The sequence below is a fragment of the Ixodes scapularis genome, unplaced genomic scaffold (genome assembly GCF_016920785.2).
Source record: "Ixodes scapularis isolate PalLabHiFi unplaced genomic scaffold, ASM1692078v2 PGA_scaffold13__105_contigs__length_92229423, whole genome shotgun sequence".
Lineage (NCBI taxonomy): Eukaryota > Metazoa > Arthropoda > Arachnida > Ixodida > Ixodidae > Ixodes > Ixodes scapularis.
Genome location: NW_024609839.1, coordinates 66,069,272 through 66,141,360, shown reverse-complemented (window position 1 = coordinate 66,141,360; position 72,089 = coordinate 66,069,272). Strand labels below are relative to the sequence as shown.

Here is a 72,089-nt window from a genome sequence, read left to right as displayed (position 1 = left end):
TAGCGCGGTTCCGCGGACGCCGACGCCGCGAAATCGGGAAACGGGCGCCTAAGAGCTGCGCTCTAAAACAACAGCAGGATTTAGCGTCCCTCAAACATCAAAGCCTGACGGCTTCTTTACTATGACCACCGCGACCATAACGCCCACAGAAAGGGCTTGAATATCACCGAGTTCAATAGATTTAACAATGGGTGCTGCAGTCGCTATAACATGACTAAGCTGAGCCTCGTGACAAGATTGAGTTGATACTACCCGTCAAAAAGGTTTGCTTCTCGGGGCGTCAGACTGCATTTCTGCCATACTGGTAAAACGCCGCAGTCTGTAATTCTAGAAGCTAACTTCACGAGCGATATACCGTTTTCAATTTATTCCCACTGTCGGCTTAAGAAACGAAGATCACGTTTTACTGTGTTCACTTTTTTTGTTTGTGTGTTTTGATGAGTTTTTTGGCGTTCTTATCTTCTATTGCTCCACCCTCATTGGTCGGAGAGCAATGATAAAATGCCTGGGATTTGCCACGGCCGTCAGTAATTGCGGAACAAGACGCGAAACAGCGTTTCCTCATCAAGACCTTATTTACGGTTAACGAGGCTAAAGCAACATCGAGGAGACAGCCGCGAGAGGGTCAGGTCTGGCGTTCGTCACGAAGGTTACTGGGGAACGGCGCGTAGCAACTGGCCGTAACCTACGGGCCGGTTGATGTGACACCCGACGGACAGCAACAGAAGAGGCATTTCCCCCGGTTGTCACCTTACGGGAGATCAACGTAACGAGCTCCTAATACAGTACTCGATCAGACACAGCGCTTGTACCTAACGAGCGTAGGAAAGCAGAAGTCGGGGACCGGGTTGTTTGGCTGTTTCAACTCGAAGTAAGGCGACACTATGGTCGGCGAGGACACGATGCACCATTAAGATGTCGAAAAGGGAAGAAACATAATTATAAAACAATAAAAATAAAACCCTTTCACAACACTCTGTTTTTAATTGCTGTTAATGAGTCTTCGGATTCGGGTGATTTGAACCACGAGCCATTAACGCGGCGTCGAGATAATGATGACGTGAGATTGTAGAGCTCGCCACGGAACCTTGACGGCAGGTCGGCCAGATTTGAAAAGATTTGTTCCTGCGTTAATGACACGCAAAAAAAAAAAAAAAAAGAGGGCGATAGGTATGCGATGAAAGAGGCGTAGACAAAGGGGCGGCACTCCCGACTGCCAACTTTGGCTGATGTGCACGAAGGACTTAATAAAAGAGCGCGTTTCTTCGGTGGAAGGCGCAGACCGCGGAGTATTAAAGTCGGGACCGTACACAACAGTGCCATGACTTGCAACAAACAACACTCGTTCGGTTTGTTAAAAGTGCTAATGTGCGCACTGGCCGTGCAGGCAGCGTTTGCATCAGTTGCGATTTCACGTGTGAAAACGCATAACAGTAAGTTGGAGTCTATTTTTTCTTCGATTCGTTGCCTTCAGACGTAATCTTTATTCGTCCGTCACGTGGCGGCAGTCATAGCTTGAGAACGATGAGAATGGAAGGGAGGAGTTTGAGTTGTCCCGCCTTCAACGCGAGTGACTTTCCACGATACTTCGGCGTCACCTGAGCCTTGAACACGCACACGCAGTAGAAGCATTGTGAAAGGCAACGAACGAACGCTGGAGGCCGGGCTTTCGAAAACGGCACCCTGCCGTCCTCGCCTTGTCTGTGACTATAGCATAGTGTTCTTAGCACACAATCACATCGGCGCGGGTTTCTTTACGTCTTGGGTAGTTCGCATGTGCAATGCAAACATTGTTCAAAGTTCAAACCGAGAGGATCGCACTCTTGACTTCTGCTTGTTCGCATACAGGTGAAGCGGAGTGCAGGGAGGATAATCGCGTCTGGAGGTACTCATACTACCCTCGCATAAACTGCTAACAAATGTCTACGCTACAATCTACCTTAAAGGCCGACGATCAGACTCGAGATTCTGCAAGGCAGAAGATCCTCCTCACCATCGGAGAGGAGGAAACAGGCAACGGTGGACAGGGTAGACGGGGGGAGAGGAGGAAGTGAGGGGAAAAGTGGAAAGCGCGAACTGGTCGTCGGTCTTTAATCTGAACAACGGCTCAAGCCCCAGCCACACTGCAAATACATCATACAAAAGATATAGTATTAGCTGCAGACATAAGGACGGAATTATCTGCTCACATGCCCAAGCGTGTTCGAAGCGTGCTTGCTTCATACATGTCTGCCGACAGTTGTTTGTGTGGCCAATGTGACCGTCATACAAAGGAAAAAAACACGCCTCGCACAGGTTCTGCAGACTTTCTATTGTATGGTGTATATGGAGGTTGACTGCAGCTCAATGTTCTTCGTCTGATACGCATTATGCTTTAACCAAAATGAATGCAGAGGGCACGCCTAATCTGCGCCGGTCCTTATAATACTGCTCAGGCCACACGAGACTCATCACTCAGGTTTATCAACTGGATATGACTGCGTCTGGGTGTGTTGTTGCGTTCGGTGAACGCAGCGCGGGCGTTGATCCGTTGTTGGTTGGCACGGCTGGTGTGGTAGAGCCGTCTCTGGATAATAAAGGAGGACGAACGAGTGTTCGCGTTCACTGTCGCAATAGTGGCAGGCTGAGAGACAATCGCCTTTCAGGAATTCGTAGAGTAGTTCAACTGCACTCTAAACGATGGATATTTGACACTTGGATTGTTGATTGCGAGGACTAAACAAAATTTAGAGGCGTAGTTCCAACCTTAAAAAAACATCTTACGGTCACTTCTTTTTCTTCAACTAACGGATAATTGAGTTGTTTACTCAGTTTACCAAGAGCTCGTTCAGTTTATCAATTTATCAATACAAGCACTCGGTTTATCAATACAAGAGTGATTAAAAATCTTTTAATATAGACATAATTCAGAACCTGCGCTAGCTAGTTCTCCGCATCATCACCGGACAGGTTGCCGCACTCATCATGAGGTGGACGTGGCGTAAGCTTTCGGATGCCCTTTCTGAAAATAAGGGTGCCGCCCTGGCTTCGCAGTCATGCGGTACCATCACGAGTGCAACGAGGCCGTCAGCACACACAGACGTTCTTGCTTGACCCCCATCATCACTCGCGTATGTTCGATCTTTCTGAAGCTTTGTGCAGTGTTTTCCATGCACATGGCACGTCTGTGGTGAGTGACACCCTCGATGATCTATGATGGAATGACAGGGAACCTTAACTTTGGGGAGAAAACTCAAAAGCTTCTGACACTTCATGATAACTATCTAAATCTGTTCGGTGATTACGCAAAAAAGTAGCTAACTGGTGAATTCGTCTATATCCTGTGTAAGTTGAAAACTGTTTCATCAATAGTTCTGCTTTACCTAGTTCTTTGAACGTTGAAAAAACAAACAAAAGATATCTCCCGCATAGGTTATCAATAAAGATGGGCGGGGTACGGTGTTGTGAGGAAAATCAGAAAGGTTTTGCTGGTTTCCACCAGTACAACTTTTGCCACAGTGGTTTTTAAAAATATTAGAGGAAGAGGGGGAAGAGAAAGGATTAAGGCAGACAAAAAAAAGTGGCATTCAAATGTTCTCATTTTATATTAAAGACATGTGCCTATACAAGAACCAAACGATGAAAGACCAAGAAAGCCTGTTCAACTCAACCGTCTGCACAAAGGCGAGCTGTTATGTCAGAGGAGCCGTAGTTGTTATTGAAAGGTAAGCTTACGTTTCCGATTCGTCGGTCCGCGTATGCGAAGCTACTGGAACTTGTGCCGATTATGAAACGTTTCTGCGTCTTACGTACTATGATTACTACTGTCTTTAAACAAAACAAAAAAAGCCTGGGCGATGGACCTTTACCATCAAAGGTTCATAATACAAGCTGCGACCGCGTTGCGGAAGTTTAACAAACACCCCAATAGTGCAATAACATGTCAAGAGATGGTCATTTCTGGCCTGCAACGAACAACGGTGTGGCATAATGGTTCCGTAATAAGCGCTTGGGGGAGGAGGGGGAAGGGTGTTTTTTACCACCCTACAAGTACGAAAACGGTGCGGGAGACGGTGATGCCATGCCAAGAGTGGCGACGCCCCTTTAACAATACTGAACGCTCATTGCTCTCCACCAGCAGGCTCTGAGAGCTCTATATTACCTTCTCGGTTATAGTGGAAACAAAAAAGTCTAGCCCTTCCATTACTCGCATTCGACACAAAAAAAAAGAATGTGGAGTGTCAGAAGGTTTGAAGCTGAAGAGCAGGCTGACAGGTGCTTATTGCGTTTCTTTATTGCACCATCGAATACGTTCGTTATCGCAGCATTATCACGCGTTCACGGCCTTTCTAGTCACCAAGAGTTACAGTACCCTGTAACACCACCTACAGAAAGGTACTTTTACCGTAAGTCACTTTGGAATCCTCATTTCCAGCCCGCCGAAGAAGGTGAACTGATTCGCCGATGGCCATAAAGATTCCTTACCTAAAGGTGCCTTTATGGTCATGTAAATGGGGTAATAGTCACTTCAACTCCAGCGAAGTTTAAACGAAATGACCAATTAGGACCATAGATTAAAAAAAATGATCGCGTTCAATAAACACATGAGAATATATAAGACCATTCAAGCACTTACATGCGCCTTATATAATTTATATAAATTCTGATACGTTTAGTGGACAAATCATATAGGAAAGCTTTGTATTTTCATAGTGACTGCAGTTTCTTTATCCCCATCATTCTTACGGGATTATGTGTGAATTCTAATGTGGCGAGGTCTGTTTCGCTGCCACACCCTACCCGCAAACGGCCAATCACATTCCATTGTTTGCGTGCCTTCCGCCACAAATAATAACCGAATTATCTCTAATACGGCTCTGCTGCAGAGGACGACTGGAACTGGAGCGGCGTGGTGACCAAATCCTGAAGCCCAGACAAACAAAAAAAGGCTCTGTGTTTCGTTGTTTGTATTTTCAGGTGCCCGGCGATAGACATACACGGGCCACAAACCGATCATGGCTGCGGCCTAACGACGTCAGAAGGAAACTACCCAGACTGTTGTCCCAGCATTTCCTGTCCCGGTAAATGCAATACCCTTTAATTTTTATTTGTTTGCAGCACGCTATTGTGGTGAAGTGTGCGCTATTGTTTATTTGTAAAACAAAAGTGCCCTTTTTTTTAAATCGAAAATGGATATCTCCCCCCGCGGAGAGGTATCCATTGAGTACTTTAGTTTTCGGCGCTCTGGCTCCGGAATTTTTCTCTTTGATAATTTTGATAAAGTCTTCATCTTCAAGATCCTTCACGACCAGATTCCAATCGTTTATCTTAATAAGGTTCTTCATTCAGTTCCTTACATCTTTACTTCCACTAATGATTACGTGTTAGTTTTACCAAGTATACATGAGTGAATGAAAGTATATGAATGAGCCGATTTCCTGTACTACTAACGTCACTGACAAAATGAAAAAAAAGCAGAGGGTCTCTTTCCGATGACTAGCCTCCAGCACTTGCTATTTATTGCCTTCCGTCGTGCTTTGGTTGTGCGTGCGCCCTAGAAGCTTCTGATACGCCAAGGTTTAATCGAAAGTGAAGTTTGAACTGGGAGAGGGACAACTACAAGACCTCCTGCCGTTGTCATTCTATCAGAGACCAGATTTGGCTCTTCCTTCTTTACTTGTGCGATGACCTTTCAGAGCTTGTGATAATTTTTCAATGATCTTAATGTCCGTAACGTCCCATTTTCAGATGTATCAAGTGACCGATAACATTCATGAGCTGCAGATTTTAATCTTGAACACAAAGGAAGAAGAGGCAAAAGCGGCGCAACGAATAAAGCAGACGTTAGCGTCGAGTCGATCGTTTGGATTCATTGAAACTTGCCGGGTAACTTTAGATTTTCCTTCAGACATTTCTCCGGGTGCGGTCACCAACCCCAACCACTTCCCCCATGCTTTGAGATACTAGAACGAGGCGGTCTGCAAAACGCTGTCTAGGAGGAAGTCCCGCAACTGAAAGCTGCCTACAACCCCTTTCAACCAGATGGATGAATGAATCGATAGACGTATGCACGGCGGCTGATTAAATCGGGCAGTAACTTGCGCCACCTATTCAAATGTTATCTAAGTATTATTTAATGCCTTGCTAGGTGCTGTTTAAGAAAATTTAATCGAACTTGGTGCCTATTTATCCCTTAATTTTGATCAAATCTGTTTCGAATATATATATATATATATATATATATATATATATATATATATATATATATATATATATATATATATATATATATATATATATATATATATATATATATATATATATATTATATATTTTGTTTTACATTTGGAGGCCACTTGAAATATTGTCCTCACCAACTTCCAGGGATCTGAGGAACTCTGACTCTCCGTGGAAATACCCGAGCATTTCTTCATCGCTCCGCGGCCAATGAGATTGCAGCAATGGCCGATAAGGACGTTGATGAACCAATCACGAAGCAAGAAACCCGAACATAATATTCCGTTTCTTCAGCTGTCAGTGACTATTTTAGGTGTCATTACCGGTTATCAAAACACAGCCAGGATAAACACGTCCACATGTATATCTGGCTTTTACTTTGTAGAGGCTCGTTGCCCTGTATAACCTTCTATTTACAACATTCACAAATGAACAACTGCCATGTTCGAAGAGATCTGGCGTCGATGCTTCTTCTCGTAGCTCGCGTGCCTCTCGTAGCCACCCTGTCTTCCTCAAGCTGGTCACTCAAGTACCCCCGTCCCCCCTCTTTTTAGTAGAAAAAACAAAAAACAAAAAAAAAACAGAGATGTCAAGCGTTTCTTTTTTTCTTTTTTTTTAGTTGAGGTGGCCGCAGTTGTGAATACTCATCGCGACTCATTTTTTTTTTTTTTTTTTTTGCCGGGGAAACTGTTTTCAACAGAAGTCCGATACAGCACCCTCAAGGCCTGTTCACGCATACAGCGGAGCACTAAGTTAGCGCTACGTGAGCGCTCCAAGGAGCGCTCATGTGGCGCTTCCTGGCACGTGACTAAGTTCTAACACAGCGCTCGATTAGCGCTTCTGTAGCGCCTTGTTAGCGCTCCAGTAGCGCCTTGTTAGCGCTCCAGTAGCGGCTTGTTAGCGCTTCAGTAGCGCCGTGTTAGCGCTTCAGTAGCGCTTCTTGTACCACGGTGCTGCGGAACTACAGTCTTGATAAGAATCAATTTGTTTTAGCCCTATTTTTAGATTTAACTAAAGCTTTCGAAACTATTGATCATGAGCGGCTATTAATAAAACTGAGGGATATGGGTTTTAGAGGTCCTTTTAACGCGTTCTTGAGAGACTATATTACAGACAGATATCAGTTGGTCAAAATTGACAAGTTTAAAAGTAGATTAACATCACTTAACTCGGGAGTACCTCAGGGGTCGGTACTGGGACCCCTTTTATTTAATATTTATATAAACCAAGTTGGAACTCTACCGTTTACATCCCGTCTGTATCAGTATGCAGACGATACTGCCTTGATATTAGGGCACAGTGATGAACAAAGTGCATTGTCCATTTTTCAGAAAGATATTGAAATAATAATGAGCTGGTTTTCTGTTAATCATATTTTTGTTAATCCCAGTAAGACAAAACTAATATGTTTTCGCAGTCCGTATAAACATTTACATCTTAGCACTCCGTTATTTCTACATTCACAGAACTGCACACGGTGCAGTTGTGTAGCCTTAGATTATGTTACAACAACTAAATATTTAGGATTACATCTCGACCAACATCTCCTATGGAATGAGCATGTAGAATATCTCATCAAAAGAATGCGTGTTGTCTCGGTTTATTTGTATAAGATGCGTAGTGTAGCGACATTGTCATTACGAAGGAGGGTGTATGATGCACTGGGTGAGTCTATTCTCCGATATGGGATTTCTTTATATGGAGTGTGTTCTAATTATAAAAAAGAAAAACTTGACAAAATACTACATAAAATTGCAATTAATATTACCTATGGAACACCCTACTCTGAGTTGGAAATTAATAGGAAAATGAATGTCTTAAATTTGTTATCCATAGAGAAACTACATTGCTATGTTATTTTAGTAAAGCACTATTATAAAAGCAACTTAAAAATCGTATTAGAAAAAGAACGAACACTTAGGCGCAAAGAACGTTTTCTTATTCCTAAGGTTTATACAAACTATGGAAAAAAAACACGGGCATATTACGTCCCATTTTATTTTAATAGGCTTCCAGACACCTATTATAACATGGAGTCGCTGAAACAAGTCAAATATGATTTAAAAGAGTGGTGTTTGAATTTTGAAATGTAATTTGGCTTTATTGCCTAAGCAGTCCACTGAGTTTTGTCTCTTTTCTTCTTGTCTGATTGTTATTCATTTATTTATGTATTTATTTTATGTGTGCCAGTAATGCACACAATAGGAGGATTTCAGTGTAGCAGCCCGCTGGACGCCAGGTCCCGCATACAAGCATACCAGTGCTTTTGCGGGCCTGCATATGTATTATGTTTATGATGTGAATAAAATTCCTTATTATTATTATTATTATTATTATTAGCGCGTGCACTGCGGTTCCGGTTCCTGTAGTTGGGTGTGAATCAGCAGCACCATGGCGGACATAAGGGATGCTGAAATAGAAATGCGACCAATGCTCTTACATACGCGATTAGTGCATATGTGTGTGGACGGCTTAACTCCCAGAAGAGACTTCTGGGTGCGCGAAATCTTTCGCCACCGAGATACCGACGGGTACCTGGTGAACCTTGTTCCTAGGCTAAGGGACCGAGACACAGAGCTCTTTCGAAGGCGGTTATTTTTACCTGCATGTCTTTGAAACCAGGGTCACGCATATCGAATAGTAAGCGATGAGGTCGTACCCAATCAATTAGTCGCTCAAAGTCCATGACTCTGGGTCGCCTGCCCGACCCTTTGCTTGGAGAGCGGCTGTTTTACTTCCTCTTCTTTCAATGCCAAAGGAAAAACAACAAAGGAATCGCCGTGCACGCGCTGTTCCGCAGCCGCAAGCACAGCACAAGGAGCGTGAGGGCGCTAACAAAGCGCTTGTGTAGCACTGACAGAGCGCTAACAAAGCGCTTCTGTAGCGCTAACAGAGCGCTACATCACGCGCTAGGAAGCGCCACATGAGCGCTCCTTCTAGAGTGCCTTCATACACTCGCGCGCACCCTAGCTCCTTCGAGCGCTCACGTAGCGCTAACTTAGCGCTTCGCTGTATGTGTAAACTAGGGTGCCTCAATGTCCTTCTGTTTAGGGTGATGCCACCCTTTGTAGTACCACATGCCGACAGCACGCGCTCACGGGAAAAATACAAAGAAATCGACGAAAACAAAATGTCGCCATAGCACAGTCAGCGCCACAAGCGCGTGCAGGGACACGCTCTTTCACGCGCTTCTGAACAAAAAATAAAAATAAACGTGTGTGACAAAATGGCGAGATGCCACCACCCTAGGGTGCCTCAATGTCCTGCCGTTTAGGGTGATGCCACCCTTTGTAGTACCAGATGCCGACAGCACGTGCTCACGGGAAAAATACAAAAAAATCGACGAAAAAAAAATGTCGCCATAGCACAGTCAACGCCACAAGCGCGTGCAGGGACACGCTCTTTCACGCGCTTCTGAACAAAACATAAAAATAAAAGTGTGTGACAAAATGGCGAGATGCCACCACCCTAAGCAAAGCGCACATGAAGGCACCCTACACCACCCTAAGCAGAGCGCACATGAAGGCACCCTAGTGTAAACCGGCCTTTAGAAGGAAGCTTCTGGCCATCTACCTAGCCGCCAAGTACCTTCGTCACTTCGCTGAGCAACGACATTTTATCGTCCTGATTGACCACAACCCACTGAAATACACGCTCTGCCTCCCAACAGTGCGGCTCATACTCCAAAAGAGGTTCGGCAAATGGCGTATATTTGACCTCCTTGTCTTCCTGAGGAGGGAGGCAATGTGGTCACGAGAAACGCTTGAGCTGCGAAGCAGCATTGAGGCCAGATGTCTTCGTACAGCTCGGGCGACGCTCTCGTGACCACCTTGTCTTCCTTCTTAGGCTGGTAACTACAACACCAGTGGCAGACTAGATGGCTGAATCCCCAATCACGAAAGAAGTTCAACAAAATATGGGGGTGCTGCGAAACAACCAATCTAGATATTCATGTGGCGTTCCTCAGAAAACCTCATGAAATTTGTTGTTGTTTATTTTCCTCGCCCCTTACCAGCTTGTGAATGAGCCTATAGAATCTGTTTCTTTGTAACTTAATAAACGGCGGAGGCTACGGTCCCAATGAACCAATCAGCACGCCGGAGGAATCACACTACTTGCGCTCAGCACTGTCGAAGCAATGGGCGGGAAAAAGAGGCAAGCCGCTTTTGCACGAATTTTGAGTGAAAGGTGGGAACAAAAGCGACGTCTAGAACGCACAAACGTAGGTCCGGGTAAGGGGGCAGTTCCTCCCTCCCTTGTTCTCCGCCTGCTTGAGTTACGCGCTGGCACCTGTACTTTTGGCAAAGGCTGTCACGTGCTTCGTCTCCTTCACTCTGATTGGCTCGAGGGCGAAGTAGGGCCCGCTCTTTCCCAAGTTACGCGGAAACCAAGTACAGACGCCGCCACTCCACAAAAGAACCCGAAACCGGCCGCGCCGCCGAAAACCCTGGAAACTTTGTCCGTCGCAAACACATCATCAGAAAGCAGGTGGTGTTGAATAGCGGGCAACGAGCAAGGGAGCTTCGGAGAGTAACTCAATTGTAATGTATTCCCTTCATATCAGTGTGTACGACACGCTGTTTCGCGCCCCCCGCACATATATAGCCGTCTAGTGGGGGTAGCACTTCAGGCAAACCCCACGAAAAACTTCAAGGATGCGCCCAACCTCAGGCTCAAGCGTGGCTTTTTATGGTCTCGGATGTCTCGTGGTTCTCCTGTTGCTAGAAGGAGAGATCTCGGCGTTTCACTTTTTTCATCATAAAGCGCAAGCTCGTGCCGGTGAGTTGTTTGGTACCATAAGATAATGAGTTGAGATAGTACTTAAAAACAATTGCAAGAAAGGAGATGCTGTTGTTCAGAAAAGAAGGCAACGTTGGGGGGCGATTACAGAAGGTTGTACAAGAGGGGAGCCGAAGGATACCCAGAGTGATTGCTGCCCTTCATCTACCCAACGCTGGTGAATTAACGTCCGGGAGAACCTTGGCCTAGTTGGTAAAATGTACAACATACCCGAAATAGAAAACAGCACCAAAGAAATTGGCGAACGGGGAAACTATGTAGATAGAGCTCGCTGCCTACCAGTTGTTCGCCGTATCTTTACCTGTTTTCATTTTTATGTAGGTTCCGGGGTATCTTGGTATATTTTCAATGCAACCAACCAAAATGTTGCTTCAGTTTCTAAGGTGTGCGCAACTTATGTGGGCGGCTTACTGAGGTGAGCTAGCTTTTACAGTATGAATTCGGTTGAGAAAACGAGTCTGCAGAATGGTATGAACAAAAATAAATAGTAAGAAAAAAAATTCAAGCAATTATTAAGTTTTAAAACTTCCTTTATCTAACCCCATCAAGGAAACGCTTTTACGTAAGATTAACACTTCTCTGACCAACGGACAAAAATAGGAATTCATTATGTGATGGCTTCCAGATTTTTTACTAATATGGCGCGAACGTCGACCGGTCAATAGATCGATCAGCGCCTTATTGCGGCGTGAAATAGTACGAATGGCGTTCATAAAGTTTGTATTATCGGCAGAAACAATTAAAGGAAACGGAACAAAACAGGCATCAACATGAGCGCACGTCCCTCTAGTTTCCGCACAGTATAAACATCGCATGCTGTATAAACGCACCTCGTACGTCAGCGAGACTACGCGCGTGTGGCAAAAGGCATACGCCTAGCCTCGCTGACTCGCTGTTTGACGAAGCGATAAGGCGCTAATCTACCGGTCGGTCAGTGTTCGCGCGACATTGATAAAAAAATGTGGAAGCTGTACGTCCACTCCCTCGGGTTATAAATTAGAGTTTTTGAATTCACGCGCTCCTTTTTTTATGTGATGCAGCGGGTAAGATGTGCCCTTTTGTACAGTACGCTAAGCGGACGTTTATCTGCATTAATATTGTTAGAGCTCAACACCAGTACATAAAAGCAAATGAACAGATAATAAGAAAAATGAAGGGTGTTCTGTACTTTTAAAAACACCGATACAGCGTGAACGTCCACCAGCTAGCCTTCGCCGCAACCCTTGTTTCTGTAAGGTGTTTTGTGGTGTTTAAAAGAAAGTTAAGGTTTATCAGCATGCAAATAAAATGATCCGTGCCCTTGCGCGCTTGTGCTGAACCAATCGCCTAACTGTAGAAAGATGGCTTCACCATGCCCGTTGCATTTTTACCGACGTATTCCTTTCGTACTTATGCAACACACGCAATTAGTGAAGTAATAATGAACTCCAAAGAGCGACCCAGCGCACGTGCATTTTTCCACCGAAACGTCCCAATAATTTTTGGCGTACTTACCGCATTACAAAAAAAAAAAAAAAAATACATGGAAGAGACGCGCAGCTATCACCGAGTTCCACAAGGTCGTCGACAACTTAAAAACCGCAGATGTGGATTATCATGTTCAGGATTCTTGCATCGTAACTCGTTCCTCGGATATCTTTTTTTTTTTTTTTTACGTTGCAATTGGATTGGTTTGGAGCGACAATCAGATACCCGAATCTCGCCATGCCCTGTACTCTCTATCTCTAATTCACCAGCGACCACAAGTTTCTTCCGAAGGTTCCCCCTAGAGCCCCCTAAATGCGGAGTGTGTCCATAAGGACTTACACATTTGCACGCATTGCAAGATTTAAATTCCAAACGTACATACCTGAACTTTGCCACACGAACCAAATTTTCCAAGAAGGTTTGTGTATTTTTTTTTTTACAGCTCAATTTTAAGATTAAAAATAAAGCAAAACCGGAGACCGTATATTTCAATGTCTTATGCCTGCCTGATTGTGCCCTGCACATTTGTTTATGAGCTTCCTCCGTGAGGCTTGCTGAACGCAGAAATGCTAAAAGCCAATGAACGAGGCTGTCGATGAGCGAGATATTCGCGATAATTAGTACTTTTAACGAAATATATTAACGAGAAACGCCCAGAAGCAAGCTCACACCAGACTTGGGAAGTAATCTGTTACAAGTAACGGATTACTTGCAATCCGTTACTTTTGAAGTAATTTTGTAACTGCCCCGTTACTTTTTTCGAAAGTAATTTGCAATGTAATTACGCTACATAATATTGGTAACGGACTAGTTTAATTACTCGATGCTTTTTAAAAATATGAGCATAATACAGTAATTGAAGCAATACAAGCAGAACATTCAACAGCATTAGGAGAGCAAGTTTAACAAAATAGAACACATCAGGAAGGAGAAAATAGCCGAAAAGAAAACACGATTTTTTTTTATTATCGGTTATTAGAACCAGTAGAAAAACGCCCCCCCCCCCCCCCCCCCCCCCAAGGCATGCACACATATACGAAAGACAAAAATCAAGTAAAGCAACGTCGAGTAGGCTCTCCGTCGCCTTCCATCGTGTTTTTCTTCTCCAGGGAAGGAGAAAGCTCTTCGTGTTCATCTATTTTTTTCTTTTACACCCTTTCACACTTTCCAACTTCTCCGACGTCTCCCACCACCTGCACAGATATCAAACGCGGGTACGCACCCCCTTGATTTCGCGGGTTCACAACTCGCGTAGCAGACGATGTAGCCTCACACCAGGGTGTCGAATTCTTTATTTTTGATGCGCGCTACTTTATTCTAGCACGCTCTTGAGGCACGGCTGAAAAGCCCATTGTGCGAGGCTAAGGGCATCGTCTTCGAGGGTAGGAACAATACTTCTTTTGATTTACTTGTCTGGGCATGGTGGTTGAGTCTGCTCGCTTTACAGTCAAAGCTAAACATAAAGGTTGGGGGGGGGGGGGGTTAGGCCATCTAAGAAATGCTGACAGAGAGAGAGAAAGAGGACGCGTAAAAATAGTGCGATCCTCTATTGTTTTTTAAGACCGATGACCACCGCTTCACTCGATCTCTATGCCCTCCCCTCCCCTGGCCTCCACGAATATTGGTATGAAAGTGAGAGCCGATGAACGATCATTAAGGAAAACGGAAACCTAGAGCATTAATGCATACTTTGCTTGCCAAAAAAAACAAAAAAACATTGCATGAGCAAGAACAACAAAGCTAATCTACGTAAACACATCAAGGTAAGCTGGGACACCTGCATTCTCCATTGGCTATGAACTGAAACGTTAGAGCCTCGTTTTTCTTTTCTTGTGAACATCAGGCGAAACACCCGAGTCAAAAAGGAGCTTTCGTAGATCACTTCTTTAGCTCCGAATCTCGTAGCGGAGGTAGACGCTGCTACTGATCATGCGCACCGCTAACTTTGTCTGCACAATTCCAGGGATAATTTCCGGAGACACTTAGCTAGCGGGATGGCGGGTGTGGTTGCATTTTTTGGTGCCTTGTCAGCTTACAGATAAAAGGAGTGCACCTACAATCGTTCTCTTAAAAACAATATTTCATTTTTACAAGGTCTACCATAATACGGGAGTATGAGAAGTGAAAAGTAGTGTTGCAGACAATTTTCGAAAAGTATCCAAATTCTTTCTATTGCTTTCTGGATAAGTGTACAGAAAATGTAACGTAAAAGTAATTTGCAATGTAATGAGTAAAGTAATCCGTTACTTTGTAGCAAAAGTTATTTGTAACGGTAATCCATTACATTCGAGGCTCGGTAATTTGGAATTGTAATCCACTACATTTTTCAAGTAACAAGCCCAAATCTGGCCTCAAACCAGTGTGCAGACGAGGAACGTCCGATATAGGGCATAGAAAATCCACGGCCGCAGTTTCTGCTCTACTTATAATATTTTACCACCTCTGCCTCTGAGCTCTGACAAAAATAAACATAAAACCTCTTGCAAAATTACGTTCGTGTGCCCAAATTTAAATATAAACATTCGGAATTCGATTTTTTTTTTTTAAAGGTGCCAAATGTGTTAGTTTTTACGGGCGCACCCTGCACTTGCCAAACGTAGCCCAGCGCACCATCGCGTAAGATATAGGCACAACGATATCAGAAACGCGAGCTTATTGTATTTTTTGCTTTAATCGTTGATAACCTAAACTCGCAGTCACAGTGCTTAAACATCATATAAGAGAGAGTCTTCGGTCACTGTCTCAGGCTTTTCTTTCCCGTATGATGGGTCCTCTCACATTGGTCGTACGATATTTGTCCACAGAGATGTTCAAATCATTCATATGCAGTCCTGTAGGACCGTTACTAAAAAAAATAAAAGTAATAAATCATACGATTAAAATTACTCCCGGTTAAAAAGAAAAGAAGCTCAGCTAGAGAAGAAAAGTAATTGGCTGTTATTAAAAAAAGTAACGGTTATTTTTCTGAATACATTGGAATTTCAGAAAGACAAACTTCTCTGTTTGAAAACGAGTATTTCAACGATGGACCACTGTTGAATCAGAATCACCAAAATATAAACTACTTATCTTTTTAATCAAACATTTATGGCAAACCATATTCTACTCTCGGACACTTAATGCCAAAACTACTTAATAAAAAAACTGTAGAAATAAAGCGCGCCATTAAAATGAGGAGGGAAAGGTTTTAGCGGTTACGAGTAATTTTAGTACTTCCAAAAGTAAGCAAATTATTCTTTGCGATTGCTTCCGAAAATATCTTTTCAAATTATTACAGAATTCGTCGGAAAAGTAATCGATTACAGGTAATTTGATTTCTTGTAATGAGAACCGTCTGCATACATATAAAGCAAACGTGCTTTTGACGTGTTACCGCTTCACTTTAAAGAGATGTTAACCCTAACATTTCAGTGCCGATAATACGTGGCGCACGACCCTCCCACGAGCCAGCAACGACCGGTGTGGGCGAGCGCACGCGACGAAATTGACGTTATGCTTCTCCATTCACGTTTAAGATGACAGTGAAATGTACGGGCTGCGGGGAAAAGGAAGATAAATACAGGTTTCCCATCTCCGCAGTAGGGCATAATGTAAAAGGTAGGCGATTAATTGGTCTAACGAGCACGGTAGCTTTCACTTGTGGAGATGAAAAGTCTTTCTTCATTCTCCTCTTTGTCCGGAGCCAATAAATTTGACTGTCATCATAAGCGTGAATGGAGGACTATGACGTCAATTTTGCTACGTGCGTTCGCGCACATCCCCGGCTGTTGCTGGCTCGGGAAACGATCGTGCGCCACTCGTTATGGACACAAAGATGTGTGGCTCAGTATCCCTTTAGGTGTCAGTGTAGCCATAGCCTCCTCTATAATGACAAAGCCTGGCAGATCACCTCGAGACGCGGCCGCCGAAACTGAAAAGGTAGAGCTGCAGACAACGAATGAGAGGAGAGTCGTGCAACGGGCGCCCCGCTGCGGCGAGACGCCGAAACAGACTTCTCCCGAGTGGCCGCTCGTACTCCACGTGTTCCTCGGGCTACCGCTTCTTTTCTCGTCGGGTTTAGAAACCATGTTTCGGGGCCTCGCCACTGCAAACAATGTGCCCTGAATACCAGGTCCGCCGACAAATGCTCTCTACTACCAGATCCTCGCGCTCCAAATCTGCGACCGGGCACTCTATGCACTCTATGGCTTCGTCGCAGCACTGCCAGGCTTTGTGCGTATAGAAGAGGCTATGGAGTAGCAGAAGCTACAAGGGCGAGCTCCGGGCTTTCAGCGTCCCAGCCAAGCACGCGCGCTCGTGCAGTGCAGGCACTGTTTCAGGGCCACGTACTCGCGCTTGTAGCATCGGCTGCGTCTGGACTTAAGCTGAAACGAAGTTCATGTCTGCAGTAAATCCTGTGTACTTTGTACGATGGAGACTAGTTTGACCGCGGCTTTCAAGGGGCCCTTTGGAGGTTTCTTAGATCGCCCTAAATATGCCGATAACTATACCTCTGCTGTATCTAAGCACCCTAGAAATCCCTAAGCAGGGGGTCACAATGCTTACACATCATACAGAAGGCAGTCTGCAAACAAATTCGAACGGAAGTCACCACGAGATTCGTGGTTTGAATTCCGGGTGGCAATGAGTACAAGGAGAAACCTGGGATACGGCATTCGAACCATGGATATCGTGGTGACCGGTGTCTTCCCAGACTGGCTTTTGTGCGATGTATAAGGAGTGTGACCCCCGCTTAAATCATGACCGTGATCATGACGATACGCGGCCTATTTCCTATTAAAAAAGTAATCGACAATCGCGACACGCCAAGGTCATCTCAGGCAATGAGAGGAGCACGTTCTGATGCCAGGATCACTGTCAGCCAATAGCAAGCGAATGATCCTTTCGTCTCCGACCGGTGGACAAGAGGAATAATATCCCGAAAGCGCGCGGATAGTCGCCCGGAGAACCCGGGGACGCGGACTTCGGAGAGTTTTTTTTAGTAATTCATACTGTCGCAGGCAGACAAAGTCAATCCTGTACCATAGCAGCCATGGCTTCATCATGCCATAGTTCTCGCTAACATTACGACCATGGATCAACTCAGCGAGTGCGCGCTCGAGGGCAGAAAAGCAGACGACCGGACACTTCACTCCCGCGGAAGACTAAAAAAAAAACAGCATAGTGTTTTGTTCTTGAAACGATTATTGCAGTCATATGCTTCTCTTCAATTAAAATTAACATTTTTTCTAATATGCTTTGCTATTATCATCTGCCGAATCACACATACTTCGTAATAAAAGAGTTTGCAATCTCCACGAAATGTAGCATCTTCATTCGTCACATATATCCCTGGCCGTCGGAACGAGCTCTTCCTATCGCCTGAGATGACCTCGGTGTGTTGCAATCCTTGATTGTTTGTTTCGTTTTGTTTTTTGTTTTTTTAAATAGGGAAATTAGTTGCGCGTAAAATTGATTACGAAATTTCTAGGAGGCTCAGAGCTCACAGAGTGAGTTATCGCCATATTTACACTCGGCGTCAACTATTCTGTGCTATGTTCTCAAGGCTAGTGTAAGCTTCCGCAGTGCTCCAACGCTGTCTCAGCCTTTTGCGCGTGCGAATGCTAGAGGAAGCCAAGTTAGCGTTCCCTCGCGGCAGTGCGATGCTATACAGCACTGTAAAAGTTACGCTTGCCTTGAGAACGTAGCACAAAATAGTTAAAACTCTTCAGGGCCCCTTTAAGTGAGTGGAGACGGAGCCCCATCTTCCAGACCAAGTGTCCGGATGATGACATTCGGTCGAGGTCTGCGATCCGTTTAAAGTGTTTACTCCTTCAAAACATCCCTACACTCCGCAGCGCTTCCCCCGCCTCATCAGAAGGCGAATAGTGCCCCACGCTTGGCTGGGTCATGCGTGGGCCCCAATGGCGAAATCCTGAAAGACGGTGAAATCAGAGTGATCCTCCCTGCGTGCGAGAGGTTATCCTGTCACCGGAGAGTCTTCAGACTTGAAAAGTAAGTCCGCATATCAAACTCCCCGGTTCCGATGCGTCGTATACATGACGCGAACGCGGTGATAATCAGTCTGTCGTGAAGTATTGCGTCTCGTGTCGTCCATCTAGGGAAGTGATTTCGGCTGTGCGGCTTGTATACAAGTAGTTAGTAATCATGAGCGCTCATCTCATGAATTTCGAAACCCGCAAGAGTAAAAAATTACAAGAAAATCTATTGGTGGATTCTTAGGGAATCCGTTAGCATGACCCCTGGAAATGCCACACAAGTCCCCCTTTTGGAAACGCTAACAAACACCCTTCCTTTGTTCCCTTTTGGCGTTTTCTTCTCCTTCCTCTATTTTTGCTGCCTCTTTCTGACCTCACTACGGGGTCAGTGTTAGCGTTAGTGTTAACGCGTGCTGGCGTCAGCGTTTCGAACCAATCGGAGCATCGCACGCGTCTACCCCCTTTCTCCGTCTCTCCTCGGCGCTGACAAACGAAAGACGCCGTCGAGTTTTCGTCAAAATGAGCGGTCTAACGCATCAGACACAACTTTTGTTGATCCTTATGTCAGGAGCACTGAAGCATTTACTTCATGGGCTTTGACCTTAATTGCTTTTTAGTTACCTATAAATACTATTTTCTATCAATATTTGCTTCTAGATACTATGAGAATTAAGTCTAGTCAAAGTAAACATGTAGTGCTATATATAGCACTGCATGTTTACTTTGACTAGACTTTCGTTACTTGCAAAATAAAGGAATACGCTACCGACCTACGTTACTTCAAAATAAAAGGAACGCGTTACCGTTACCGATAAAAGTAACGCACGTTACTTTGGCGTTCCTTTTTTTTAAATATCACTTGACGGTAACAGCGTTTCTTTGATGTCATTTTTGGTGGCAGCGTTTTTCGACACTGGGACAAAGGGCGTGGGCGTTGACGTTTTTCTAAAGTGGGACATTGTTCGTGAGGAAAACACAGGCAAAATCTTAAAGGCATAGGGTATTAGCGCAATAATTAATGACTTGGCGCCTATTTGCTTCAGTTGAAATCCGGACACAGCCGACGCTACGAGCTAATGGGGCCAAAAGCGCAAGTCACTGGGCCTTTTTTGTTTAAGACTGGTTCAGCGGTGATAGAGCAGATACAGAGACGCGATGAACACAATGATGGTGCTTATTTTGAAGCTGCCTGAATGATCCCATCAGCTCGTAGCGCCGGCAGCCTCTGGTCTTAAAGAGCCTCTGACACGCCAAAAAAAAAACATTTTTTTTAATGCTAGGCGTTGAAATGGCATGTCAGAACATAAAAAAAGATTGTTTCACTATAGAGGTGCGTAGTTTTTTTTTATAAAAAATAGAAATACGAGGCCCAATTCAAAGTTCCCGCCAGTGCACTGTGACGTAACAATGTACCGCAAGGTGTCGTGGTGGTCAGAAGGGAGGCATCGCCGGAAGTCACGTCAGTTGTGTCCCTCCTCGAGCTTAACGCGAGCGCGTGTAATATTTTTTTAGAATATTTTTGTTATTCTCCGCACCTCCACGAGCGATCCAAGCAGACAAGGTTTCTTTTATTTGCTTTTCATCGCTTAATGCTGCTGTAAAGGTAGAAGAAGAGTCAGTGAATTGACGTGATCAACTACAATGCATAGAAGGTGCTGTGTGAGGGACTGTCCCGGTATTTCAGCAACTGAAGAAGAGATCACACTGCATGCATTTCCGAGAGACGACAGGCATCTTCAGCCTGGAGAGTATACGATGATTCGACGACCTCGGCGTCCGAACCTTCAGAAATGCAAAGGGGCGTGTCGTACGCTAGCAATCCTAATTTCTGCGAGCGTTCTAATTTTTTATTTTTTCAAAACTTGATGGCTTCTTTTGTGCCCAGTATAGCTCTGTATCATCGGACTGACGGCATGCACTCGTACACTGGCTTGTACTCGCAACGCTTTCATCATTGACCTCCATCACGTCGATACACTGACTCTTCGTCCTCAACTTTTACAGCACGCAGACTAACCAACGGTGCAGCGATAAAGAGCTAGTGGAACTGAAACTTCGTTTTCTACAATCGCTCGTACAAAGAACAAAAAAAAATAGTCTTAGGCACGGTCGCGGAGAGCACGAGGAGTGAAACTCACGTGACTTCCTGCGAACCCACTTTTAGTGACGTAGGTCGATGCCTCCCTTCTGACCGCCCCGACACCTTGCGGTACACTGTTACCTCACAGTGCCCTGGCGGGAACTTTGACGTGGGCCTCGTATTTCTATTTTTTATAAAAAAAATACTACGCAACTCTATAGTGAAACAATTTTTTTGCAATCTCCTGTCATGCCATTTCAACGCCTAGCATGAAAAAAAAAATTTGTTTGGCGTGTCAGAGGCTTTTTAAGGTAAAGCGAAGTTCAGGAACAGGAAAAAAATGTAAATGTACTTTTTTCAGGTCTTGGTAAGAAGTGTAAGGAGTAACGTAACTATGTTACCCGTTACTTATAAAAAGTAACGGGAGTACGTTACCCGTTACTGTTTTGGAAAAAAAACGCCGAGTACGTTACTACGTTACTGAAAAAAGTAACGCGTTACCGGTGACGCCGTTATGTGTAACCCGTTACCGTTAACACTGCAGTGGAAATATAAAGAAAAAATCACGTCACCTCCCAACTGTCAATGAATTTTTCTAAACACTGTTTCGCTTCATTCGTCGCTTCACAGCTAGTCCAAACATAACTTTAAATTTCCCAAAGTCAAACAAAAATTATCCGCAGTTACATCTTGCAAAAAAAAAAAACCAAAACAAAATAAAACATGCTTGGGGGCGCTAACAAACACGACCAATGATATACCCCAAGATTACTTCTCGTCCGGTACATTCATCATGAATCTGGACTACGGCAGCGACCTAGACCGACAGGCTAATTTTATGAAAAATCTTCATTCCTGAATAAAAAAAATGTCATAGGAATGTGCAAACCTACCAAATCTACAATTCTCACTCTACAAGCATCCTATGTAGCGCTGCATATCCGAGTTTCATGATTCGGAATTTGCTATCTCATCGTCTAGTAGGTCCAGCAGACACTTCACCAATCAGCGTGTGACAATCGATAGAACATGGTTACAGTTGCGCACACAGGGACAAGGACAGAGAAGATGAACACATAGACGACAGACAAGCGCACACTCACAACTCATGTATTAACGAAAGAGGAAGAGAAAGTGGTACAGAACGCGGAATCCGCTCGACGTTGGCCACACAGACACAAGGGACCACACGCCCGAGGGTTTGAGGGGGACACGTAAAAATACTTACATGAAAAAGATTTTAAGAAGGCAAATTCCTCCTCTGTTAATGAAACAGACGGAAAGCTAACACATCGCTCGCCCATGCTTAGGATAATGAAAGCTTTAAAAATCTCTCTGATGTGTTTTTATCGGTATCTGCCTATTATTTTGGTTTTCGCTAAGGATTACAGTGCAGTGGTAGATGGCCCCCAAGCAGCACGGATTTTGGCCAAGCAATGACCAATGTCTGGCGATGGTCTTTTGGCCAGTGGCCAGAAAGTGGCCATTCATTGGCCAATGCTTGGCCGATGGCTGATGGCCAGTGGCCATTGGCCAATGGCCAGATAAAGGCCGGTCACCGGCCAGTCTCTGGCCACTGTCTGGCCGCTTCGCAAAGGACCATTCCCAGCCATTAGACGATGACTGGCCAACTCCCACCGTAGACTTAAGAGAGAGATTGTGCTCTCGTAGCCGGTCGTTCACACACCGTCCAGTCTGTCCAACGTAGCTTTTAAAACATGAAAGGGGGTACTATACACTACACTCAGGGAGCAGGGCACATAACAGTGGGAGTGGTTTTTGTGGCACATGTGTCTTTTTTTAATTGTTTAACCTAGCATGAACTTTTTGACAAATTTGAGCCATTGTATGGGGGGCTGACATCACCAAAGGGACCCCGTACCGGCTAGCCACGTTTTTAAGATTGTGGGAAATTTTATGCACATAAAACCAACCACCAAGAAGAGGTCCTGAACATCCACGCTGAATACACTGTGATTGCTAAAGTCATTTGTCTTCAGAAATTCAAGAACAGCCTCTGAATTGCTGATCAAAAAGGGGTCGTTAATTTTTAACCCTGAAAGGTGTTTCTGCAGATATGTCGACACTTGCCGTTGCCACGAACCTCTTTCAGTGACAATAGCTTGGAATGGGCAGCGTGGATGTTCAGGACCTATTCTACTCACTTCCCCATGATTCCTTGCTCGCCTCTGTCAAGTACTGCATTGAGTCACATGATGAACTTTCGTTCTGGAACTCAAGTGGGGTAACGCTGGAAAGTTTCCTAGAACTTCTCCATTTCTATCTTAATTCCACTTTCATAGGGTAACAAAATGGGGTTTATTTATAAAAGTCGGGTCTGTGCATTGGCTCATGTGTAGCACCGGCTTTAAGCCATATTTTTCTTTCGGGTGTTGACCGTGCTATTGAGTCTTCCATTGATCCTACGACTGTAACAAAAGTGTTTAGATATGTCGACGAATTCCTGCTGGTGCACAAAAAAAAAACGGTCGGTGATGATGTTGTCTGTAAGACAATGGACATTTTCTACAAATGTGGTTTATGACTTGTCTTTACCTGTGAAACGCAAAAAGAAAGAATTTTGCAATTTCTGGACCTTTCGCTTTCCCTGCTACCCAATCACCTGAGCTGGACCTTTTCCCCTCGTTCCAAGAAAGGCATCCTAAACTACACGTCCTCTCACTCCAAAGTCGTTAAAAGGTGTATAGCTATGTCATGCCTTACAAGCGCCTTAAATAAGTCTTGTTTTCAAACCCTCCAATGTAGTTTTGAAGCTCAAATTGAGAGGCTGACATCCGCCGGCTTTCCAATGCAGGTGCTGACTGAGGTAGTGGGAACACTGGTCAAGAGAGTGAAGTGAGCTCAAAAACCTAATCCCACTTTTGACAAAAAAAGAATTGTTGTAGTCCCGTATATGCACAAAAATTTCCCATAATCTTAAAAAGGTGGCTAGCCGATACGGGGGTCCCTTTGATGATGTCAGCCCCCCAAAAAAATTGCTCACATTTGTCAAAACGTTGATGCTAAGGTAAACAATTAAAAAAAAAACATGTGCTACAAGAACCACTCCCACTGTTATCTGCCCTGCTCCCTGAGTGTAGTATATAGTATCCCTCTTTCAGGTGGTAAAAGCTACGCTGGACAGACTGGACGGTGTGTGAACGACGGGCTACGAGAGCACAATCTTTCTCTTAAGTCTGCGGTGGGGGGCCACCCCTGCACTGTAAGTCCTGTAATTGTACGCCATCCTTAGCGAAAACCAAGATAATAGGCAGGTACCGAAAAAAACACACCAGAGAGATTTTTGGAGCCCTCATTATCCTAAGCATGGGCGAGCAATGTGTTAGCTTTCCGTCTGTTTCATAAACAGAGGAGAAAATTTCCTTCTTAAAATCTTTTTCGTCTGGGTAATTTTACGTGTCCCCCTCGAACCCTCGGGCCTGTGGTCCCTCGTGTTTGTGTGGCCAACGCTCGAGCGGATTCCGCGTTCTGTATCACTTTCTTTTCCTCTTTCGTTAATACATGAGTTGTGAGTGCGCGCTTGTCTGTCGCCTACGTGTTCCTCTTCTCTGTCCTTGTCCCTGTGTGCGCAACTGTAATTATGTTCAATGACTACCAACTCGACCAACTGTCTACTCTACTACAAGCGATAGAAAACTGACGAAACATTATCAACACAAATGATTCCCCGGGGATTATAATATCTCACCCTGTTCCTCCTGATGTGAGAATATATTGCACTGATACTCCTTGAATTGATTTTGTTCTTCGTATTTTTATTTCTCATTTAGATGCGGTCCCGCCGCAAAGCTGCGGAAAGGATGCAAAAGCCTCAAGGGATACGGCTCTTACCCCCAATGTTGCGGTTTCGTCACTTGCGTCGCGTAGCTCGATGGTACGTTGTACCTTCATGTAGGTATTCCAAATCAAAAGAAACCAAAAGCAAGAAATAAAACATCAGTGCCAATATTCACGTAATCTTGTTCTCCAAACCTACACCACCCAGATAAGTGTGACTTTCATTTCTTGAATAAAGCCTAGTCCTTAGAAGAAAATCGAATTTCCGGCCGAGGTGCTCACGCAATGGGACTCGAGTCGAAAGATCACCATCTGGTCCAAATCAATCTTCAGTCGTCTGTCGGGGCAGGCCAGAGTCCCTAGGCGATCGTTTTGGCGCAACAGCTTGACAAAATTTGTTTTTTTTGTCCTTGACGAAAAAAAAATCTAAGTAAATCTTTCCACGTTGAGTTCCAGTTGCTGTTGTTGTTGTTTTACGAATCTGACGTCTTCTCCGGGTCGTTATTCTTCTAAGTCGTGACGTGCAGCTCCCAGCAAACATCTAGTGACATCAAAGGGAGCGTACGGAGTGTGTTTGGCGCTAACAACATCAAATTTCAGGCGTTCGAACGAGGAGGGCATCGCCACCGAAACAAGGCGGCGGAAGGTTTCGGTCGCCTCGTCATGCACGAAAAAAGAAATTCCTACTGTCGTGTAGGGGGTGAAATACAGTTGACGTTACTAGAGGGTTTTCCGGAGCTCGCAGCTGCTGCCATTCTGTCTAGCTAGGCGCGCACCGTAGCCCACGACGTCTTCTACCCCGTTTCGTGATGGACCGTAAGGGACGTTAAGAGCCAAAACGAAGCCAATCCAATGCTGCACGAGGGTCACGTGACTCTCGGGGGGTTCGCAGCCACCCGCCAGGCGGTGCATAGTCGTGGCACCCGTTCGCAGCTCTGGATTATCTGGTAGGATAAACTCCAGACACGTACACGTTACAGAAAAAAAAAATCAACTATAGTCCGTTGCAACTCATGATGAGTAGGGCGAGGGTAAGACGGGCCGGAGAGGAGGAAGCAGACGGTAAGCTGGAGAAGAGAGGGGGAGACCTTCTTCTCTCTTTAGGGTTCCGTCTGCTTTCTCCTCCCCCGGCCATTCTTGCCCTCACCCTACCTTCTCGAGTTGCAACGGACTAGAGATAAAAGTAACGCGTTACGTACACATCGCGACACTGTTAGCGCGAACACGACATCGGCGCATTTTCGCATTTTACTTCTAAATAGTATTAACGAGCACAAAATTTTATTGCTTAGATAATATAACTAAATGAGCTCTTTTCCGTAGCAATAATAACCTGGATGACATCCCTTGGTCTGAAAGAGAAAAACTGGAACAACCGGCGATCGCTTGTTCGCGCTAACAGTGTCGCGCTCTGTACAAGTCTGGATAGCTCGTAGCGTTCGCCGCAGTCCATCGTAAGGTGAAACGAGGAATATAACATGTCAAGCTTGCGCAGGCGTCGCTTTCTGACGGGCCGTCACGGACTGTCCTGGCACGTTCGTGATTATCGGGGACAGCAAAGCGCGGACCCTTTAGGCTCGCTCGTAAATTCTCGAGCTCCGGCCGCAACGTATAAAGGTCCATCTCATGTGGGCCGCCAAAGAGGGACATCGGAGATCGAAGGGCGTCGAGGGAGCACGCGTTCAATATATACATTTATTCGCTGTTCAACCGAAGTTCACCAGAGCCGATATGCAGATGCTGGCAACGGTGCTACTCGTACTAGCACTCGCTGGAGTGGAGCTGCTGCAAGGGGCCTTTATGAGTAGCGGTGGTGAGTGTGATTTTTTGACTTGAGTGGGTCGTCATTTCTGTTTTAGAAATGCACTACCGCAACCTTTACCCTTATTTTTTTTAAGAGATACAAAATTAGTTAACTGTTCAGCTTAAACAAAACTATAAAAAAAAGTCGCTGGCTAGGTGGCGCAAACCACCGCACGATTCAAACGTGTTCAGCCGTATTCATGCATTCATCCATCTATCTAGCACAGCGGTGGTATCACCGAGGCTTATCAGCCGTCACAACAGAACGTGTGCGTCTGTAGAATCTATTCTGGTCAAAAACGCGACCGAGTTAACTCCTCCCCTTGGGTACTGCGCGCTCCCATTGGCCACAGGCGCGCGTGATAAGTCCACGCTGTTGCCATAGGAAACGTTATAGTGAAACACGAGAGCAACCGTTTGATCCATTTTCGAGTACGGATTGTGACGACATGGTAACGTATGACCACGTATGGCCACATACCTAAAACAGCGCACAAGCACACGAGAAATAAGATAAAAGACAGGAACGATTGGTGACTGCCAACTTATGTATTGTGAAAGAAAAAGAAAGAGGAAGCTTCAGACATGATGCTTACACGCGCCCAGAAGGTAAAAAAAAAAAAGAAGAAAAACTGACGCATTTCTTCTTCCTTCTTTTTACCTTGTGGGTGCGCGTGAGATTCATGTTTGAAGCTTCCTCTCTCTGTCAGCGCTCTTTCCTGTCTTCTATTTTCTTCCTGCTGTGCTTGTGCGCTGTTTTAGGCATGTCTTTAAAATACCTGCTTGCTGAACTTTCTACATTACTACGTATGACCACGTAGGAAGTACGTAGCACAAAGCGGAAGTCGCGTAACTAGGTTGACTGCGGCATAACTTGACACACCCTGTTCTCTTCTTTACCATTTTTGCGAGCTAGTGAGAGTGGAGGAGCTACAAGAACGTGCTCCGGGCTTTCAACGTCCCTGGCGAGCAGGCGCGCTTGCGCAGTGCAAGTCAACGTTCGTGTGAGCATCATTCGGTGCAATGGCCATGTGCTCGTGCTTGTAGCTTCTGTTTCGATCGCACGATGTGGAACAAGGTTTAGGTAGGATTCTGGAACGTACAAAATGGCGGCGATGCCTGTTGTAAAACGATGGCTCGACCAACGCGCACACCAACGGGTTTTCCACGAGCACGCGGATGCCTTCGCGATACACGACGACTGCCTCCGCAGACAATACCGCTTGTCGAAAAGCACAGTGTGTCGGCACTGTCACAAGCTGCGCGACGAGAGACGGCGACCATGATGACCGTCGAGCAGCAGCTACTAATTGAATCGCGCTGACATTTTTTCGCAACGGGTAGCTACAAGGGCATGATCGCCCCCGATGATCACGTATCTAATGTACAGCCGATGGCGATCAGAGCCGTGATGTCGTCGCAAATGTCGTTGAATGCCAGCTGGGAAGAGACGGCTCGGCGGACAAAACCCCAGACCGAGCCAGCCAAGGCATCTGCCAACTAATGCTTTCGTCGCCACCATGCACGGCAAGCTCACCGATGTCGTGCGGTGCGTTGACCGAACCTAGAATTTAACTGAACCTTCGTCAGCATCATCGGGCTGAAGGAGACCGTCACCGTTCTGAAGGCCTCCTGCATTTTGGCGCGAATACCACTTTGACATTAACATCGTGGTGGTAAGTTGACGTTAAAACTTCAGTGTTTATACCGCTTCGAAGTTAGAGCATGCTTATTGCCTATGGCTACAGTTGACCATTTGTTGCGGTTGGTAGCAACCGTTATTCCCGCAATAAAGTCTTAGTGGGTCGGTGATGGTATTTTATTGTATCAAGTAAATGTTTCATCTTTTCACGCCAAGCCTCTGCAGTTCCATGCCAGTCATCGGACAGTCCTCTGAAGCACTGTTCGATGCTCTGCAGTGAACTGTAAGAACAGGTGGGTCCTAAAATGAGTCGTTATTTGATTAGCCAACAGGAGTTCAGTCTGCCAGAGTATCACATTGTTACCCACTGTAGACGAGAAATTTAGCCACTGCATTCTTTTGAATGGTTGTCACCTCCGTGATCAGAAAAAAAAATAAAATGGATCATAAACCTACTTTCCATCGAGCATAAAGGACAAGCGAAAGCAGGGTAGATGTGGGAAGGAAAAGCAAGCATTTATACTACAGAAATAACTACTTCGTAGCATATCTGCAACAATTTTGGTATTGTGGTACAAGCTAAGTGGCTATGCACGTGCTTATGGCAGCCTGTGATTGTAGAATGCTCCCCCATATGGCATCAGCCAGGGGCGTAGCCAAAATAAGAAAGGGAAAGGGGGGGGGGGGTGCTGGAGGCTTCGCGCCCCCCTTCCCTAAATCTGGCCGGTCCTATAATATATACAGAAATTGGGCCCCCTGCCCCCGCACCCCAAGTAAGTCATAAACATGCCAGCCACCTCAGCCCCCCTCCCCCTCATCCCTGCAAAGATCCTGGCTACGCAACTGGTATCAAAAACACTCAACAAATAGTCAACATTATTAGAATAAGCGAAAATACCCTCATTTAGGACACACTATATTCACTGTTACAGTAGCTTTTCATTCATGCAGGCAAAACACACACTTCAGAAAACACTTGTGAAGGCCGCGTTCACAATACTGTCCCCTTCAAACTTTCACGGCGTTAACAAATTCCACACACTAAATTTTCAACGAAACGCGTCAGTTTTACAAAGCTCCGGCAAACTTACATGGCGTTTAACAATTTCCGCCTTCGTCGTCTGATGGATCAGCAGTCAATGCTACACAAATCTCAGCGAGCTCATCGTATGACTCTTTTTTGTTGTTGTAGTTCTCCTTGAGGCGAAAGATGTATATGTGTTATTACGGGAAAAAGGCGGCGTGAGCGTTGTGTCCGAAAGATGGCCAAGAAATTACGTCATCAAGCACGCGCCACTCAAGGTTAAAGGGGACGTACCTCAGAAATAAAACAAAAAGAAAAGGACAGCAACGCAGATGCTTCGTCGCGGAAGCCGTGAAGCCGGCGGGGGGCTGCGCGCCTGCGCAGTGGGGGAGCGTGACGTCACAGCCGGAGCACCGTGTGCAAAAGGAAGACGTGGCGCGCTGCCTCCGTCGCGTCGGATGCGCCTCGGGTTTCATCTGTGCTCGCTGTCTGCTTCGTGGGATGTACGTACTCTGAGGCGACCGAGTCTACATCTACGGCCTCGACATCGGCACCAGCGTCTACATCGACTGCTGCTACCGAATACAATACAGGCAGAAACAACTTTAATACCTGTAGAAACATGACTCGAAAACATTACACCCACGGGATTATAATGCTCCTTTAGCATTCCTAAACGTAAACAAACTTAAATGTCTTCTTTTTTTTTTTGTCGGTGCATTTGCTAACAATTGTCAGCACATGTTTTTTTTTTTTTTTTATTGTTCGCGGTAGTTTCCGTACGAGGCAGCTCCGTGCTCGCTTGATGTCAAAAGAAGGTATGGATTATAGACGTGTAAGAGCACTAAATATCGAAAGGAAGATTTCTCCCGAATGAGTTTACTTTCAAGTTGGTCGCTTGGTGTGAAGGCGAGGTTTTAAATCTTAATGCACGGCAACGCTGAACAAAGGCCAGTTCTCACATGCAGCGAAGTGCTGATGTAGAGCTGCTCACGTGTCGTAAGCTACTTATCGTCTGCCATGAGCGACAGTTTTGACGGTTCCATGCTAAGCTGGTGAACGCTCCAGTCAGCACGCGCTTAGCGCGAGGTGAGCGCCAGGCCTGTAGCGCTCCGCTGCATCTGTGAACAGGCCTTTAAGGTATAGCGTCTTCATTGTCTCAACAACGCCGTCGTTACGAGCCACAACAAAACACCGTCACTTTCAAGCTTCATAACATCGGCACAGATACAAGCTGACCTCGTCAAGGGTTGTATCGAGGACGTTGAACGCCACCTCACCGCGCTCTTCGACCCGGTCCTGCCGCCGAATGGACTCATCCAACATCACAAAACTATTTGTGTGCGCGTTGTTCAAGCTACCGGTCATAAGTCAAACCCCACCCACAGACGAGCATCGCAGCCAAGTTCTTTCAAGTTTTGGAGCCATTAGCTTTCGTTTATTTCACCAAGGGTACAGTTGTCATGTTTAATGTAGATAATCCCGTGCATTAGCGGCAAACAGAGGCTTTCTATTTTCACGAAGGTTTCCATGGCAACGAGCGTTGAATCGTCACGCGCACTGAATCTAATGGGATAGCGACGTACGTACGTAGGGACGCGTAAAGACATAACAGCCGTTATCTTTCTTTTCTTTGTTTTTGCATCAGCTCTTGAGCAAGTAAAAAAGTAAGGCAAATAAATGCCCAAGATCATGCGGTCGCGCCACTTTGTTCAGCTGCGAAAGAAAATAGCGTGGTTTAAAGGGGCTACCGTCATATTTACTGTAGTAAGGAAGGGAGCAAAGAAATTACTAAGACAGCCCGAAGGAAAATTTGTTGCATCTTCCACCCTGTGTTCACAACCGATGCTCTTTGCGCCAATCTCACGACGTGTCAATTATTGTCACAGAGTCGTCGTCAGCGCGATATCCTTCCGGAGTCTCCTTCGCAGGCAAGCAGGACATTTCATTTGTAGCTTCTGCTGACGGCGGCTTCACAGAGGATGATCGGTGACGCGGCGTACCTTGACGACGCGCCATCCGTATCGTGCAGGAACAGGAAAGCCAACGACGCGAACGAGGCACCGACACCGCAGTATTGTTACCGCGGTTTTCGCCGTGTTTGTTTTCAAAGACCGCAGCTTTGCACTGAGCCGCAGGTCACACTACTCATACATCGTAGAAAAGACACGGTGTTCCCTTCAGACGTGATGCCATAGATCATCAGCTTCATACACATGTAGATTTCAAACATTTCTTCCAACACTTCTTGTGTGACGATTGCCGACCTACACGGAAGACCGAGGACAGTCCCTTTAGACTGTCTTTTTGTATGTTGTCGTAGAGGCGTGATTGTGGATTTCAGAGCGGCAAAGTTACACACGACTTAAATGTGTTCCTTGGTACCTTCTTGTCGTTAAAGTGGCACCCTTTGGCCGAAAAATGAGCATTCAATCATTTATACATTCACTTACTGCCATAGAAGCCTCTCCTTCCCCTCCCCCCTCCCCCCCCCCCCCCCCCCGCACTGCCCCCCCCCCCCCCCCTCCTTTCCCCCTGCCCCTATTTTTTGTGGAATGCTACAATAAGCCTCGAGGTACGAGTTACACAGCAATGGGGTACAGACGAAATGTTTAATGACGGATGGCATGATAATGGGGATGGCGTTGTGAAAAAGCTCTGCAGTACATGTCTAAGGCTATAATGTTTCTTTCTGTTATGTGCAAGAAGTGGCCAAATCGAACCTGATACCCTTAGACAAAATTTAAAAAGAAAGACCGTCCTCATTTGATACAATTATATTGCTACAAGAACTTCGCATTGATTTGCACCAGGGGTGTCTGTATTCAGCGGTTCTTTCATCGTTACAATTTGGGGCTCAGAAACACTGACAATCACAGTTTCTTTGGGGCCTCCATTGACAATAAACTGTCTCTCAAAGACAGTCTTAGGGTTCTAAAAGCAAGCTCGTAATGAACCTACTTCTCGCTTGTCCTCCTGACGTAGGACAGAAGAGAAAGAGCTACAGGTAAAACAAAGCACTTCCGTATTAGAGCCGATAACTGCGACGACCAGAGGAGGTCAGCATGAGAATAAATAATTAGGCTTCTACCGGGAATGGAGCGCCGCTCGCACCCTCTAGACAATAGAAGTGTGTCAACAGCTCGCCTCAAACACCTTAATAAAACCCTTTGTGACCAGATGCTAATCTCGAAAGTACGAGGCCCTTGAAAGCCCGTCGCAGAAATCCGATTTTCTTTCTTTCTTTTTTCTTTTCTTTCAGTAAATACACCACAGCGGTGTCTCGCCAGCGGACCTCAAACCTGGTACGATGATGTCAAGTGTGTCAAGTACACTTGCCTCAACGGTTTTGTGGGGACATCGAGGTAAATATTTAGCCAATATCTCGACCTGTGCCGCAAGCTTAGATAAAAAACAAAAACAAAACAGGCCCTTTTAAGTTAGGAAACAGCCACCCAAGCTTAAAAGAGAATAGACCTTTCAGAAAAGCATCACAAAGACAACGTTAACGACAACCACATTTTGAGCATCGTTCAATACGGGAAACGTGAGATGGGACGCGGGTTCACGCCGGACGCTGATTCATTACTTGTTTCCGATTCACACCCCGCTCTCGCGTCAGGTGGGTGGTGTCATAATCCAGGTCTACGAACTTGAGATCCAGAATGTGTTCGACATGCCCGCGGATTGGCCGAATTCGGACAAGAAAGAATCAAAGAGTGCGAAACTGAGAGGAGAGAATGAAACTTTGGGGAAGGAGTTTCGGTCGTCAAGAAATTAATTTTGTCGCCGGTCGTTAACCGAAATGGCGTCTTGTCTCAAGTGCTATACGCGACTCAAACTGTCAATAGGAGGCGCCACTTGTTTTCTAAAATGACGGTTATAGTGAGGGTCGGAGATGCGTGCTGGTATAATACTTGCTCAGACTGTCTAGTGTGCTGGCTTCACTGAGTGACACAACTTATCCCCGCTTATAGGAGGAAGCTAGGGTGTTTGGCCCACCGGTCACCTATTTATTGTGAAAACAAAAGCGGTGTTTAGCGCGATATTTACACCAGGAGGCTCGTTTTAATCCAGGAACGAAACCGAAACAAACTTCTATTGGATTGAATTACCCGATATAGGTGTTAATCTCGGTTTTTCTTCTAAATTCAAGACGTGTCTCACTCCGTAATTATTAAACTAACTAATAAGTTTGCGGAAACATTATTTTGTGACATACATGTCCGATCCAGGCAGTTCAAAAATATTTTGCAGAGTTCAGTGTCTCTTTAAAGACAGGGCCCTTCATACACCTTAGAACTATCAGGATACTGTATTTGTTGAAAAAATCTGTGCTGAGAATTTTGTGCGCTTCCTGTTTTTTCTCACTTAGATAATTGTCATGTAAGATAATGAACAGCGGATTGAGATTGGGAGAAAAACTTTAACGAAATGACTGCTCTTATTTCAAAACATTACCATATTGCATTAAATTTTACTCTCTGGGTAGATGTTTTAAAGTACCTACGGTTATTTTTGTGATATATACTTGTAACAAGTAGGCATAGTTTCGGTTTGCTTCAACCCGCTTGGTGCCATTTTCGAAATAATGCATAATTCTTTATTGAGACAAAAACACGGGACGGCAGAAGCGGATCAAAATCGGGACTGTCCTGGCCAAAACGAGACGTCTGGTCACCCTACGCTTTGGTCATACTATAATGCGCACCGCGCCTAAAAAGAGCTATAACAGTAACGTTCGGAATCTCCCCGTTCCCCCCACCCTCCGTCTCAACATAAAACTGTGATATTGAATGAGTTAAAACAGCGCAAAAAAGACGAAGGACCAGTAAAAGGAAACACACAGACACAGCGATGTGTCTGTGTGTTTCCTTTAACTGGTCCTTCGTCTTTTTTGCGCTGTTTTAACCCATTCAATATGACCATCAACCAACTCGCCCAACTTTCCACCTTGATAAAACTGTGCCCGGGTATTTCCATTGTCGTGAACTTTCTAGGACGTCTTGCAATCTAGAAGTGGTCATTTCATTGACTAAAGACCAACAACAATATGCCATCAAAAACAAACTGCTTTTTGGATTAACGTTTTATTGTAATAATTCAATTTACAAGCTCTAAGCATTCTAACAAACTTACATTCGTGCGCGGCCAATTTCCGCATTAAGAAAGTGATCAAAGTTCCCGACAATTACCCTCAGCACAGAACTACAGATGGCGCTACCGAACCTTGCTGAATGTGGGCGGACGACAGACCGCCTCTCGGCAGCCACTCGTGAGCGATGGGTTCCCACGTGGACGAGCGGGACTGCTCGGCCGCTTCGTCCACGCGGAGAACTTATCCCTCGCGAGTGGCTCACAAGAGCCATCCGTCGTTCGACCACATTCAAGCAGGGTTCGGGAGCGCCATCTATCGTTCTGCGCCAGCAGTAAAAAGTGTTGAGAACTTTGCTCACCTTCTTAATGTGCAAATCGGTCGCGCATGAATGTAATTTCGGGTTTGTTTAGAATACTTACAGCTCGTAGATTGAGTTATGGCCTTAAAACGAGGATCTCAAGAAGCATATTAGTATACTCCTTGAAGTAGCTGCTGACCATAGTACATTATGCGGCAGCGGTAGTATCTTTTCCTGTCCGCCGTTAAAACAAAGCCTTTTTTATCTCGCCTTTTTTTTTTCTGCTTAACCGCAGTTATTGGTAACAAAAACATAAATAGCACCTATCCCCCGATACGTTTTTACGCTTTTATTTTCACTTTCAGTTGTGGCAAGCACTCCTCGCAGCCACTCCCCAACAACTGCAAGTACGTGAAAGGAACGGGACGTTTTCCTGGATGCTGCACCAAACTCATGTGCCACGAAAGTAAGGCTCCATTTTCCTTGACGTTTAAAGCAGTGGAATTCTAGCTTCCAACTCAATTAATCGAGTCTAACTTCTTGTTTTATTGGCTTAACAAGCGGCATCCTCTTCGCGAATAAAATTTATAATTTTAATTAAACGTCCGAAAAATAATACATTATTACTGATCAAAATTGTAGTATAGTACCATTAGCATTAGCGTTAATATTAGTATTAATATTTGTAGTACAGTAGTTGTAGTAGTAGTAGTAGTAGTAGTAGCATGGGTGGCGGTAGTTAGTTACTGAAAGCTAAAAACAACGCACATTCTGCTTCTCACTATCGCTGCTCATCCAATGAGGTTGCGGAATAAGCCAACAAGAATGTCTAAGGATCAATCAGGAAGCAAGAAGCGTCAACATTGTAAGCCGTGCTGAGATGGGCACTGACAGGTCAAAATCATTTTTTAATGTTATTATCGGAAACGATTGAAAACGATGCCTGGACAGCCTTCAAAATTTGAAACTTGGAAACTTAGAATTCGTGAAGTAAAAGAACAATTTCAAAAGGCCCAATTTGGAACTTCCGCGCGACCCGCGCCAGCGCACTGACGTCAAAGATTGAGTCGTCCTGCAACTCCAGTTTCCCTTACACCTCCGAACCGCCGCGACCCGAAGTGTCTTGTTCGTCCGCGTCCGGCTCTCTTCCGTGCGTGCCGCCTCTCGCTGCGAGGAGACGACGCTTCACATTCGAGTCTGAAGTTCTTTTAGGGCCTTTACAGCGGTCTCAAATTCTTTGAAACGGGTGTGAGGTCGAAGAGAACGCGCAGTGGGCTTTTGTGAGCGACCTCAGGGGCCACGTCGCCCCGGTTCTGCGTGAAAGGCTGCCCTGGCCGAGTCACAACCGAAACTACGGTACGCAGACACCAAACCTAGTTGTTTTGACCGTTTGACTACTTCCTTTTTGAAGTCTCAAGGGTCGTCGGGCACCTAAGAAAGAGAACTTCGTCCGATTCCCCGACTGACCGCTCATCGTCAGTGCTACATATGCCGAGCGCCGCGGTGCCGCCATATTTTCCGAGGGAGGATAATAAGTCAAGAGGTGACATTGGTCCGGACTCCGATTTTCAGTATTTCAAGGAGGGCCATAGAGCGTTCAGAATTCCGTTATGTTTTTCAAATGCCGTTATTAAATACTATGAAAATCTCGCCTAGACTCCTTCTGAATTTCATAATCGTTTACGGCACAAATACAAAGACGTAAGGAGGTGAAAAAGAAGGAAATGCCACAAAACACGCGCGTGGGAGGTTTTCTTTTTTTTTTTTTTTGCGTTGTGGTATTTTTTGTGTCTAAGACATACTACTTACAGCGTTTTAGACAAAAAAAAAAAAAAAAAACAACCTTTGGGGTGTCAGTGCCTTTTTAAGCTCTCGGCGACTATAGCGAGGGACTGTACTATGCTACGCCGTCAAAAGAACAAAGATCCTCTATGACGGCAAAATAAGTGGTAAAAATTTAGTGTTCGTTAATTTTCTGCTAAAGCAAAACGCGCAAGTCTGCCAATCACGCATTCGCGCTAACTGTGTAGCGGAGTGTTTGCGGTGCGGTGCACTAATGACGCATCTTACTTCGTATATATATTTTTTTTTAAATTTGACTCCACCTATCCATGCGTCATATATAGTCTAGCAAGCCTCAAGTCATTCGCTTTTATTAAAGTGGTAGCTCTAGGAGCTCGTGTCGCGCCGGCGTCGGTGGCGTGCCAGGAAGCTGGCGTGGCAGAAAAACCGGCAGCGTCCCAGAAAATTCGCGAAAAATCTGATTGGTCGATAGCGTCATGGCGTCTCAGCCACATGACCTTGCGCAGGAATTTCAAACAGGTCCCACAACGCTCACGTGAAACATGGCGTCACGAGTGGGATGAAAGTGATTAAAACATGCCATACAAAGCAAATTAAAGGTCGCGGCATGCCTCAAACAATTTCACTTTATAATGTAATTCATTTGATTTAAATATAATATAATAGTTTATTTTCACTCCAAAGGAGTGTGGAGAGCAGGGGAAAAAGCTGCAGTTGCAGCTTGACAGGCCCCTGCCCCCAGCACTTGACATAGAATACACAATAAAATTCAAACTAAATAATCACTCAAAGCGTTGCAGAACATTTAAAGTCTAACCAACGAAGAGGTGGAGTTACAATAATACAGGCATAAACGCACAAAAATATATATACCGGGTCAAGTAATAATCAAGTAATGATAACGCTAATATTATAACTGGTGAATCAGCATAAATAACACACTATACATGCAACACGCCGTACATACACACATACATACATCACATACATGCCTACATACCTAGTCAAGTAAAACATAAGGTGATGAAATTGCAGACATCATGATGCACAAGAAAAACCATACGTACCTACTATACAACAAGGTCACATAAGAAAAATACTACAGCGAGAAACCATATAAGCATAAAGAAAAATTCGAAAACGTCGCATCAGTAAAATATGAAATGGGACTTCATGGACTGTTTTGTTGATGTTTCGAGTGTAATGTTTTGTTTTGCGAGGTTGTTAAGGAGAACAGGCAAGGTATGAAGTATAGATTGATGTGCGTACGAGGTTCTGACGGTTGGTATTTTCCGTGTTTCGGGCTGTCTGATATTATACGATGGTATGTGTTTGATTAGATTAAATAATTGTAGCAGTGGTGCGTTGTTTATTGTTACTGCATTTTTGTAAAGAGAAACTAGTCTGAAATCGTGCATTTTTAACACATTTATAATATTTAATTCATTAAAATACTTACGAGTTGATGTAATCCATGGAACGTTAGTTATAATACGTAGAGCCCTTTTTTGTGCGACGAGTAACTTTAACATGTTCTGATTTGTAGTTGTTTCCCATATGACATGACAGTAAGAGAGAGTCCGCAGAAACAAAGAATTATATAGGAGTTTTTTTTTGTGTGTGTTTTGTGGCAAAATATGTCTATGTTTATTCATCAAGCCATTAAGTTTGTTTAATTTCATGCCAACGTGGTTTTTGTGTTGGTCCCACGTAAGATGTTCCGAAAAGAAAACACCCAGAGCTTTAATTTCCTGAACAAATTCAATATTATTTCCGCCCAAGCAAAGGTTTGTAGACACACGTGCTATTTCATTTCTGGGTCTAAACAATAAGGCCTTTGTTTTATTGGCGTTAATTTTTAAGCAGTTCAAGTCAGCCCATATTTTTAAGGAAGAGAGAAAATTGTTAGCAGAAACTATAAGTTTGTCGGAATAAGTGCCAGTAAAAAACAAGGTTATATCATCAGCATGTGCTATTGACTGTACTTCGGTATTGATATTGAAAACGTCATTCATATAAATAATAAATAATAGGGGCCCCAAGATGCTGCCTTGTGGGACGCCTGATTTAATATCCTCAGTAGATGATAGTAATGAATTATGAGATACGCACTGCTTACGGTTTAGAAGATACGATTTAATTAGTGATAACATTGTTCCACGAACACCATACATGTCAAGCTTAGCAATTAAGATGTTATGATTCAAGTGGTCAAACACCTTAGAAAGATCTATAAAAATGCCGAGTGAAACCAGTTTTTTTCTTCAAAAGCTTCAATAATTATCTCTTTCTGCTTTATGAGCGATATCTCAGTCGACATATTTTTCCGGAAACCAAACTGTGAATTAGACAAAAACATATGCTTGTTAAAAAAAAAGTTAATTAAGCGTGAATGGATGATTTTTTCAAGTCCCTTGGAAAATACAGGAAGAATAGAAATAGGCCTATAGTTGGAGAGATTATTTATATAGCCTCATTTATAAATCACGGTTACTTTAGCGGTTTGCATTCGTAAAGGAAAGGGACCTGTTTCTAACACTAGATTAAATATGTATGTGAGTATAGGGGCAAGTAAATCTAATACGTATTTTATTGGCTTTATTTGTAAATCATCTATGTCACGAGATTTAAAAGTACAACTTAAAAGTTAAAAGTTTAAGTTAAAAGTTTAAAAAGGACAACTTTGACGAATTAGGCGGGATTCGAACCCACACCCCTTTGGTTAATATTAGGGAATTTCCGTAGACCGCGTTGCCCCCTCCGCTAAGCGTTCCGCAACGAAGAAGTTGCTACTGCGCCTGCGCGCCGATAGCCTTGACTGTGGAGTTCCCGCTATCGTAGCGGGTTGCGGAGGGCCCTTGCGGGACGGCAAAAACGATCAACGAAAACTCCCTATTAGTACTACTAGTTCGTAGCTACCGAAATGAATCGCCAAGGCGTAGGAAGAAAAGAAGAGACTCAACGGTTAGACGTTTAACGCAGCTTTCATGTTGCAACAGACTACGGCGTCCGTAATAAAAAATTAAACTGTTTTTTGTTCTGTTTCTCTTTCGTTTTCGTTTTTACCGCATAAATAAATCAGGCATCGCAGAAAGTTGTAACCAAGAGTGAACCCGTGACGCTAGAGCTGGTAAAACAATGTAGAAGTATGAGAACAGCTTCGGTACCTGATTCGAAAGATGAAACAAAACAAACAAGAATTGAATAAGCCGGCGTCTACTTAAGCCTAATACTGTCAAAACAAGAAATAACATTATCACGGAATATGACATTTACTTCAGTGAAAACCAGGGGCGAGCAACAAAGAAAACAAGATTGAATGTCTTGCTGACAAGTTGTTTCCACCTCTTCACCTTTCAAAGATTAGTAGTTTATTTATAAAAAAAAAAAAAAAAAAAGATTGGCCTTTTTTTTCTTTCTAACGAACCCTTTATACCAAACTAACAAAAGGTCCACAGTGGTACGGTCTTCAGAATTTCAGCCCGCAAACTTACGCAAGAGCAGAACGCGAGAATCGAGTGTCCATTTTGAATATGTAACTCAGTGAGGCTATTACGCTACACCACAGAATGGTTAAACGGTCATTTCTGCTAACTTAAAGAAGAAAAGTAAGGGAGAGAAGAAAAAATGGCAGCGACTTTTATCTCTAAAGTCTTATATATGCATTAAATGCAGATTTAAAGGTATCTTTTATATTCGGCCAGATGACAATAAAGAGTCGTTTCGGGGAATGAAAAAGAACGTATATTTTCAACTATATCCTGCTAAGCCTAACGGGAAAACTAACAGTTGCGTATTTCACGTGACATTAATTTACCCACCCGATTTAGCGCCGAAACTGAATTTGTGTTTAGGTCACGTTAGGTAAATTTCACAACTAAATTTAGCGTGGAGACTGAATGTGTGTACATACGTCGTGTACGTCTGATTCTATGACGTAAATTCCCCCGCTAAATCTAGCGGGAAATGAATGATTACAATTTCGGGATTGAGTCTACCGTTGGAAAGCGTTTTATCCTTTAACAATGAAACAACAGATATAATGAACGAATCCTTATGGAAGGACATAGGGTGAGAGCAACTTATGAATGTCTTTCGCAGACGGCCCCGGTAAGGTGTTCCAGAAGGGAGTCGGGCCGATCGTGCCGTTCCGGGGTCGCCAAGCCAGCGAAGAAGCGTAGCCTTCTCTGGCACAGCAGCGGCGGTCGATGCAAGAAGCGAAAACCGGACCAGGCTACAAAAATATTGTTCCTTTCCGGTTTCCCTCTAGAGGGTAAAAACTTGCTCGATGGCGCCATCGCACTAGAAGCTTGAAGGGCACATCTTCACGTCGGAAACAAACGAGCTAATAAAGTACATTTCGTATCGTGCTTGCTTTTCGTCTGCCGCGAGCGTCAGATATGTACGGAGGTTGCAACGCTTCTTGCAACAAAAAAAGAAAAAAGCAGACGACTATTAGAATGTGGTTGAGTTTCTACATAATTAAAAAGACTCGAGGTTAGGGTGACCACCTTCTTGCTAGCGGAATGCGGGACACGGGCCGAGGGGGTGGGGTGGGGGGGGGGGGGGGGGGGGGGGGGGGGTTGAGGAAATTTATTAACACACACACCACGAACCGAGGCTTTGTTAATACATTTAACATCGTGTGCTGTTTATACACCTGCTAATTGTATTGCAGCAATTAAGCTCGATTAATGTTTACTAAAAATAATATATCTCTTATGGTAAATGTGTTATTAAATGTGTTATTAAATGTGTCGAAGTTGAAAACATAAATATCGACTGTAGCCGAACTCAATGCACCAGATAAAAATAAGGAACATTAAATCTCTTTCGGGTTATTGTTTCCTGTTAACGCTTACCTTTATCAAGATAGTCAAACACAAAGTTTTAACATTAGGTTCTTTTTCGACCGTTCCCAGTTGCAGGCTCTGCCTTGTGTGGCTGTGTTCACTAAAACAATGATCCACAGTAACCCTTTTGCATTGACAGAGCAATTTGAAAATAATTACAATATTTTCTATTAAAACTTTTGGCAAGCAATCTCTCTTAGAATAATTTGCCACCAAGGGGAGAGGCACAACGGAGCATGCGCGTCGGTTCTCCTTCAAGAACGACTGTCGTTTTCCGGAATGCTTGGATAGAAAATGGTGTACCATTGCGATTCACACGATTACCAGCGACCTCCGGGCTTCCCCGTGCCCCACTGTTCGGCAGCGCCATAAGTTGCAGAGTGAATTTTACTACAGTATGAAATGCTGGACATTTTGAAGGTTTGGATTTCGCTCGCGGGAAGCGGGACACAAGCCCTTAATGCGGGACAGTCCCGCGAGTCGCGGGACAGGTGGTCACCCTACTCGAGGTATACTTAAGTACTTCTTGTGAGTTGTGGATGCCAAAGTATAAATGTCGTTCTTGCGCGCGTCCTCGTGAAGTTGCCGCGCCTCGCTGACACCGGCCGTGCCGCCGCTCGGTATTCGGCGTGGAATCGGCAGCAGGAATCGGCTGGCGCAGGCACGCAGCGCCATGGGGTGGCGCTGATTGAAACTATAACGCGCGGTGGCCACCTTCGCCTTCATTTCCTTGCCGCTTTGCGTGGCTTATTGCGCGCCTTCAAAGCTAGGATACCTCAGACTGCGGCTTCACGACTTTATCCGCCATTTGGCGTGGCTGATGACGTCGGCTCGCTCCATGGGACCAGTTAATGCTTTCGCATTAAAACACATTGCCAATCAATCAATTAATCAAGCTACAAGAATGCGACATGTGCTTTGCACCGCTAAAGCATAGCGGAAGATCTCATACACGATTTCGAACAGCAGCTAAAAACGTTTGGAAGTCGTCTGCTACATCAAAAAGAGGTCGGCGAGCCTCGTGCGCCGTCAGTGATGATGGTACCTAGCGCGCAATCTCGGGCGCATAAAAACAAAAAACCTCAACTATCGGAGGAAAAAGAAAAAGAAAGATAGCCACAGGAAAAAGTGAGGCAGGTTGCAAAGAAAGTGGGGGCAATCGCAGGAAAGTGGGGGTGGCACGCATATACGAAACGGAACAAATCTGAACGTTCTGTGTAACATACAAAGTAAACTCACGTTTGTTTGTTACGTGCACAGTTATTTGATATTGAGCTCGTCTCCGGTGTAAAGATTACTTACCTTAAATTACGTGAGAACACCTGTTGGGAATTTGCCATAAGGATTTTATCGACTTCCACGGCCACTGTCAAGTCCGAAAGCATTATTTTTCAAGAAAACAGGGAAATTCCTTGTTTTCTCTGGATGTTTTTTTTTTTCTATTAAAATTCAAAGACTGCCCCAAGAATATTAGTGCGGCGGAAAGTATACCACTGAGGGCAAAAACCTAAGCGGTAAATTCTGGTGACCATCAATATTTTGTGTTCGGTAAAATGCGAAAAGTGCGGATGTGTTCGCGCTGACAGTGTTTCCCGGTGTACATGCTGTGCATCCTTGGCAAAAAGCAATACAAATTAACTATTATACGTGTCTAGTTTTATGAAATAAAAAATACACTAAAAGTATATTTCTAGCGTATCTTAAATATATTAAGCATACTCTTAAGGTGAGGCAGAGTAATTTGAGAACAATGGACCGGGAAAATGTAATAAGTGAGAGATCCGTAATTGCGGATTTGCTATGCTAGGAGTTTATTGCATGTATTTCGACAGTTTTCCCGAGAGGCTCGGCTTCGTCAGGAGATGGCATACATGTGAGGGCATCAGACTGCGCAAAGGAGTAAGCGGCCAATGGGGCGAGAAGGACGTGACGTCAGGAGAAATAAAAGTAAAAAAACATACGAAAAAGAGCACACATATTAAAACAAAATCAAACGCCCCAAAAAAAAAAATTTTTTTTTTTTTTACTTGAACGCGTTCTCACGGTAGCCTCGGTAGGGCGGCGGGTTTCAAAGCTAAAGAGGCGTATATGAGATTTCCGACACTGCGGTGGGTACAATAGGTCATAAACGGACGGCACGGGCTCTGGAACGACATCTGCGGTACTAATGGCTCGTAAGGCTAAGCCGTAGTGGGCGTCCTCCGTCTCCGCGACGGTCACCCCGCCTCCCCTTGGGCGCCGCACCCCGCGGAATATATACATTCAATGTGTTCTGAATTCTAGCGGTGCGATCCCCGCGTTGAGCCACTCTGGCGAATAAAGCTTGCATACTAAAAGTGCACGTTTCATGCAATATTAGTAAATAAAAACATACTTTGAATATGGCTGGCGAGGTGTTGCATAAACGTTCAAAAGTAATATACTTTTAGCATAGTACTCTTTACCAAAAGCAGAAGACGTTTTCCGTGCCAATTTTATCCCGAATTCGAGCGAAGCTTGTGTGTTAGAAAAGCGAAGCCGTAATTTGTAATGCCATGCGGAAGCTGGAGATGTCAAAATAGCATACAACCTATTTTTATGTATTTCGGGAGGCGACGGAATGCCGGCACGAACCACACGGAAACGCGGATTGCAAAACACTGCCAACAGTTACCCGCATATTTAGTTTACAAACGCGATCAAAGATGGCGCCACCAATCCAGAAAGACGATTATAGCCTGCGTTGTGTTACGCGTTTGTATCTCTGTTCGTCTGCTGGGAATGGGCGCATGTGTCCTGAGGCACACGGATATCCTGAGCAAAGGTAGCGGCAAGAGCGTAAAAAAAAAAAAGGAAAAAAAAACGATGGACGTTGTGGTGGTGTTTAGCGTCAATGCAGGCAGGCGGACTTGCAGTAGGTTTACCAAGGCAAGCTCGAGTCAAAGAAATGGCTGCGGGTGAACAACTACCTGTGTGGTAATACATAACAACGACGTGTGTTGTGCACCTATTTCCCACACATAACCAGAAACACACCTGAGACACAAAGAAACGCGCGCTTACGCAAACGGAATCAGAAGAGCAAATCGGCCCAAAGACACAATTATAGTATACGGACGATCACACAACCGGATACACGCGCCCGAAAACATACACGCACAAAAACTTATATAATGCACACAAACGAGGGTATTTATTTCCACTTGTTCCGTGAGCTAGCACTATGGTCGGTGACAGGTTAGGAGTAAGTTTATATCCTCCCTAACCCTTTTCACTTTAGTAGAGCGAACGCTGGAAAGGAGGTTGCCTTCTCTCCAGCGTTCGCTCAGCTGAAGTAGAAAGAGGTGGGAGGAGCTTCGACTTTACTTTTAACTCGACTAAACGGAAGGGCTTGAGCAAAATAACAGTAACTTTGTCAACCTTTCTGAAATCCTGCTTCTCAGAAAGCACCGAAGTAAGGCAGCGGTTCAACGGCGGCCATATTGAGTACGAGACGTTTCTGTTCTTTGATCATAGTTTTAAATAATTTTTACAACAAGAAAGAATCCAAGTTCGCAGAAGTAGACCTTTGGGCATCGAGCTGACATTTGAACCCGTGCACTTAAATATAGCACACATCTTCGTTCATACCGTTAGAAAAATAAGTATCATACAACCAACTCAAGGTAACTGTAGGAACTTCTGGAAGTTGTCGTTGGTTACGTTAGAGCAAACATTTATTTACACAGTACACAAGCAACAAAGCAGCTCATCTGACGTGTCGATCTCATCTGTTCCGAGGCACGAATAAATTATCAGTACCAAATTTCACGTAATCTTGCTCTTCAAACCTACAACGCCCAGATGAGTATGCGTCTCATTTCTTGAATAAAGCCGAGTCCTTAGAAGACAATCAAAATTCCGGTCGAGGTACTCACGCAAAGGGACACACGTCGAAAGGTCCCGAGCTGGTCGAAATTAATCTCCAGTCATCTGTTGGAGCATGCAAGATTCCCTCGGCGATTGTTTCGGCACGTAAACTTGGCAAAATTTGTTTTTTTCCCTTGGCAAAAAAAAAGTCAAAATAAATCATCCCACGTTGAGTTTTCCGATGTACTTCTCTCTCTCTCTCTCTCTCTCTCTCTCCCCCCCCCCCCCCCCTCCCTTGTATCTGACTAATTAGAGCTCCAGTTGTTTTAGCTGTTGCTGCTGTTATACGATTCTCACGTCTTCTCTGTGTCGTTATTCTTTTTAAGTCGTGACGTACAAATCCCAGGAAACATCTAATGACATCAAAGGGAGCGCACGGAGTGTGTGTGGTGCTAGCAACATCACATTTCAGACGTTTGTTACGAAGAGGACATCACCGCCGGAACAAAGCGGGCGAAAGGTTCGGTCGCCTCGTCATGAACGAAAAAAAAAATGAATACTGTAGTATATAGAATGAAATACAGTCGACGCTACAAGAGGGTTTTCCGAAACACGCAGCTGCTGCTACTCTGTCCATCTAGGCGCGCACGGCAGCGCACGACCTCTACTACCCCGTTCCGTGGTGGACCGGAAAAGACATTAAGAGCCAAAACGAAGCCAATCCAATGCTGAGGGAGGGTCACGTGACTCTCGGGGGGTTTGCAGCCACCCACAAGGCGATGCCTAGTCCCGCGACCCGATCGCAGCGCTAAATTATCTGGTGGGATAAGCTCCAGACACTTACACGTTACAGAAAAAAAAGAAAAAACTAGATCGAAGAACCGCGTTATTTGAAACGCTGTTACGTTCAAGTCTGGATAGGTCGTAGCGTCCGCCGCAGTCCATCGTAATGATAAACTTAGAATATAATATGCCAAGCTCGCTCAGGCGTCGCTTTTGGACGGGCCGTCACGGACTGCTGTGGTACGTTCGTGATTATCGGGGACAGCAGAGCGCGGACCTTTTAGACTGGCTCGTAAATTGTCGAGCTGCGCCCGCAACGTATAAAGGTCCACCTCATGTGGGCCAGCAAAGCGAGGCACCGGAGATCAAAGGGCGTCAAGGAGGCACGCGTTCAACATACGCATTTATTCGCTGTTCAAGCGAAGTTCGCCAGAACCGATATACATATGCTGGCAGCGGTTCTCCTCGTAGTATTATTCTCTGGAGTGGAACTCCCGCAAGGGGCCTCTGCCCGATATGGTGAGTGTAATTCTGTGACTTGAGTAGAATAAAGGGTAAAGTAACTATTCAAATTAAAAAAAAAAATCTGTTCTTGGGGGGCAAGTTGCCGCACGATTCAAATGGTTCAGCCGTATTCATCCTTTTATTCATCTATCTAGTGCAGAGGCAGCATCACTGGGGCCCATCAGCTATCACAACGGAACTTGCACGTCTGCAAAATCTCTCCTAGGGTGCTCTCCAGGGGTGCTATTCTGGTCACAAATGGTCACGTTCGTGTTTCTCGAAAATTCCTGCCCCCCACGAACCTCGCGCTCCTATTGGCGACAGCGCGCGTGATAATTCCACGCGGTTCGGAACGTTCGCGAAACACGAAAGCAACCGTTTGCCGTAACTGTCGCTCTTCGAGTTCGGACGGTGACGACAAAGTGACGTATGACCACGTCCGACCATCGTAGCACATAGCGGAAGTCGCGTAACTAGATTAACTGCGGTATTACTCGACACACCCTACTCTCTGTTTCACTATGAGTGCGAGCTAGTGCGAGTGTAGGAGCTACAGGAACGTGCTCCTGGCTCTCAATGTCCCTGTCGAGCAGGCGTGCTTGCTCAGTGCAAGCCAACGTTCGTGCAAGCATCGTTCGGGGTGTTGTGCTCGTGCTTTCAACTTCTGTTTCTATGGCCAACCTATTGCACCAAGGGGAACACGATTTTGGGCAGGATCCTAGAGCGTAGAAAATGTAGAGATTAGTAGTTTATTTATAAAAAACGAAAAATAAGGCTTATTTTTCTTTCTAATGAACCCTTTATACCAAACTAACAAAAAGGTCCATAGTGGTACGGTCTTCAGAATTTCAGCCCGCAAACTTACGCAAGAGCAGAACGCGAGCATCGAGTGTCCATTTTGAATATGTAATGTATGTAATAAATGCAAGAAATGCAGATATAAAGATATATTTTAAATTCGGTTAGATGACAATGAAGAGTCGTTTCGGGGAGTGAAGAAGAACGTGTGGCGATAGCCACTGAGAAAAGAAGAAGAAGATAGCGTGCAAATAAAAGAAAAGATCAGTTCGATTTTGGAATGCGTCAGACGTAAAGCCCCTCGATATGTTTGCGTTTGTCGTGCAAGTAGCGTCAAATGCGCGAGTGCACGAGACCCGCGTCTCGAGCGGCCCTTGGAAGCAAATGGCGGCGCAGCACTAAAATGAGCGGCCCTAGGAAGCGAATGGCGGCGGAGCACCCGCTCGTGGCACGTGTCTCGCGCGGTTCCACAACAATGGTTGGCGGTACTTGTAAAAGTGCCTTTATCAAGGGGCTTTAGTCAGACGTAGTCGATTTTCGTCTGTCTTTCTCTACATTTGGTGACCCGGACGTGATTTTTATCATTTATTCCTGCTTTCTGGTTCTCGAAAGTGCCTGTTCATTCTGGCCCCGAGCGCGCAATCCTCGAACCTTTTTGGCCGAATTTTCAAGATAGTGACGCACAAAACATAAGCAGCTGCCCGCGACCTTGTCCAGTCAGTCTCGCTCTCGCTTGCTCCTACGCCGCCAAATCAGCGCAAATTGTCGCCCACTTTTCTGCTGTCTCGTCGCTACAGCTCTTTGTATTCTTGTTTTGGGCATAAGTTCGCCCCTATCAAACGTTTAGTTTCTTACTACATTAACCTCCTCTCTGCCAGTCTCTGCCAGTCAGGAAGAGGTCAATCTCGATCAACCTTGGCTTGCGAAGGACGTTTCGTTGGATCTTTTTTGTAGCCAAGGTCAGTCAGGCTATTCTAGGAGCGGATTTCTTGTCCCACTTCTCTCTCCTAGTATTCGAGCGTTTCGCTGAACATGGCCTGATCATCAACGCAGAAAAATGTGCGTTCGGAGTCCCGTCCTTGGAGTTCCTGGGCCACGTGGTAGACTCCAATGGCATCCGACCTCTTCCCGACAAGGTGAAAGCGATCACTGAATTTCCACGTTTAGAATCGCTCCGCCAGCTCCGCCGTTTTCTGGGCCTGGTGAATTACTACAGGCGGTTCATTCCAGGTTGCGCGACAATATTACTTCCCCTAGAAGCGCTCCTTCAAACTACGAAGGGTACAACAGCCACGGTTGACTGGTCCGACGCTGCAGACAACGCTTTCACTACCATCAAAGAGCGTCTCGCTTCTGCTACCCTCTTAGTTCATCCAGAGCACGACGCCCCCACGAGCGTGATGGTTGATGCTTCTGGATACGCAGTAGGAGGGGTGCTGCAACAACGCATCAACAACCAGTGGCTCCCGCTCGGTTTCTTCTCCAAGAAACTTACACCAACCGAGCAACGATATAGTGCCTTCGGCCGTGAACTCCTCGCGGCTTACCTTACCATCAAGCACTTCAGATTCTTCCTGGAAGGACGATTGTTTGTGATCTTTACAGATCACAAGCCACTAACCAATGCCTTACAGATCATCTAAGGCCACATACTCCCCGAGAGAGACGCGACACTTGGCATTCCTAGCTGAATTTTCTACCGACATTCAGCATATCAAGGGCGTCCACAACATCCCCGCCGACACCCTCAGCCGCGTCTCCGCAGTTCAGTACCGCGGGTGTGACCTTAGACAACTCCCTGCTCTACAGGAGAGTGACGAAGAGCCCCGCAACCTTCGCTCTTCCCCAACCTCCTCTCTCCATCTTGAGGACGTTTACTTCTCCGACTTGGGCACAAACATCACCTGCAACGTCGACCCGGTGACCGGACGGAAACGGCCTTATCTGCCCTTACCACTTCGGCGTCAGATTTTCAGCAACCTTCATGCTCTCTCACACCCAGGCATCCGCGCCTCTCAAAAGCTAATCGCGGAACGATTTGTCTGGCCTGGCATGAACACTGACGTCCGCGCGTGGGCACGAGCATGCATTGCTTGTCAGCAGAGTAAGGTGTCCCGGCACACCATCACGCCTCTGGCAAAGTTTGCACTCCCCGACACGCGCTTTGCCAGCATTCACGTGGACCTCATCGGACCCCTACCGTCATCGCAGGGCTACCGGTACCTCCTAACCGTCATCGACAGGGTCACGCGCTGGCCGGAGGCTTGTCCCATCAAAGACATCACTGCCGAACTGTCGCCTCTGCGCTTCTTTCCACCTGGATCTCCCGCTTTGGGGTTCCCGCCGAAATCGTGACGGATCGCGGACGCCAATTCGAATCGGCCCTTTTCCGAAGCTTGACAACTCTTCTTGGCATCGCTCACTTGAAGATCACAGCCTATACCACCCGCAGGCAAATGGTTTGGTTGAGCGGTTCCATCGCCATCTCAAGGCTTCCCTCATGGCCCACGCCACACCAGATAAATGGGCCACGTCTCTACCCATCGTCCTCCTATGTTGCGCACAGCCATAAAGGAAGACCTCGGATGTGCCGCATCACATCTAGTTTATGGAACATCGCTGCGCCTCCCAGCTGAATCGGTCAGCCCTACCACTCCGATCCACGGCGGCCCTACGATGACTGCAGGATTGCCTTACGTGGAGGACTTAGCCCGTCTGTTCGGTGACGTGCGCGCTACACCGACGCGGACACGCCAGAGCAAGCCTCCTTTCTTCCATCGCGACCTGCACAACAGTGGCTACGTGTTTTTGCGCGTCGACAGTGTCCGCCGTTCGCTCCAGCAACCTTACACTGGTCCCCACCTCGTCGTGGCACGTGGCGAAAAAACATTCACGCTGCGAGTTAATGGCCGCGACACGGTCGTGTCCGTTGACCGCCTCAAGCCAGCATTTGTTGAGAGCGATACGATCGCTCAGCCGACTGATCTTCCCAGCGTGCAAGCCACCTCGAGCTCAACAGTAGCACCCGCGACCCGCATCAAACACTCCAGGACAGTTCACTGGGACGACTCCGTCTCCAAAGGGGGGCTATGTGGCGATAGCCACTGAGAAAAGAAGAAGATCGCGTGCAAATAAAAGAAAAGATCAGTTCGATTTTGGAATGCGTCAGACGTAGTCGCTTTTCGTCTGTCTTTCTCTACAAACGTATATTTTCATCTATATCCTGCTAAGCTTAACGGGAAAACTAACAGTTGCATATCTCACGTGACATCAATTTACCCACCAGATTTAGCGCCGAAACTGAATTTGTGTTTAGGTCACGTTAGGTGTACATACGTCATGCGACGTCTGATTATGTGACGCAAATTCCCCCGCTAAATCCAGCGGGAAATGAATGATTACGATTTCGGGATTGAGTCTACCGTTGGAAAGCGTTTCATCCTTTAACAATGAAACAGCAGATATAATGAACGAATCATTATGGAAGGACATAGGGTGACAGCAACTTATGAATGTCTTTCGCAGATGGCCCCGGTAAGATGTTCCAGAAGGGAGTCGGGCCGATCGTGCCGTTCCGGGGTCGCCAAGCCAGCGAAGAAGCGGAGCCTGCTCTGGCGCAGCAGCGGCGGTCGATGCAAGAAGCGAACGCTCGTGCACCGAGCGTCCTTCAAGGGAGAGTTCTGGCCACACACCTGAATAACACCAGACCAGGCGCCGAAAATGTTATTCCTTTCCTGCTGCACGGATAGAAACGTGCTCGATGGCGCCATCGCACTAGAAGCTTGAACGGCACATCTCCACGTCGGAAACAAACGAGCTAATAAAGTACATGTCGTATTGCGCTTGCTTTTCGTCTGCCGCGAGCGTCAGATATGTACGGAGGTTGCAACGCTTTTAGAGCGCAGCTCTTAGGGGCCCGTTCCCGGCTTGAGCGGCGTCGGCGTCGCCGTCGGCGTAACCAAGGTCATCCCAAGGGCACTTGACCCCAAGGTCATCCCAAGGTCACGTGACCCCAAGGTCACCCCAAGGTCACGTGACCCCTCCCCAAGGGTCATCGGGGGTCACGTGACTCCCCAAGGTCACCCCAAGGTCACGTGACCCCTTCCCCAGGGTCACGTGACCCTCAAGGTCACGTGACACCCAAAGTCACGTGGCTCCCCAAGTCACGTGACCCCCGGGGTCCCGTGACCCCCGATGACGTCATCAGTGACGTCACTGATAACGTCACCGGCATCCGCATCGTCATCGTCATCATCACTGATGACGTCACCAGCATCCGCATCGTCATTGTCATCATCACTGATGACGTCATCAGTGACGTCACTGATGACGTCACCGGCATCCGCATCGTCATCGTCATCATCACTGATGACGTCATCAGTGACGTCACTGATGACGTCACCGGCATCCGCGTCGTCATCGTCATCATCACTGATGACGTCACCGGCATCCGCATCGTCATTGTCATCATCACTGATGACGTCATCGGTATCCGCATCGTCATCGTTACTGATGACGTCATCGGCATCGTCACGTGACCCCCTAGGTCACGTGACCCCCACCCAAGGTCACTTGACCCCCCCAGTACCCTTCCCTCCTCCTCCTCAAGAGCTGCGCTCTAATTCGCCGTTACAGGGAGTTGTAAACGGCTTTCACTTTTTTTTTGCAACAAAAATGAAAAAAGCAGACGACTCTTAGAATGTGGTTGAGTTTCTACATAATTAAAAAGGTTCGAGGTATACCTAAGTACTTCTTGTGAGTTATGAATGCGAAAGTATAAATGTCAACGAAAAATAGTGAGAGTGCAGGCGAGCTGGTGTAAGTTGAACATGATTGTAAACCTGAGACCAGGGCAGAAAAGAGAACACAACAGAAGGTAGAAAAAGTGAAAGCCGTGTACAACTCCCTGTAACGCCGAATTAGAGCGCAGCTCTTGAGGAGGAGGAGGGAAGGGTACTGGGGGGGTCAAGTGACCTTGGGTGGGGGTCACGTGACCTAGGGGGGTCACGTGACGATGACGATGCCGATGACGTCGTCAGTGACGTCACTGATGACGTCATCAGTGATGATGACAATGACGATGCCGGTGACGTCATCAGTGATGATGACGATGCGGATGCCGGTGACGTCATCAGTGACGTCACTGATGACGTCATCAGCGATGATGACGATGACGATGCGGGTGGTGATGATGACGATAACGATGCGGATGCCGGTGACGTCATCAGTGACGTCACTGATGACGTCATCAGTGATGATGACAATGACGATGCGGATGCCGGTGACGTCATCAGTGATGATGACGATGACGATGCGGATGCCGGTGACGTCATCAGTGACGTCACTGATGACGTCATCAGTGATGATGACGCTGACGATGCGGATGCCGGTGACGTCATCGGTGACGTCACTGATGACGCCATCAGCGATGATGACGATGACGATGCGGATGCCGGTGACGTCATGAGTGATGATGACGATGACGATGCGGATGCCGGTGACGTCATCAGCGACGTCACTGATGACGTCATCAGTTATGATGACGATGACGATGCGGATGCCGGTGACGTCATCAGTGACGTCACTGATGACGATGACGATGCGGATGCCGGTGACGTCACTGATGACGTCATCATTGATGATGACGCTGACAATGCGGATGCCGGTGACGTCATCTGTGACGTCACTGATGACGTCATCGGGGGTCACCTGACCCCGGGGGTCACGTGACTTGGGGAGCCACGTGACTTTGGGTGTCACGTGACCTTGGGGGTCACGTGACCTTGGGTGACCTTGGGGAATCACGTGACCTTGGAAGTCACGTGACCTTGGGGTCACGTGACCCTTGGAGGGGTCACGTGACCTTGGGGTCACGTGACCTTGGGATGACCTTGGTTACGCCGACGGCGACGGCGACGCCGCTCAAGCCGGGAACGGGCCCCTAAGAGCTGCGCTCGAAAAGAGGAGGCAACGTCTCAATGTCGTTCTTGCGCGCGTCCTCGTGAAGTTGCCGCGTCTCGCTGACATCGGCCGTGCAGCCCTCAGTCTGCGGCACGGAATCGGCTGTATTGTATTGTATTGTATTGTATTGTATTTATGTGGCGATTCCCTTTGAATCGGGCGTCTACTAAATAGACACGCCAAAAAAATTAATAAAAAAGTAAAAAAAAAGGTTAGAAAGCGGAGTGTATCCACTGGTTTCAACAATGTACTGCCCACCAGGCCTCGAGTCTCCGCTTCGAGCACTGCACATACGTGTTCTCCTCGGTAAACCCGAGGGCTTGCTCGACGCGAGCGCTGACGTCTGCTGCCGGTGCGAGTGCCGGACACTCAATTACCAAGTGGTGTATAGTTTCTTCCACTTCCCCACAAGCACTGCATAGGGTGTCGGTCACGTTACTGTCGTATTTTCGTTGGTAGAGGCGTGTACGCAAGGCGCCCCCTCGGGCCTCAGCGAGGAGCCTGCTGCCCAGCGTATTACCACACCAGAGGATTGGAGCAATGGTGTTCTTGAAAGACGCGTAAAGGTGCATGCTTGAGTGTTCTTGCATGTCTGCTCTCCACCGGTTCACCTCGACGGTCTTAATTTTCTCTCTCACCTTGGCAACCCACTCTTTCTTTGTCGGAGGCTCGTCGGACATTGAGAAAGCCCCGTATTTCGTGCCCAGTCGGATGGTACGGCGTCTCCATCCGACTGGCCCGGGCACGCAGCGCCATGGGGTGGCGCTAATTGAAACTATAACGCGCGGAGGCCTCCTGCGGCTTGATTTACTTGCCGTTTTGCGTGGCTTTTTGCGCGGCTTCAAAGATGGGATACCTCAGACTGCGGCTTCACGAATTTATCCGCCATTTGGCGCGGCTGGTGACGTCGGTACCGTGACGTCGGCTCGCTCCATGGGACCCCCCCCCCCCCCACCCCCACCAGTTAATGCTTTCGCATTAAAACTCATTGTCAATCAATCAATTAATCAAGCTACAAGAATGTTACATGTGCTTTGCACCGCTAAAGCATAGCGGAAGGTCTCATACATGATTTCTAACAGCAGCCAAAAACGTTTGGAAGTCCTCTGCTACGTCAAAAAGAGGTCGGCGAGCCTCGTGCGCCGTCAATGATGATGATACCTAGCGTAATCTATTAACGGAGCTCGCCCGAACTCGGGCGCATAAAAACAAAAACCTCAACTATCGGAAGAAAAAGAAAAAGAAAGATAGCCACAGGAAAGAGTGAGGCAGGTTGCTAATAAAGTGGGGCAATCGCAGGAAAGTGGGGGTGGCACGCATATACGAAACGGAACAAATCTGAACGTTCTGTGTAACGCACAAAGTAAACTCACATTTGTTTGTTACGTGCACGTTTGTTTTTTTTTAATATTCAGCTCGCCTCCGGTGTAAAACCTACTTATCCCAAATTACGTGATAACACCTGTTGGGAATTCGCCATAACCATTTTATCGACTTTCTCGGCCACTGTCAAGTCCGAAAGCATTATTTTTCCAGAAAACAGGAAAACTTTCTGTTTTCTCTGTATGTTGTTTTTTTTTCGATTAAAATTCAAAAACTGCCCTCAAAATATCAGAGTGGCGGAAAGTACCCACTGAGGGCAAAAACCTAAGCGTAAATTCTGGTGACCATCAATATTTTGTGTTCGATAAAATGCGAAAAGTGCGGATGTGTTCGCGCTGACAGTGTTTCCCGGTGTACGTGCTGTGCATCCTTGGCAAAAAGCAATTCAAATTAAAGGGGTCCTCCGGAGCGTTCTGTGGTGGTCTATTTATGGCGGTAACTCAATCTACAGGCCCTAAGGATCCTAAAAATCATAAAATTACGGTCATGCGCGGCGGATTTCCCAATTAAAATTGCTATCAAAGTCCCCGGCACGTCCCCCCCCCCCCCCCCCCCCTTTTTCTGAGATGACCCCGGAAAACGGGAGGGGCATCTCTTTACGCGTCAGCCAATAGCAAGCAAAGGATTCCGGCGTCACTGCGCGACCCGCGGAGGAATCTCTCCGGACTTTGTGCTCAGCAGTCGTCGTTCGTCGCACCGCACCGTCGCGCTGCTACTGCAATACGCAGTCGCATTCCACAGATGACAAGGAAAGGTTTGACTCGTTGACGTGGAAGAATCGCAAAGCTGGCTTCGGAGTCGGGATCCACGGGAAGAAAGAACAAGTGTCCCGCAAACGCGCGCCTGCAGACGCCCCGGGATGCAGACGAGCCGACGCGCGGACGCATCACCCCCTAGCAACAAGCTTGCGGGGAGAAAACATAGTTCGCTGGTTTTGGAGCGATAATTGCGGACTATGTTTCCCGCACCACAATCAGATTACGTTTTTCTCAAACTCTAATTTACAACAAGCTTAAAAATAAAAAAAGTGTTGCAATAATAACGTTCGCGTTCACCGCGAAATGCAGCATTTCCATTGGTCAAGTTTTAGCGATGGGCAGGGAATGGGGAATTGTCTTCCAAGAGAAAATAGTCCCAATATATTTCTTCAGCCATCTGCTTAATAAACGGTTTTGTAATCTAGAACTTTGTGTACATATTAACTTGCACCTACTACGCAATATAACAACATAAACAGACGATCGCAGAAAGCTTCGGAGGGCCCCTTTAAGTATTATACGTGTCTAGTTTTATAAAATAAAAAATTAGAATAAAAGTATATTTCTAGCGTATCTTAAATATATCAAGCATACTTTTAAGGTGAGGCAGAGTAGTTTGAGAACAATGGACCGGGAAAACGTAATAAGTCAGAGATCCGTACTTGCGTAGTTGCTATGCTAGGAGTTTAATGTATGTATTACGACAGTTTCGCCGAGAGGCTCGGCTTCGTCAGGAGATGGCATCCATGGGAGGGCAACAGACTGCGTAAAGCAGTAAGCGGCCACTGGGGCGAGAAGGACGTGACGTCACAAAAAATAAAAGTAAAAAGACATATGAAAAAGAGCAAACATATTAAAACAAAATCAAACGCCCCCCCCCCCCCCCCCCACAAAAAAAAAAAAAACATTTGACTTGAGCGCGCTCCCACGGTGGGTTTCAAAGCTAAAGAGGCGTATATGAGATCTCCGACACTGCGGTGAATACAATAGGTCATAAACGGATGGCACAGGCTCTGAAACGACATCTTCCGTACTAATTGTCCGTAAGGCTAAGCCGATGTGGGCGTCCGTCTCCGCGACGGTCACCCCGCCTCCCCTCGGGCGCCGCACGCCGCGGAATATATACATGCAATGTGTTTTGAATTCTAGCTGTGCGATCCCCGCGTTGAGCCACTCTGGCGAATAAAGCTTGCATACTAAAAGTGCACGTTTGATACAATATTAGTAAATAAAAACATACTTTGAATAGGGCTGGCGAGGCGTTGCATAAACGTTCAATATTAATATACTTTTAGCATAGTACTCATGCTAACTATCTATATTACTGCAAAAGCTGAAAGATACAAAAACAAAAATGCATAGAACATGCAATTTCACAGCGCCAAATACCCGCATTATGTTATTCCAGTTGGAATTTAATGTCTTGTTAAATCCTCGCGCCGGTAAACTGAAAAAAATATTTATTTTAAAAGAAACAAATATATAACATAAATAGTACAGTTTACACGGAGACAGGCATCCGTCGTGGTGATCCATGCTTCCCGACGCCTGCCTAGAGCAGACGACGCATCCACAAGAGCGATTATTTAAATTTAGGCCGTTCGCTGGTAACACGATGCGATCTCCACTGACGCACCGGATGGTACCACACCATTTTCCGCTGCAATTGTCTTCCCACCAATACCGTGCGACAAAATAAACGCAGGAATCTACTCCGCCTCACGCGCCAACGTGGAGCGCTTATGGGGGCGGCCATGTTTCTATCCCCGCTTTGATGATGATGATAGCGCGACAGTAGCGCCACCTCTAGGTCGGTCTCGAGGCGGAGGCCCAAAGACACAATTATAGTATACGGACGATCGCACAACCGGATACACGCGCCCGACAACATACACTGTAGCGAACCCAGGGTAGTCCTTGTTGTCGGGCTCCGCCGGAGCCAGGTACCGACCAGGACATCAGGAAGATGGGCCTCGGAAGCAGGGTTACTTTTGATGGACGTTTAATTTACATTTGTACAGTTGATTCAAGACCAGAGAAGAGAAGACATTTGCTTGTCAAAGTTCGCTTATTTTAAACACTGGGTTCTCCCTAGGTCCCTAGGTAGGGACCCCCACATCGGTGGATAGTCGGCCAATCACAGAAGGGTTTCCAGTTCAAACACCTCCCCACATTCCATGATTACGCACACTCAGCCGCCGTAAACACTTCATCGTCGGTCTAGACGGCGCCGAGAGTCTCACCAAAACACCGGCTCGTTGGAATTCACGCAGCTGGTCAAAACACCGTCCGGGGCCGAGACGTGACGTGCCGCCTTTCGACCCTTCGTGTCTACGCGCTGAATGAAGGCGTCCGGATGATCTCATCGTCCAGGATCGTGCCCTGGTGTTTCGGCGGTGAAACCTGAGACGTTGTTTTCCCTCTTCGGAGGCTACATCCAGACTTGTACACGTTAAAGTCTGGATATATCTCGGCGCACGTCTCGTGCGTTCGCTGGGCAGGCGTGCCTCCGAAGCGATGATGGTGCCAGGCTCGCTGAGTCAGATGACCTTGAACCCGCGGGAGGCGTCCGGCGAAAACAAACGGCCCGATGCAGACATTAGGAAATGGTCCGGGGCCTATTCATAACACCGTTCATTACAGCTCCTCCACGCACGGGAAGATCTCTGAAGGGGAGGAATAACCGCTTCACGCCTGAAGAGATCAACATTCAAGCGGCAAGAAGAAGCTTCACACATAGTAGACCCCGGCCGAAACAAACAAAACCAGCAAGTGTCCACACTGCCTCCGAAGCCGCCAGGCCTTCCTATGTTTTCCATATTCCTGCTAAAAATTCCTGCTAAAATCACCTTAAAGTATGTCATGAAGCCTCAACACAAGACTAAAGTCGGTTCCATTCTCGACGCACCTTACAATATAGCCAGATTTAAACAATATGCGTACAACAAACAAACATAATTCGAATACACGTAAAAATAGTAACCTGTTAAATGCATAGGAAAATCAAGCAACACGAGTCTAAAAATACCTACTCAGGCCATCTACATTTCCGTTAGCCTTTCCTTTCTTGTATTTTACAGTGAAATTCAGCTGCTGCAGAGCAAGGCTCCACCGCAGAAGCCGAGCATTTTTGGATGACATCTGAGTCAGCCAAGTCAGCGGGCAGTTATCGGTAACGAAGACGAACGGGGCTCCATACAGGTAGCAGGATAGCTTTTGGGTCGCCCAAATCAGGCACGCGCATTCCTTTTCGGAGGCGCTAAACGCCTCTTCTCGGGTACTGAGCTTTCTGCTAGCGTAGAGCACGGGGTGTTCCTCCCCGCGGTCATCCTCCTGGCAAAGAATGACGCCTAACCCGCGATTACTCGCATCGCACTGTACAATAAAGGGACGGTTATAATCTGGCGTGCGCAGCACAGGAGCGCTGCACAAAGCAGCCTTCAGCCCGCGGAAGGCCCGCTCCATTTCCTCCGTCCAGGCGACCTTCTCGGGCGCGCCCTTCCTCAGAGCATCCGTTAAAGGGCTAGCCATCTCGGAATACCGCGGAATATAGCGCTGATAATAACCCGTCAAACCGAGGAAGGCTCGAATGCCTGTTTTTTTGACGGGTTGCGGAAATTCATTTACCGCCTCGACTTTTAGCTCATCCAGGGGGGCTAAGCTCGCCTCCGGCGGGAATCTCTCCGATGCCACGTCACGAGGGAGGGGAGGAGCTTCTTTTGACTCCGCCCCGGCGAGTTTCCCACTCCCCCTTTTACATTTCCGACCCCCCCGGCGGCGGCGAGTTCCCCAGCGTAGCTCCGATTTTTCCCTACGCTCCGCGGTGAAGGGTTTTTATTTTATTCAAATCGGAGGATCGGTGGCCGGCTGGGCTAGCGCACACCAGCTCGGAGCACGTCGAGCGAAAGGTCCGTTGCAGAACCCAGGATGCCGGGTTCAATCCCCACCCCTGCCCGTTTCGATGTTAATGAGCATCGTACCGGCGTGCAGTCGTGTTTAACACTACTGCGGGATGGACGTTAAAGACCCCAGGCTAGCGGTTGTGCGGCACTGCATGGCTAAATTTCTCATCTACAGCTGGGAGAATCTTCCCCGTTGAAGCAGACCAAGTTTTAGGCAGTATCAACATACATACAGCCCAATTTCTTTTTATTTACATCGTAAATGACAAATAAGAATAGGTAACAGCAGGGATGCTAATTATACAAACATTGCTTGGATGTGGGCTAGTTGACTAGACATTGTGATGGTTTGCTGCGCCACGTAGATGCAAGAAAAACACTCTTGATAAAGATATAAACTAAAGCAGAGTATAGACGAAAAACAACATACAGGAATGGCGCAGACTAACAACTGTGTAATTTCTTTCTCATCTTTCTCCCCCCACACAGCCACAATATTTTTTTTTTATTTTTTTTTCTCAGAATAGGGTGTACGTGGAGCGAAAGCTCGCGCTGCAGAACCCAGGATCGTGGATTCACCCCCACCCCTGCCCTTTTCGATGTTGATGAGCATCGTACCGGCATGCGGTCGTGTATCACTACTACGTGGTGCACGTTAAAGACCGGCTAGCAGTCATACTGCACTGGCTAAATTGCTTATCTACCGTAGGTGACAATGTCGCAATGTTCTGGCATGTTCTCCTGCTGTATAAACAACTAACGGCCAATTTGTTTGTCAAAATACGGTGCGGAAGAAGAAAGATGAGAAAGAAATTACACTGTTGTTAGTCTGCGCCATTCATGTATATTTCTTTTCTTCTATCATCGGTTTTAGTTTGAATTTTATCAAGTGCGTTTATCTTGCATCAACGCAGCACAGCAACCCATCAAAATAATTGTAAAAGCCTGAAGGTAATGGTAAATTGCGTTCCTGGTTGCAGATTGCCGTAAAAACACATTTGTTTCTAGGATTCACTTTGTAGAATTTGGATGTAGGATCACGACGGGGGCGACGGTTCATTCACGGCCCCATCGCCTCAAGCCCGGTTCGCCACGCAGTTCATCGCACAGCCACCTTACCACGTCTTTCGAGAGGCGATAGTGTTGTTGGAAATGAACGTCGTCCATGTCAAACACATTGGCGTGGTTTAAATACCTATGCCGACGGCAAAACACGAACGAAAACGCTGCCATTTTGGACGCATCTCCTTGATCTCGCGCCCAACTCGCCCAAACTCGCCTTGGTCGGAGCCGGCAAGCTTTTCCCATCCGCGGCGGCTTCTGCCACGTCACAATGACGTCACCGCATCTCGCCGCGAGTTCCGAATATGCAACTCTCCGACTGGGCTCAAACCCTCCGTTTAACGTCACGATCTAGGGAGTGTCGGCGCGTGTCGTCATGCACGGCGCCGACCAATCGCGGCGGTCGGCGAGTTTGGCGGAGAACTCGCCTCGATCTCGCCGCGCCGAGCTTAGCCCCCCTGGTCTACGCCGGCCCTGGCCCACCACGTGCCCCAGGTAACGCACTTCCCCTTTCGCCAGCTGGCATTTTTGGGGTTTTACAGTTAGTCCGGCCTCACGCAATCGACTGAAAACATCCCTAAGGTGTCTGAGGTGGTCTTCCCAAGTGGCTGAGAAGATAGCCACATCGTCTAGATACGGGAGGGCGTATGTTTCAGCGCCCCTCAACACTCGGTCCATCAATCTCGAAAAGCAAAAGGGCGCGTTTTTTAGACCGAAACTCAACACAGTCGGGCGAAACGTTCCAGAAGGAGTTACAAAAGCGGCATACTGGCTCGCCCTCTCGGTCATTGGGACCTGCCAGTACCCTCTAACTAGGTCCAGGATCGAGACAAACTGAGCCCCACTTACTCGTTCCACCCTCTCCTCGATGTGGGGAATCGGGTACACTTGGTCTTTAGTGATCGCGTTAAGTTTGCGATAATCGACACAGCGTCGAGGGTCCTTTCCGGTGGCCTCTACGAGGATCATGGGCGAGGTATACTCGCTCTCGCAAGGGACGATGACTCCCAACTTTAACATCCGCTCGATCTCAGTCCTTAGGATATCTTGCTGTCGTGGAGCCATGCGGTAAGGTCGACATCTGATTGGAACACCAGATGTGAGCTCTATGTCATGCGTCACCACCGAGGTCTTCCCCGGAATCTCTGAAAATAGTCCCTCAAACTCTCCTAACAGTTGACTCAGGTCTGCCACCTGAGACGCCGTTAATTGGTCGGGCTGTACCGCGAGCGCCATTACCTCATCAACTCCGACAGACCCGTCCGAAGGTTCTCCGAGTTGCGGAACTTCCAGCTCCCCCTCGTCGAACCCATTCAGCGCAATGTTGACCAACTGAGGGCTACTCACGTACGGCTTCATCAAGTTGCAGTGATAAATCTGAATGGATTTTCGTTTACCTGTTCTCTCAATAGCGTAGTTGGTATCCGAAAGCTTTTGAGCCACCCGAAAAGGCCCTTCTCACTGCACCTCCAATTTGTTGGCCCGCGAGGGGCGTAGTAACAACACTGCATCTCCCTCGGAGTACTGCCGAAACCGAGCGTTTTAATCGTAATAACGTTTCGCTTTCTCCTGGGATTCCTTCATGTTCGTCTCAGCGATCTCTCTCTCGAGCTCCTGAATCTCTCTAACAGAGCTAGAATGTACTCCACTTCGGTGGGGTCAGAGCCCCTTGATTCCCACGACTCTCGAAGGAGCCTTATTGGCGAACGCATGCCTCGACCGTAGACCAGCTCAGCGGGGCTGAAGCCAGTGGCGTCATGAGCTACGGAACGTAGTGCGAACAACATCGCAGGAAGGCAGGCCTCCCATTCGCACTTGTTCTCGTAGATAAGGGCCCGCAACACGCGCTTCATCACAGAGTGCCATCTCTCTACGCTGTTTGGCTGCGGATGGTAGACCGAGCTGTGTATTAGTTTCATCCCGCATCTTTCGAGAAATCCCGTAGTGAGCGCACTAGTGAACACCGTTCCCCGGTCGCATTGTAGTTCTCGGGGAAACCCCACTCGCGCAAAGACATCCAGGAGCGCCTTTACAATCTCGACCGAAGTTAATTCCCTCAGTGGCGCACCGCCTCGGGAAACTTGGTTGCCGCGCAAAGCATGGTAAGTACATAGCGGTACCCTGTCTTTGTAGTCGGGAGAGGTCCGATGACGTCTATCACCAGGCGCTGAAAGGGCTCAGAGATTAGCGGCACCAATCTCAGAGGCGCCTTCGACTTCTCGTTTGGTTTGCCGACCCTTCGGCAGACATCGCACGCCCGCACTCGGTTCTCGGCGTTTCGAAAACACCCGGGCCAGTAGAACTCAGAAAGAAGCCGTTCTTTAGTCTTTTTATTGCCCAAGTGGCCTACCCACCCTGCGCCATAACAAAGCCGCAGCACGTCCGCTCGATACTTATCGGGTACCACGAGCTGGTCAAAGGTTCGACCGCGTCTGTCTCGGTAGTGCCTGTAGAGCACGCCATCTCGAACCGGAAAGGTGACGTTCTTCCTCGCTACACCCTCCTTGCTAGTCTCCCAGATTCTAGCTAGACTGGGGTCGCCCTTCTGCTCGCTGATGAGTGTTTCCCTCGTTACTGTAACGAGTTTGTGGAAGCTGTTCGAAGACGGAGGCACCAGAACTTCATCAGGCAGGGTTACATTCTCATGATCGTCCTCTTTCTCTTTCCTAATGCCTCTCTCCCGACTGGCAGCTGTGTTTGCCTCGTCGGTCCGAGTTCGCGAGCTCTCCACTTTCGCTTCCCCCAACAGCTCGTCTGTTGACAGCACCTTTTTTGGTGGATCATATGCCAGCTGGGCGGAAAGCTCTCGAGCCTTGGACCGTGTCAGCGCCTGAACGAGCCCCTCCCCGAGGCTTCTGCCCCGATCTCTCAAGAGTTTCTCCGTTCGGTTCGAAAACAAATAAGGGTACTGGTGGGGCAGTTTGTCTGAAACCGCCGCCTCAGTGCGCACCTCTCCGAACGGTCCGGAGATCAGTATATCAGCCACGGGAAGGCACAAGCTCCCCTCGTCTATGGCTGACCGAATCCAACTACACTTCCCATTGTAATGGGCCTTCGTTACGAAATCGGGGTGGACCACATCGATGGTCGCCCCACTGTCACGCAACACTCGGCATGATTTGCCGTTTACCGTCAAAGTATAAAGGTACGGGCCCAACAGCTCTTCGTTCTCTTCGCACTGGCTGGCGCATGCATAAACAACCTTGGGTTTTCGACACCCTGCCGCGATGTGTCCCGCCTCGTGACAATTAAAACACGTGATCGGTTTCTTTGCCTCAAAGGCCTTTTTCTTATCCCGATCCTCGCGTTCTTTGCCGCTGGCACCCTCCTTTTCCTTTTGTGATGACTTACTTTAGCCAGGTTTCTGGCGAAACTCTTGCCGCTTCCAGTTTTTGCGCCTCATCTCCGAGTCCCCTATTTCAGGCGGCTTCCCCGTCCCCTCTTTACCGCCCCTGCGCGAACTGTGCTCGTCCGCGAGGTCGGCCGCTTTGAGGGCGGAGTCTACCCCTGTTTTGTCTTGTACCCATGTACGCATGGACTCCGGAAGCGTCTTATAAAACTGCTCCAAAGCGATGGTTTGCAGCATCTTTTCCTTACTCTCGTATGAGTCGGCCCCCTTCATCCACTCGATGATGTAGCACCGGAGCTCGTACGCGAATTCTGCATAGCTGGTATCCGACCGTTTCGTCGCGTTTCGGAACTTTTGCCTGAAGGCCTCTGCCGACAGACGATATCTTTTGAGCAAGCTGCTCTTCACTTTCGCGTAATCGTCCGCGTCTTCGGCAGAAAGCCTCGCAATCACCTCGGCTGCTTCGCAAGGCAGCACGCTCAGTAACCTCCTGGGCCAGGAATCTTGGGCGAAGCGAGCTTTTTCGCATGCCCTTTCAAAATTAACAAGATAGAGGCCCATGTCCTGTTCAACCTTGTAGGTCTGAATCAGCTTGGTCATGTCATAAAGATCATAACGACCTGCTACCTGATGTCCAGATCCTACCGTCGTTTTCCTTAACTCAACCTCGAGCCGAAGTTTTTCGAGTTCCAAACTTGCACGAGTTGCTTCGTCTTCCTTTTGCGCTTTCAATTTTGCCCACATCCGTCCAATTTCATCTTCCGGCAAGTCTTCCTTCCTGATGGCGTTAATAATTTCCGACTTCTTCATCCAGCTACTTGTCTCTACCCCAAGCTCATCGCATAGACCGAGTAACTCCGATTACAGCAAGCGTTCGAACTCCATGGCCGTAACTAATTTGGGTGCAAAACCTCTCTCCCACTACCTGGAAGTACTACAAAAATCCGCTTCCAAGGTAGACCCAAACGCCTCTGCAAGATTACACTTCTATCTTACAGACCTGGCGACAGAGAAGCAATGCAGGCACTCACCAGATTTTGAAGTTCACGATCCACGGGTCCACCAGCGCTGCTTCTCATCAGGACTCGTTGGTCTCAATCCCACCGCTGCCACCAGTTGTAGCGAACCCAGGGTAGTCCTTGTTGTCGGGCTCCGCCGGAGCCAGGTACCGACCAGGACATCAGGAAGATGGGCCTCGGAAGCAGGGTTACTTTTGATGGACGTTTAATTTACATTTGTACAGTTGATTCAAGACCAGAGAAGAGAAGACATTTGCTTGTCAAAGTTCGCTTATTTTAAACACTGGGTTCTCCCTAGGTCCCTAGGTAGGGGCCCCCACATCGGTGGATAGTCGGCCAATCACAGAAAGGTGTCCAGTTCAAACACCGCCCCACATTCCATGATTACGCACACTCAGCCGCCGTAAACACTTCATCGTCGGTCTAGACGGCGCCGAGAGTCTCACCAAAACACCGGCTCGTTGGAATTCACGCAGCTGGTCAAAACACCGTCCGGGGCCGAGACGTGACGTGCCGCCTTTCGACCCTTCGTGTCTACGCGTTGAATGAAGGCGTCCGGATGATCTCATCGTCCAGGATCGTGCCCTGGTGTTTCGGCGGTGAAACCTGAGACGTTGTTTTCCCTCTTCGGAGGCTACATCCAGACTTGTACACGTTAAAGTCTGGATATATCTCGGCGCACGTCTCGTGCGTTCGCTGGGCAGGCGTGCCTCCGAAGCGATGATGGTGCCAGACTCGCTGAGTCAGATGACCTTGAACCCGCGGGAGGCGTCCGGCGAAAACAAACGGCCCGATGCAGACATTAGGAAATGGTCCGGGGCCTATTCATAACACCGTTCATTACAACACGCACAAAAGCTTATATTATGCACACAAACGAGGGTATCTATTTCCACTTGTTCCGTGAGCTCGCACTATGGTTGGTGACAGGTTAGGAGTAAGTTGAAGCTCCTCCCTACCTCTTTCCACTTTAGTAGAGCAAACGCTGGAAAGGAGGTTGCCTTCTCTCCAGCGTTCGCTCAGCTGAAGTAGAAAGAGGTGGGAGGAGCTTCGACTTTACTTTTAACTCGCCTAAACGTAAGGGCTCGAGCAAAATAACCGTAACTTTGTCAGCCTTGCTGAAATCGGGCTTTTCAAAAAGCACCGAAGTAAGACAGCGGTTCAGCGGCGGCCATACTGAGTACGAGACGTTTCTGTTTTTTGATTATACCGGGTGATTCAAGGAGACGGCAGGCTCTTTAAATCGACCGGAAAATTCGGTTTCTTAACCTATCGCGCCACGACTTTGTTCAGCGCTTCCCACAGATGGTGCTTTTTTTTTTTTTTTTTGTGAAATTTGCAAAGAGCGAACTTACCTGAGGAAAAAGTAAAGAAAGAAAAAGGCTTAGCTCCTATGGAAACGCAGCGACGCCTTTGTGTTGCACCATCTGTGGGCAACGCTGCACAAAGTCGTAGCGCGATAGGTTAAGAAACCGAATTTTGCGGTCGATTTAAAGAGCCTGCCGTCTCCTTGAATCACCCGGTAGTTTTAAATAATCTGTAAAACAAGAAAGAAACCAAGTTCGCAGAACTAGACTCTTTGGCGTCGAACTGATATTTGAACCCGTGCACACAAAAGTAGCACACTTCTTTGTTCATACGGTTAGAAAAATAAGTATCATACAACCAACTCAAGGTAACTGTCGGAACTTCTGGTAGTCGTCATTGGTTACGTTAAAGGAAACATTTATTTACACAATACACAAGCGACAAAGCAGCTCATCTGACGTGTGGATCTCACCTGTTCCGAGGCACGAATAAATTATCAGTACCAAATTTCACGTAACCTTGTTCTCCAAGCCTACACCGCCCAGATCGGTATGCGTCTCATTTTTTGAATAAACCCGAGTCCTTATAATAAAATCTAAATTCCGGTCGAGGTGCTCACGCAAAGGGACACACCTGGAAAGGTCACCACCTGGTCGAAATTAATCTCCAGTGATCTGTTGGAGCATGCAAGATTCCCTCGGCGATTGTTTCGGTACGTTTTTTTACCTTGGAAAAAAAAAAAGTCAAAATAAATCATTTCACGTTGAGTTTTCCGATGTACGTCCCCCCCCCCCCCCCCCCCCCCTCTCTTATATCTGGCTAATAGGTGACCGGCGTTTGGCAGCAGCCGCAAAGCACTCTGGGTATTCTTCACTTCCGGTTCGTAGCTAGCAGCCGACGCAGCCCCAGGACGGCTATGGAAGCGTGTGCGGGTGTTGAAACCCGATCAATCCGGGCCACCTTCCTCTCCTGCTGGGTGACTTACGCACTTCTGAACGTCTCAAGTTACTTCTACGGATATGTCAAGTAGTAGTCGGTACGCAGAAGCATCGAGAACGGCCACGAAAGCGCAGAGCGAGTGCGGCCGGCGGCAAGCTGCACTCGCACCGCGCTTTCCGGGTCTTCGCATGAAAACTCAGGTTAGATGTTTCGTTTTCCTTTTGAGCCAGCGTTTATTATTTGGGTAGTGTTTATTTTTGATGGTTACGTTAGATCACATCACGACTGAAATAGGTGCGAATGTAAGCCGTAGGACGCGGCCAGCTGAAATGCCCGATCGGAGGTCTGGCGTACTTTTCTCATTTTGTTAGAACACCTGAGACTGGGTAAGAAAATCTTGAAGCAATCAAAAGTTGAAGACATGAAAGAAGTCGCTCAGACGGCGTTTCAAACTCAGGTAATATGTTTTCTCGCGCGATTGAAACGCCACTTCCGTACACAAGTTAGTTTCGATGACATCTGACTACGTGACAATCCTTGCTTTTTAACACTAAAAATTGGTTTGCTCTGTATGTTTATACAGCCACGATGGAGATGCGCCTCAACGGGTAATCGGTCTCTTAGCAGTAGATGAGAAATTTAGCCAGTGCAGTACAACCACTAACCTGGGGTTTTTAACGTGCATCACGCAGTAGTGATCACACGGACCCGTGCCGGTACGAAACTCATCCAGATCGAAACGGGCGAGGGCGGTGGGGAACCGAGCCCAGGAGGTTCCCAGCGCAAGCTTTCGCTCCACGCTCCGAGCTGAGACGCGTTAGCCCACTCGGCCACTTCCTCCCCTGCTTTTTAACACTCACGCGTTTTTGGTACTTCGACTAGGTTGTCCTCCGTAAACTACCATATCCCCCACCCCCTCTCACGTTTTTTTTTTTTTTTATTTTTCTTTTTTTAATGATGTCGAGTAAGAAAGCATGCATGAACGAGCACCGATTGTGATATGAGCTACGCAGGGTCGTACTACCGCTTTATTATCGGTCAATATGAAGGTGCTGCCATTTGCTTTTACTGCTTTATATTACAGCAAGCTGACCTGTTCTTTTGTTTATTTATATTATAGTAAGCCACCCATTCACCGCCGCTTCGCGGGAACAGTCTGCGGCGGCTCATTACAGAAAAAGTTAATCCGAGTTGTCGATATAAGAATTAAACGGCCTGGCGATGGCACTGTATGTCGACGAAACGTTATGCCATGAACTGATTGCCTACGAGATCGCATCTCGCGTTCTCGCGGATGCCTTGTACAACAAGCAGTGCTCACCCCTTCGCGGCTTAATCGAGACCTTTTTGGTGGGTGCCAAAAGACTGTTAGAGATCGTTATTTCCCGCGGCCCCTACCTGAAGACAGAACACGTTCTACTGGCCTGTAACAATATTGGCCACGCATAAACGGTCACCGACGTTTGTCTGTCACAGGTCACTTCGCTCCATCACTCGCTTAACAGCGACGACCCATCGTTGCTTCCATGCTTTGTTTCACGGGAATTGGAACATCGTATGCCCTCTTGGCTTGCGTTAGAACAACGTACCGCGGAACTGCGAACCATTTTTACCGCGAAAACAGCACGGCTACCACGCCTAGAAGGGCTCTTGATGCAGCTGGACGCGCCACGACCGGCACCGGACGAACCGGAACCGTGAAGTCACGTGGTGCCTCGCTTCGGATGACGAAACTTCCGGCTCAAACGCCGGTCACCTATTGGAGCTCCAGTTGTTGTAGTAGTTGTTGTTGTTGTATTACGATTCTCACGTCTTCTCTGTGTCGTTATTCTTTTAAAGGCGTGACGTACAAATCCAAGAAAATATCTAATGATATCAAAGGGAGCGTACGGAGTGTGTGTGGCGCTACATTTCAGACGTTTCTTACGAAGGGGATATCACCGCCGGAACAAAGCAGGCGAAAGGTTCAGTCGCCTCGTCATGAACGAAAAAAAAAAAAATGAATACTGTAGTATAAAGAATGAAATACAGTCGACGCTACAAGAGGGTTTTCCGAAACACGCAGCTGCTGCTACTCTGTCCATCTAGGCGCGCACAGCAGCGCACGACGTCTACTACCCCGTTCCGTGGTGGACCGGAACAGACATTAAGAGCCAAAACGAAGCCAATCCAATGCTGCGGGAGGGTCACGTGACTCTCGGGGGGTTCGCAGCCACCCGCAAGGCGATGCCTAGTCCCGTGACCCGATCGCAGCGCTAAAGTATGTGGTAGGATAAGCTCCAGACACTTACACGTCACAGAAAACAAAGAAAGAAAAAACGAGATCGAAGAACCGCGTTATTTGAAACGCTGCTACGTTCAAGTCTGGATAGGTCGTAGCGACTGCCGCAGTCCATCTTAATGTTAAACTGAGAATATAATATGTCAAGCTCGCTCAGGCGTCGCTTTTGGACGGGCCGTCACGGACTGTCGTGGCACGTTTGTGATTATGGGGGACAGCAAAGCGCGGACATTTTACACTCGCTCGTAAATTGTCGAGCTGCGCCCGCAACGTATAAAGGTCCACCTCATGTGGGCCAGCAAAGCGAGGCACCGTAGATCAAAGGGCGTCAAGGAGGCACGCGTTCAACATACATATTTATTCGCTGTTCAAGCGAAGTTCGCCAGAACCGATATACAGATGCTGGCAGCGGTTCTCCTCGTAGTATTATTCTCTGGAGTGGAACTGCCGCAAGGGGCCTTTGCCCGATATGGTGAGTGTAATTCTGTGACTTGAGTAGAATAAAAAGTAAAGTAACTATTCAAATTTAAAAAAAAAAAAAAATCTGTTCTTGGGGGGCAAGTTGCCGCACGATTCAAACGGTTCCGCCGTATTCATCCTTTCATTCATCTATCTAGTGCAGAGGCAGCATCACTGGGGCCCATCAGCTATCACAACAGGAATTGCGCGTCTGTAAAATCTGTCCTAGGGTGCTCTCCAGGGGTGCTATTCTGGTCACAAATGGTCACGGGCGTGTTTCTCGAAAACTCCTACCCCCCACGAACCGCGCGCTCCTATTGGCGACAGCGCGCGTGATAATTCCACGCGGTTCGGAAAGTTCGCGAAACGCGAAAGCAACCGTTTGCGGTAACTGTCGCTCTTCGAGTTCGGACGGTGACGACAAAGTGACGTATGACCACGTCCGACCTACATAGCACATAGCGGAAGTCGCGTAACTAGATTAACTGCGGTATTACTCGACACACCCTACTCTCTGTTTCACCATGAGTTTGAGCTAGTGCGAGTGTAGGAGCTACAGGAACGTGCTCCCGGCTCTCAGTGTCCCTGTCGAGCAGGCGTGCTTGCTCAGTGCAAGCCAACGTTCGTGCAAGCATCGTTCGGGGTGTTGTGCTCGTGCTTTTAACCTCTGTTTCTATGGCCAACCTATTACACCAAGGGGAACAAGATTTTGAGCAGGATCCTAGAGCGTAGGGAATGGCGGCGATGCTTGTTGCGCGACGATGACACGACCAACGCGTACAATGGCGGGTTTTCCGCGAGCACCCGGTTGCCTTCGCGATGCACGACAACTGTTTCTGACGACAATACCGCTTGTCAAAAAGTACCGTGCGATCGCAGTGTGACCAGCTGCGCGACGAGAGACGGCGACGATGAGAGATGATGACCGTCGAGCAGCAGCTACTAATCAAATCGCGCTGACATTTTTCGCAACGGAGAACTACAAGGGCGCGGTTGCCACCGATTATCACATAGCTAATGCCCAGTGGATAGTGATCAGAGCCGTGCAGGCTGTCGCGAGTGTCGTTGCCAAACAGCTGGGAAGAGACAGCTGGGTAAACAAAACCCCGAACCGAGGCAGCCGAGGCATGTGCGAAAGAAGGCTTTCGTCGCCACCACGACAAGCACACCGACGTCGTGGGGTGCGTTGACTGGCAACATGGCAACGTTGTTGTCCCCCTTGTACACACTGTTGCAGATGGGAGTAAAATGGCATTGGGGAAAAGATAAAGAAAGGGCGTTTCAACGAGCAAAAACGATCCTGAGTCAGTCCAACATGTTAGCTCACTATGACCCGTACAAAGCCCTTGCTTCTTGAATGTGACGCTTCACCACATGGAATTGGCGCCGTCCTTTCCCACCGTTGTGGAAGCGAAGTGAAGCCTGTCGGTTTTCGTTCTAGGACACTGACGAGTGCTGAGAAGAACTACTCCCAACTGGAACGAGAAGCCTTGGCATTGGTATTCGCTGTTACAAAGTTTAAGGAGTACTTGTTGGGTAGGGAGTTCACTCTGATTACGGATCACAAGCTCTTAGTAGGTCTCTTTCATCATGACAAGGCCGTGCCGACAATGGCTGCGGCTAGGATTCAGTGGTGGGCCATCGTCTTGGGTGGATACAGCTATCGCGTCGAGTACCGGCCAGGGACAAGTAACACCAATGCCGCTGCCATGAGTAGGCTTCCCCTTCAAGCGGATTCGCAGGAACTACAAGAGGAGGATCTTCCTAAAATAATTGCTTCCTTGGAGGAGCTGGATAGCGGCTTGGTGTCAGCGAAACAGATGGCACAGATGACCGCGGAAGACAAGACGTTGCGTAGCGTCATCAGTTATATCCAGCGCGGATGGCCGCGGAAGCTATTGATGAAGCAAGAGGGGCTTCGACCTTTCTGGAGCAGGAAAGACGAGCTTTCGGTGCATCACAGCTTGCTGTACTGGGGGAACCGAGTCGTCGTTCCAAAATAGGCTCGCGAAGCTGTCCTCAAGCTCCTCCACGAGACCGACCAAGGTGCGTCGGCCATGAAGACGGTTGCTCACTCAAAGTTCTGGTGGCCCTCATTGGATTCGGTTATCGTAGACCTCACCCAGATATGTGAGACATGTATTCAAGCGGATTCTATGCTAGCAGCACAGAAACCTGTCGACTGGCCGGTGACCGGTGAACCCTGGTCGAGGTTACACTTGGATTATGCTGGGCCCGTCGACGGAAAGATCCTGATTGTCATCGACGCACACTTGAAGTGGATTGAAGCTACAGCTACCAATTATGCAACGTCGGATTCTACAGTCCGACAACTTCGGCAGCTGTTCAGCCGCTTTGGAATCCCACGGACTGTCGTCACGGATAATGGTACACCATTTACAAGTAAAGAGTTCTCTCAGTTCCTAAAGAGGAACCACGTGTAGCATTACCGCACGCCCCCCTATCATCCACAATCGAACGGCCTCGCCGAACAAGCTGTACGTACGGTTAAGGATGCCTTCAAGAAGACAAGCGGGTCCACACTGGACGTCAAGTTGTGCCGACTGCGTCTCAATTATCGGCGCACGCCTGTGGCTTCGGGCAAGTCTCCATCCCAGTTACTTTTGAGATACAAGATCCGGTCACCTTTGGACACGTGCTTTCCGGACAAGAGGTCAGAGCTTACTGCACAGGGTGGGAGTCAGCCCACTCCGCCATTTTCTTAAACCGGGCAGAAAGATATTCTTCCGAAACTTTGGTAGGGGCCAAAAGTGGCTGCCGGGAATCGTCAAGAGCATGGAAAGCTCACGCATGGTGACGATACAAGACAATTCGGACCTGATGCGTCGCCATCTTGACCAAGTTCGCCAGCGGCGCACAGAAGACCCACTTGGG

The 72,089-nt window shown here is 47.1% G+C and overlaps 1 protein-coding gene across 1 annotated transcript; it reads left to right on the top strand.

The window, feature by feature from the left end:
- The first annotated feature begins 26,070 nt into the window (after nt 1-26,070).
- LOC121048250 lies at nt 26,071-40,188 on the top strand. The gene is made up of 4 exons (XM_040504361.1): nt 26,071-26,152; nt 32,071-32,173; nt 34,570-34,670; nt 40,109-40,188. Exons 1-4 carry the CDS (start codon nt 26,071-26,073, stop codon nt 40,186-40,188), a joined length of 366 nt encoding a protein of 121 aa, XP_040360295.1.
- Nucleotides 40,189-72,089: the final 31,901 nt, after the last annotated feature.

Coding starts and splice junctions, on each gene's coding strand:
- LOC121048250 (XM_040504361.1), top strand. CDS start 26,071: ATGCAGATGCTGGCAACGGTGCTACTCGTACTAGCACTCGCTGGAGTG. Junction 32,174..34,569: donor GGTTTTGTGGGGACATCGAG/GTAAATATTTAG, acceptor TTTCACTTTCAG/TTGTGGCAAGCACTCCTCGC. Junction 34,671..40,108: donor CAAACTCATGTGCCACGAAA/GTAAGGCTCCAT, acceptor TGTCTTTCGCAG/ACGGCCCCGGTAAGGTGTTC.